At 40.2% G+C, this 72,089-nt stretch overlaps 1 protein-coding gene across 3 annotated transcripts; it reads right to left on the bottom strand.

Moving 5' to 3' along the window:
• Nucleotides 1-17,928: 17,928 nt before the first annotated feature.
• LRRN1 (leucine rich repeat neuronal 1) lies at nucleotides 17,929-61,321 on the bottom strand. 3 transcript variants are annotated; one of them, XR_003507733.1, is made up of 3 exons: nucleotides 60,851-61,321; nucleotides 18,880-22,988; nucleotides 17,929-18,791 (listed from the first exon to the last, which is right to left on the bottom strand). XR_003507733.1 is itself a non-coding variant. In XM_027522479.1 (2 exons), exon 2 carries the CDS (start codon nucleotides 22,707-22,709, stop codon nucleotides 20,559-20,561), a length of 2,151 nt encoding a protein of 716 aa, XP_027378280.1. In that variant the 5' UTR covers nucleotides 22,710-22,988; nucleotides 60,718-61,321; the 3' UTR covers nucleotides 17,929-20,558. The 3 variants fall into 3 exon arrangements, 2 of the variants coding, with proteins under 2 accessions (XP_027378280.1, XP_027378277.1); XM_027522479.1 differs by having other exon boundaries at nucleotides 17,929-22,988; nucleotides 60,718-61,321; XM_027522476.1 differs by having other exon boundaries at nucleotides 17,929-22,988.
• Nucleotides 61,322-72,089: the final 10,768 nt, after the last annotated feature.

Here is a 72,089-nt window from a genome sequence, read left to right as displayed (position 1 = left end):
TACTAGAAAGATAGCCTAAGTTATGTGTGTGTGTTAAGTCACTTCAGTCGTGTCCAACTCTATGCAATCCTATGGACTGCAACCTGCCTGTCTCCTCTGTCCTTGGAATTCTCCCAGCAAAAATACTGGAGTAGGTTGTCATGCCCTCCTCCAGGAGACTATGCTATAGGGAATGGTAAGTTACTGGTGGTTTTTAAGCAAAAGTATAATATGCTCTGATAATATTCCCTCTACTCTTCTTAAATCCTCACCTAGAGTCAGGCTGGTGCTGGGTAGATAATAACATGAACTTAATTGACTTAGAAACAAGATTCAGTAGAAAATTTCCAATCACAAGTACATCTTCTCCTTCAGGGATTTCTGGAAAATAGCATGCTTTATTAATTAAAATTTAGCAGCATTTTTCGAAGAGCCATAATGTGTTATACATATCATAATTACTATGTAATTATGTATTTCAATCTTTGAAATAAAGTAGTAGGCAATGGCATCCCACTCCAGTACTCTTGCCTGGAAAATCCCATGGACAGAGGAGCCTGGTAGGCTGCAGTCCATGGGGTCGCTAGAGTCGGACACGACTGAGCGACTTCACTTTCACTTTTCATTTTCATGCATTGGAGAAGGAAATGGCAACCCACTCCAGTGTTCTTGCCTGGAGAATCCCAGGGACGGGAAGCCTGGTGGGCTGCCGTCTATGGGTCGCACAGAGTCGGACACGACTGAAGCGACTTAGCAGCAGCAGTATATCATTTATTCTCTCTCTCTTGTTTTTTATATATTTTGATTGAGATATAATTCATGTACCATAAAATTTACCTTTTAAAAGTATACACTTTGGCGTTTTTAATTTTAGTATATTCACAAAGCTGTGCAGCCATCTCCACTAATTGTGGAGTGTTTTCATCACCCCTAAAGAAATGTTATACCCATTAGCAGTCACCCCTATTCTCCCCTCCATCCCCCAGCCTCTGACTACCACTAATCTACTTGCTATAGATTTTTTTTCCCCAAAGGATTGGCCTATTCTTGACTTTTCATATAAATAGAATTGTATAATTGATGTCCCTTTGTGAATAGCTTCTCTCACTTAATGTTATTAAGGTTTAGCCATGTACCATCATGGACCAGTACTTCATTCCTTTTTATGGAAGAATAATATTTTATTATAATATACACCACATTTTATTTGGAGAAGGAACTGGCAACCTATGCCAGTATTCTTGCCTGAAGAATCCCAAGGACAGAGGAGCTTGGAGGGTTAGAGTCCATAGGGGTGCAAAGAATCAGACACAACTGAGTGACTAGCACATACACATTTTGTTATCCATTCATAAATTAATGGACATTTGAGTGGTTTCCATTTTTTGGCTACGATAATGTTGCTTTGAATATTCATTATAAGTTTTTGTGTGGGCCTGTGTTTTTTTCTTGAGAGTATGTATATCTAAGGACAGAATTTCTGGGTCGTATGATAATTCTATATTTAATCTTTTGAGGAACTTCCAGGCTATTTTCCACAGCACCATTTTATGTTCCCACCAGCAATGGACAAGAACTTCAATTTCTACATATCCTCCATATCCATATATACTGCTTAGATTCTATATTTCCTTCTATGAACAGTGCCAAATAGTAACATTCTCCAATATTTTTTAGAATATTTTTACAGTCTCCATTTGTGACTCTGCATAAACTGAGAGCCTTCACTTTTCATGAGCTTGCTCTGTGGAAAAAAGTGAAAAACAGTGAACACGTTACTTACTCAGTCATGTCTGACTCTTGGCGACCCCATGACTGTAGCCCGACAGGCTCTCTGTCCATTGTTCTGTAGATGTTTGTAAACTAACATTTTGTTTCATCTGTGATACTTAGTATTAAACCTTGCAGAAAATGTTGTAAAGTGAAATTTTATCAGTGACACCAGTAAATTACAATTCCCTGTCCTCTAGGCTGTATATTGTCACCCTGCTTATTTAATTTATATGCAGAGAACATCATGAGAAATGCTTGGCTGGATGAATCACAAACTGGAATCAAGATTGCTGGGAGAAATATCAGTAACCTCAGATATGCAGATGACACCACCCTTATGGCAGAAAGCAAAGAACTAAAGAGCCTCTTGATGAATGAAAGAGGAGAGTGAAAAAGTTGGCTTAAAACCCAACATTCAGAAAACTAAGATCATGGCATCTGGTCCCATCACTTCATGGCAAATAGATGGGGAAACAGTGGAAACAGTGACAGACTTTATTTTTTTTAGGCTCCAAAATCACTGCAGATGGTGACTGCAGCCATGAAATTAAAAGACGCTTGCTCCTTCAAAGAAAAGTTATGACCAACCTAGATAGCATATTAAAAAGCATACTTTGCCAACAAAGGTCTGTCTAGTCAAAATATGGTTTCCAGTAGTTATGTATGGATGTGAGAGTTGGACTATAAAGAAAGCTGAGCGCTGAAGAATTGATGCTTTTCAACTGTGGTGTTGGAGAAGACTCTTGAGAGTCCCTTGGACTGCAGGAGATCCAACCAGTCCATCCTAAAGGAAATCAGTTCTGAATGTTCATTGGAAGGACTGATGCTGAAGCTGAAACTCCAATACTTTGGCCACCTGATGCGAAGAACTGACTCATTGGAAAAGACCCTGATGCTGGAAAAGATTGAAGGTGTAGAGGAGGAGAATGGGATGACAGAGGATGAGATGGTTGGATGGCATCACTGACTCAATAGACATGAGTTTTGAGTAAATTCCGTGAGTCGGTAATGGACTGGGAGGCCTGGTGTGCTGCAGTCCATGGGGTTGCAAAGAGTCAGACACAATTGAGCAATTGAACTGAACTGTCCTTATCTGGGGCCTTTTCCAGTTGGTAACAGACAAGGCCATTTATCTCAAAATTTGAAGAATCCTTAGCAAGAAAATAACATCGCAAGATGAGATCACCGGAGAGGCATGGCCAAGAGTTCTTCTTCTGCCCCTTTTCATAATATTCCCCACTGTTTATTTACTGATTGAATTGTTGTGGTGGGAGACACAGTGTTTGCTGCCCTGGGAAGGGGTTAGGAGATAGGCTGGGGTTTGGTGATAACAATAGAGGGAGTGGGTGCCCCGCCCTTATTACGTTGTTGGAGGTACACCAACCTGAGGTGTAGAAGCCTACATGTTTCTCTCTGCCTGAAGGCTTGTTTTGATGACTTTAGTGAACTCATCTGCCTTTAAACCGAAGTACCAGGGCATTATCAGCCCAGGAGCAGTCCCTAACCAACAACTGATTACAAGAGTTGGTACATGTATTGGTTTCCTCTTCATCAAATTACCACAAACTCAAATAAACACAAATGTATTATCTTATGGTTTTGAAGGTCAGGACTCTGTAACACAAGTCCAATGGAACTAAATCAAGGTATTAGCAGGGCTGTGCTCCTCTTCAAAGACCTAGGGGAGAATTGTCCCTCACTTTTTCTAGCTTTTAAACTTCTTTGATTTGTGGCCTCAAATTACTTTGACCTCAGCTTCCATGGTCATATTTTCTTATCTGACTTCAACTCTCTCACCACCTTATTAGGGTTATACTGGATCCATTTGGATAATCCAGGATAATCTCCTCATCTCAATGTCCTTCCTTAATTTTATAACACCAGCACATCCCATTTGTAAAGTAACAACATATCCACAGGTTCTGGTCAATAGAACGTGGATATATTTGGGGGCCATAATTCTGCCTATCTCAGTGTATCATACCCCAATTCTACCACTCCTTGAGTGAGATGGCTCTGAGCATACATTCTGTACAGTTTCCAGATTTTCCCAAGCAGGGCTTTGCTCTAGCTATCCACATTAATTACTTGCTCATTAATATACCCTTTCCTGGTTTCCTTACCTTTTCCTATTTTACGACACCCTATTTCCTGGAATATTCTCCCAAATTCAAATACATGTGGTCCCCAGCTTATGATTATTCTACATTACGCTGGTGTGAAAGTGATATACATTCAGTAGAAATTGTATTTTGAATTTTGATCTTTTCCCAGGTTAGCGATATGTGGTATTTTCTCTTGATTTTGAGCAGCTTTAGTGAACTGCATCTCCTGGTCAACCACTCACAAGAATAAACAACCATTGCATACTCAGACAAGCACTCTGTTTTTCACTTCCAGTATAGTATTCACTACATTACAGAAGATACTCAATACTTTATTATAAAATAGGTTTTGTGTTGGATGATTTTGCCCAACTATAAGCCAAGTGTTGTAAATGCATGTAAGGTAAGCTAGGCTAATCTATGATGTTCAGTAGGTTAGATGTATGAAGCGTACTTTAAACTTGCAATGTTTTCAACTTATGATGGGTTTATTGGGACATAACCCCAAAGCAAGTCAAGGAAGATCTATACTTGCATTCAAATCTCAGGGTCGTCTTCTTAGCTCAGCTGCTTAATATCTGTAAATGCTTAGAAGACTGAATCTTTGAGTACTCTAAAATGATGAGAGTAGGTCAAAAGAACATGGGAGCCAACTTGAAGGAACTCCCACTAGCCAAATCTAGAGAGTAAATAATGATTATAAACGATCACAACCTATTGAATAAAGTAAGAATCCACCAGTCCACTGATAAACAATCAACAAACAAATAAATAAGAAGAGAAAGTCCTTCCTTACAGCCAAATCCAACTACCGAATGAAGAAGGGAGGATAGAATCTCAAAATTATTATTTGGCAAACATTATACTAATAACTGATTCAAGCAAGAAAGTTCAGTGGATGCTAAAACCAAGGAAAAACAGGAGTTTACATAGTCTCAAAGTATTTCTCTACAAGGTCATTACAAAGGGTAAAAGAATAGCTTGACAGTGGAGAAATCTGATAGACATCACCTTAATCAAATTATTTAATTGGTCAATGGGACATATTTATGTGCCTTTCGACAGGATTAATTGAGAGGATCTCAGTGTATTCCTGCCAAAGCAGCATAACTTAAATCTAATCATGAAAAAAAGTGACAGAACCAAATTAAAGGACAGTCTATAAAATAACTGGCCTGTCCTCTTAAAATAAAAGTCAATGTCATGGATTACAAAGTAAGATTTCAAGAACTATTCCAGAATAAAGGAGACTAAAAATACATGAAAACTAAATGAAATACATGATCTTGAGTTTTTATTTTTCTATAAAGAACATTATTAAGGCAACTGAAAAATCTGAACAAGGGTTTAGATAAATAGTATTTTCTCAGTATTAATGGTCCTGATTTTATAAATTGTACTGTGGTTATGTACAAGAATATTATTGTTTTTTGTGGTTAGAATACTTGAAGAATTTTCTTATTTTTAAGAACTGCACACTGAATTATTTAAGGATGAAGGAACATCATATAAGAAACAAATAGTTCAGAAGAGAGAAATAGAAAGAATAAAACAAATGTAGTAAAATGTTATCATTTGGTGTATCTGGGTGAAAAGTATCTGGGAATTTTTTTGTACTAGTTTTGTAGCTTTTGTGTATGTCTTAATTGTGGCAAAAGTTTTTTAATGTAAAAAATATTAAGCATTTCATTAATGGAGTCATTGCCCTGCTTACCTACAGGTTGTTGTCTTGATATGTGATAAATAGTATGTCCTTGACTTTCTTAAGCCACATTATCTCTTCACTGTGTCCCAGGGATGTGTTGACTATTGAGTAGAGTTTCTAATACCTGCAACAGAGCACTGGATTGAGAACCAAGAAACTGGAATTTGAGTTCTGACTCAATAGCTATACAACCTTTGATAGGTTACTTTACTTTTCTTGGCTTCAAACCATGTCTGGAATCTTACAGGTTTTTAACTGTTCTTTGATTCTACTTCATCCCTTTTAGACACTCATCTATGATTCTCTAGTGTTCTTTGGTTATTTGAATAACTGGATTTTTTCTTCTGGATGTGGGATTCATGATGACTTTGCCTTATAATAAATTCCGTTGGATATGGTAACTGTGATTCACATCAAAGAAATTCCCAATGGAAGGTTATTATTATTATTTGTTGTTGTTGTTGTAAAAGAGGGGAAAAAACCAGGCAAAATATTCAAGAAAATTATTCAGTCTGTGATTCCACTTTTTAGATTTCTCACATAGGAAATTTTATAAGTTTAAGTAATCAAACTTCATGTGAATGACTGCTGGGAGCAATTTTCTTGGTGTAACAAATTAACCTTTTTTGCTGAGTTAGTTTGAGCTGGTTTATTTCCAGAACCTCCAGCCATGTGTGAGTTCCTAAGTTACACTGAAGGGTAGGATGAACAGTCTGGTGGAAACAGCTAGGAACAGGGGAGTTGAGCTCAGCTACTGCATCAGCCCTACAGTTGCTTTGCTCCTTGGTATTTGGCTGGCAGCAGTTCTCTAGTTATTGCCCTTCCTCTTTTTTTAAAGGAAAGGTAATGAGGCTTGAACCTCTCTCTCTTGCCTCTCAGAAGTGCTGCAGTGATGAATGGAAATGCCATTTGCAAACTGCTGTGCATCCTTTTCTAGGGAGATGTTTAACTAACAAAGCATCCTCATCAGGGTACAGTCAGCTCTTGCTGCAGTGCCAGCACCAGGGTATTGCCTCTTCTCATATTAGCATGATCTACTGTGTATGGTACATAGCCACGCTGGGGGGAAGGAACAGACCAGCTTCTTTGTCCCACACCAGTTATTTTTATTCAGTACTTTCATTTTCTTCATAAGACTTGTCATAAGCTGCAATTAATTCCCTAATTATTTAACTTCTCTCTGGTTGCCCATCAGAAACATAAAAGTCCAAGGCACGCAGAAACCAAGTCTGCTTTGCTCTTCTTGTGTCCCCAGCACCCAGCACAGTGCCTGACAAAAAGTAGGGGCTAAATAAAGACCTATTAGTGATGAAATGAATGAACTATATAAACTGTGATCTAATCTTCCTGTTCCTTTATGACAGCATTTGACCACATTTGCCAAGATGCTTAATAACTGCTCATGAGCTTTCAAATTCCAATAACCAAACAGGCAATTTCCCACGAATGTGATTTGAAAGATACCAGTTATGGACAAGAAATAAATAAGCTGACATGTGATAGTGAACATGTGGGCCTGTCTTTTATCAATGGGAGCTTCCTAAGGAGCTTTATCATACATGTCAGGCAGCACTGAAATAGTCAATTCACCAAATAGATTCTTTTTAAATTTGAAAAGTAATTTGCTTATCTCTTTACTTTTCTGGTGAAGACCTCTCACATTTTGTTTTGTTTAAGTTATTTTAAAAGTGCATCTTTTTTGGTCAGTTTTAAAAATATAAACAGCTCACAATACTGAGGCAGAAAGGAGGTCAGGAGATAGTAGGAATATGCACTGAGATGAATCATTTGCCCTAGATAATCTCCGATCTGTGTACTACTTTTCCAGTGATTTATTTTTGTTTCTATACAGCTTTAAAAGTTGAGGTAATATGTGTGTTAAACCTTCCATCAGCCACCTGTGAGGATTTGAGTCACCCGTCTCTCTAGCCTCCTTTGGTCTGGTGCCCAAAGTTTGATGACCTGGAGACACACATGAAATGAGGGTGGGGAGGGATGGTGACTCTCACAGGCTGCTTCAATTCCTTAATGGTAGTCAAGCTTGGGAAAGAGCCTTTGTTCTTGAATACTGTACTTTTTTTTTTGTTCCACTCTATATAAGTTCTGGGGGTGTTTTTGTGTGTGTGTGCATTTTGGACCCTTCATCTGTGATTATTAATCTCTTTACCTTCCTAAAGAATGACATTGATGATGTCATTATTGTTCAAACCCTTCACCAGCTCCCTAACACTTGAAGAATAAAGTCTTAAGAATTCACTCTGTGCTTAAGTGTTCTTACAGTCAAATTCTAGAATATGTTGTGACTGTGAGCATAGATTCTGGGATTAAATATCTGATTCTGCCTCTTGGATGACCTTGGGAAAATTGCTTAATCTTTCTAAACCTCCTGTTTTCTCATGGAGCAAACAGTGGAAACTGTCTCATGGGGGTTGCTTTGAAGATTCATTGAAATTATGCATAAAAGGGCTCACTCTTATGCCAACAATACAAAGGCTCAACAGAAGGTTGTTATTTTTACCACTTCTCTCTCCTCTGATCCAGCAAACTGGACTAATTACTGCTACAAGCACTATTGTGAGTACCCCATAATTTATATTTTCTTTGAGACTTCTTCTGCCTCATGCTTTTGCTCACTCCTTCTCCTCTTTCCTGAGTTCAAATGTAATTCATTCTCTGGTATCCTCTCACAGTGTTGCTTCCTAGATAGGCAACACTGCTTCCACAGAAGTAATTCCTCCTGTCCTGCTCCCCACATTTCTAAATGACCTCTTTTCTTTATATCCCCTTGACATTTTTTTTTTCCTAAGGTAAAAGTGGCAGCCACTTGAATCAGGATGTGCTCCAAGACTCCCACTGGTTGAGATCTGGAGCATGTGTTTTCCTTCACCCATATCTTAATGGCAGATCTCCCCAACATGCTGCTCAGCCTTAACTCATAGACACGACTACTCTGTGATCATGTCCAGCACCCAGCAGATGCTCAATATGGAAATGATCTGTGTGGAATGAAAGGAACTCTCTGAGGATGCCATGTGTATCATTCCATCTGAAGACCTCATTTCATCCTACATTGAAACTCCCTAGAAAGCATGTATAGTGAGATTTGAAGAGCCTTTGAGCTTTGAGCCTGGGGAGGATTTGGTGACATATCAGATGTATTTTTTGGCTCAGGAATATAAGTTGGGCTTGGGGATTCTATATGTGAAGCTCGCTATGACAGCTGTCATTTTCACTTATGGTTCGGGTTAAAAATGATTGCATGGAGAACAGAATGCTTTGTTATTTGAACAGATTATGATGGATTATTTCTGTCTTGTTATCTTCTTCCTTCACAAGATGGTAGAAAAAAGAAGTCCCCTAAATTTTGAAAATAATGTTTCTTTTCAGGAATAGAATTGGCCTTGGGGTAGGGGTGCTGACTGTAGTTTTACTCAGCACTATTGGTATGGAGAAGGTTTTGAAGCAAAAACAGAAAGGAATTTCCCACATATATTATAGGAACTAAAAGCAAGACTTTGTTGCAATCTCAAGAATGACAGAATGATCTCTGTTCATTTCCAAGGCAAACCATTCAATATCACAGTAATCCAACTCTAAGCCCTGACTAGTAATGCTGAAGATGCTGAAGTTGAATGGTTTTATGAAGACCTACAAGACCTTCTAGAACTAACACCCAAAAAAGAGCTCCTTTTCATTATAGGGGACTGGAATGCAAAAGTAGGAAGTCAAGAAACACCTGGAATAACAGGCAAGTATGACCATGGTGTACAGAATGAAACAGGGCAAAGGCTAATAGAGTTTTGCCATGAGAATGCACTGGTCATAGCAAATACCCTCTTCCAACAACACAAGAGAAGACTCTACACATGGATATCACCAAATGGTCAATACCAAAATCACATTGACTATATTCTTTGCAGAAGAAGATGGAGAAGCTCTATACAGTCAGCAAAAACAAGACTGGAAGCTGACTGTAGCTCAGAGCATGAACTCCTTATTGTCAAATTCAGACTTAAGTTGAAGAAAGGAGGGAAAACCATGAGACCATTCATGTATGACCTAAATCAAATCCCTTACAAATATACAGTGGAAGTGACAAATAGATTCAAGGGATTAGATCTGATAGAGTGCCTGAAGAACTATGGACAGAGGTTCGTGACATTGTACAGGAGACAGTGATCAATACCATCCCCAAGAAAAACAAATGCAAAAAGGCAAAATGGTTGTCTGAGGAGGCCTTACAAATAGCTGTGAAAAGAAGGGAAGTGAAAGGCAAAGAAGAAAAGGAAAGAAATACCCATTTGAATGCAGAGTTCCAAAGAATAGCAAGGAGAGATAAGAAAGCCTTCCTCAGTGATCAATGAAAGAAATAGAAGAAAACAATATAATGGGAAAGACTAGAGATCTCTTCAAGAAAATTAGAGATACCAAGGGAACTTTTCATGCAAAGATGGGCAAATAAAGGACAGAAATGGTATGGACCTAACAGAAGCAGAAGATATTAAGAAGAGGTGACAAGAATACACAGAAGAACTATACAAAAAAGAACTTCATGACCCAGATAATCACTATGGTATGATCACTCACCTAGAGCCGGACATCCTGGAATGCAAAGTCAAGTGAGCCTTAGGAAGCATCACTACAAACAAAGCTGGTGGAGGTGATGGAATTCCAGTTAAGCTATTTCAGATCCTAAAAGATGATGCTGTGAAAGTGCTGCACTCAACATGCCAGCAAATTTGGAAAACTCAGCAGTGGCCACAGGACTGGAAAAAGTCAGTTTTCATTCCAATCCCAAAGAAAGGCAATGCCAAAGAATGTTCAAACTACTGCACAATTGCACTCATCTTACACGCGAGCAAAGTAATGCTCCAAATTTTCCAAGCCAGGCTTCAGCAGTACATTAACCATGAACTTCCAGATGTTCAAGCAGGATTTAGAAAAAGCAAAGGAAACAGAGATCAAATTGCCAACATCCGTTGGATAATCGAGAAAGCAAGAGAGTTCTGGAAAAACATCTATTTCTGCTTTATTGACTATGCCAAAGCCTTTGACTGTGTGTATTATGACAAACTGTGGAAAATTCTAAAAGAGATGGGAATACCAGACCACCTGACCTGTCTCCTGAGAAATCTGTATGCGGGTCAAGAAGCAACAATTAGAACTGGATATGGAACAACAGACTGGTTCCAAATAGGAAAAGGAGTATGTCAGGCTGTATATTGTCACCCTGCTTATTTAACTTATATGCAGAGTACATCATGAGAAACTCTGGGCTGGAGGAATCACAAGCTGGAATCAAGATTGCCCTGAGAAATATCAATAACCTCAGATATGCAGATGACACCACCCTTACGGCAGAAAGTGAGAAAGAACTAAAGAGCCTCTTGAAAGTGAAAGAGGAAGGTGAAAAAGTTGGCTTAAAGCTCAACATTCAGAAAACTAAGATCATGGCATATGGTCCCAATACTTCATGGCAAATAGATGGGAAAACAATGAGAGACTTTATTTTTGGGGGATCCAAAATTACTGCAGATGGTGACTGCAGGCAAGAAATTAAAAGACACTTGCTCCTTGGAAGAAAAGTTGTGACCAACCTAGACAGCATATTAAAAAGCAGAGACATTACTAACAAAGGCCTGTCTAGTCAAAGCTGGACCTACTTTTCTAGGTCCAACTAGAAGTTCTCTTCACTCCCCAAGGGAAAACCCAAGTGAGAGAGGGGGTTAGGTGTGATCGTAGAAATGTCAGACCACTTTGTCTAGAGAAAATGAGGAAAATGGGAGGGGAAAGGAGACTGACTCACAAAAGATCCATTTAAAAGGCTCTTTTTCAGCAAACTTTGTCCTTTGTCTGCTCCTACCGTGGTTGCATGGTACAGAGTTTTTAGGGAGGTGGATATCTCTCTGCTCTCTGTCCTTAGATAGTTGCCTGTCTACACTGTCCCCATTTTTTGGCATTTCTAAGGTGGCTGCATTGCAAGGCTTTTTTCTCGTTTCTCCTCTAGTGGCATTACTCTCCCCAAAACTCTTTTCCAGCCTTGCTATTGGTAGTTGTGAAACATGAGATACATTGAATATGAATTTCTGTTTGTCTTCAAAGCACAAGGTTTTATGAGAAAAACAAACAAACAAACAAAAAGGGTGGCCGTGCTATTTTGAACCAAGCTTCCAAAACTGCAGAATTAGGAAGGTGTACTCCAGCGAACCAAACAGAATATGTATTCATCTGCATGGGGAGTGTCTGAGGCTCTCAAATTCACTGATAGTTGCTATATGCCCAGACAGTGTATGCTGCTGTGTGGTGTGTTCAGGAAATCCCAACAATCCCGGGTCACCACAAGTGGCTCAGTCCAAGCAGATGTTTTAGGTTGCATGATGCCCACAGACTTGGGTTGAAGTTAAGGCAAAATTTCCCAGTCCTCAATACAGGAAAAAAAAAAAAAAATAGAAAGAGCAGTCTGTTCCCCAAATCAACCAAATGCACAGCTTGCTCCCTGACGCAGTCCAAAAATCTATTACCAGACAAAAGAAAATCTAACTGGGAAGATGAATCTGTTTCTAGCAAAAACTTGTTATTCACTCCAAAATCAAAATTGTGAATGAATTCATTCATTCAACAAACCACTATTGACTTCTGGATTGCCCAGTGTTTTTCATTGTCTACAAAACTGCTTGTCTCAATTTATATACCTAATGGGAGGCTAACTATAACTTACACTGTCTGTCTAGGGAATGAAGATGATTCCCAATGATTGGAATGAAGATATCTGTAGAATGGTATTTGAAGCTTTCTCCAGAGAGAGACCAATACTTCAGAGACTGAGGTGATGGAAGGTATAAACAGGCTTGGACAGATTTCCCAGTGGGGGAAAAAATACTACTAAATATTATGTCCACTAATATACTTTTTAAGAGCAGAATTAGGAAAAAGAAACTTCCTATCAGTCTCTTCTTGCTGTCATGAATTTCTATTCTCAGGAATTAATCAAATTAAGAATCCCAAGGAAATCTCATATGAATAGATTCTAGATTCAGAAGTATTTTATATTAGGTTACACTGCAGTGTCTCTGATCTGTTTTACTTTGGGGAACAAAGAGTGGTCCAGTGTGTGAGTTTGGAGGTAGATGTCAAGGTACAGCTTCTTCTTTATTGCTATTGCCAGCCCAAGGCCTAGTTTAATACATTAAAAAATCAGATTTTTTTGAAACCAGAAATGTTTGTATTCAGTGGGTAAAGAGCAAGTTGAACAGAGAATTTTTGTGCTTTATAATCGCACATGATCAGTTTCTGTTTTCCAAACATGCTTCCTATTTCCTTGACACCAGGATCACTGAAGGAAACTTGAACTAATTGCAGGCCTCTCTGATGGTAGCAATTAGGGCAATCTCTCATCTGTGTAATGCTTGAGTTTTACCTATCTCCAGCTGAGACTCCATGTTTAGGCCCCAGGGATTGGGAGGTTTATCAGGTTGCTCCTGCAAGCTTCTCTTATCTCCCCAGGAAGGCCCTCCTCCAGGGATTGTGTGGAAAGGCTAAAAGGAATTAAACTGGGGACAAAGCTCCTTCTGGAGCCGGTACCCTCCTGGTATTACTCAGCCTCACCTTCTCATCCTTGCACAAAAACTATTCTACCTCAGTTTCCTGTTGAGTGACTCTGTATTTTCAGTAGCCCTTTCCTCATCACCAGAGTGCCTCCAGAACCCCCAGCTTCTCTGAGAAGCCTTCTTCCAGGCCACAGGACACTCTGTGATCACGGGGCTTTGTTCCCTTCACCCAGGCCGCCTCTCTCTGTTGGCTTGTTGAATGCTCGCCTCATCTTCTAAATCTGAGCTTAGATGGTGAGATTTGATGTCCGAGTTCCTCAGCTGACTAGAGTTCTTTTCCCCTGTGCTTTCATGCAACCATTTGATCCTCTTGGTGGCCGAGCTCATACTGGGTGATGGTGTATGTGGATGTTCATCTTCCTTTGTGACTGTGCCCTGGAGAGCATAGGCACAGGATGCTTATTTTTATGCCTCTAGTCCTTGAGAGAGGTAAAATGCTCCCAAGAGAAGGAATTTTTCAATCACCAGATATCCATAATCACTGGATTACACAGACTTTAACAACAGGCTTTCCATGAGAATTTAATAAATAATATGAGAAGATGCTCATTTTTTTTTGCATGAAGGGAAAAAAAAATATACAAGACCATTTATACCAGGATTCTCAATTCTATATTCATAAAGATGTATATTTTATAATTGTTGTATATATACATATATAAATATACACACAGAAGGGAAAAAAGGATTAGAAGAAAGTATACCAAAATCTCACTTGGTTATTTTGATAAACACTATTTGTTCTTACTATTTTTCTCCAGATACTCTATAATGAATGTATGTTACTGTTATAATCGAAGGGAAAAAAATTACTGTTTAAAAATGAATGGCAAGTAGGACTATCTTAAGATGTCATGGACACATCTAAGCCAGTTAGAATAAAAATTGGTGAAACAGAACATTGTTATGTGTCATATTCTAATGAGAGGAAAAATAATACAGGAGCATACATTTTTAGTTACTGTTCATAGTGGACTTTTTTTATAGTTTCATCGGTAGAACAGGAGGTATTTAAACCAATTTGCTTCTTATAAGATAGAAAGTAATGTATTTTTAAAGTCTATTGAGATCACAAAGATACGGGATTTAGTCTAGAACGCTTCACTTAATGGGTCCCCTGGGAGTTTATCTTCCCTTTCCTCCCACTATGGCCTCCCTTCCCCCACCCCCTGAATGATTTGCAAGAAAGTTAAGATTAGATTACTCAAGCATCTGTGTTCTCTGTGCTCTGAATGATGTGGTGTAGCTTTAAAAGGCAGAGCAGAGAAGTGATTAAACTGTGAGACTAACCTTAACGGCTACAAAAGAAAAAGAATGAGGCAGCGTTTTTCTTCTTACCAGAAGTCTGTGGCGTTAATCCCATGTTTATACACCTTTTGTGGGAAGGTCCTTTCAAGATCCTCACAAGGTCATGAAACCTATCCCTTTTCTTGCTCCTCACTCTCAGGAAGAACCAAATCAATCAAGCAAAGGGGCTGGCCAGCCCAGTCCTCTGGGTGCCTTTTAGCTACAAAAACAGTTCAGTGGTCAGTCATGGGCTTTAGAGTCTCACAGCCAGGGCTGAGATCTTGGCTTCATATCTGACTTCAAATTAAGGCTGATGAACTGAGGCTCAGTTTCTCCATGTGAAAAATAAGGATATCTGCATTTCATAAAAATAACCACTTCATAAAACGGTTAAAGATTACATGAGATAATATGGGTCAAGTGATAAGTACAATATCTGGAGCATAAGTGCTCAGTATATGGCAAAATACGGCATCTACTCCAAGTTCTACGCCTACCCATCGCCCCCTGCCTTTTGTTTGTTTGTTTTTTTCTTCTTCAGCTTCAGTGTCTTCCATCTGATTGTATGGATTTACTATCACGAATAGTCCTTTACTTTTTCCTCTCTCTGGCTTACTGTTATTTCTGTATACCGATCTCAAGTTTGGGTCTTAAATTAGATCCCTGTACTCTGAGGCCTCACTGCTGGGCGTGCCTCCTTTTGCTCCATTTTCCCTTCTGTCTCAAGTGCCAAATTGGCTTTTGGGCTCAGTGTTCTACACTCCTGGTCCAGATTTAGCTTGCACACCATTTTATAATGGAAACACTGCAAATTTTATTTATATAAATCTTGAGTTTAAGTTCTCCTTCTTAGAAGCTGTATGATTTCAGGTAAATTGCTTGCATCTTTGAGGTTGAGTATTCATTTTTCTCCTCTCTAGTGGAGGGACAATGCTACCTGCCCTGTACCCACTCCTTGGGGGAGGAGGGTGAATTAAAAGGATTAAACGTAAATAATCCACATGAAGCTCCTAACAGAGGGCTACATACAGAAAAAAACGTTTTTCCCTCCTTCTTCCTTCATAAGTCACCACTGTACGTTTGATTTTCTTCCCTCCAGGACCATCCTGTCTTGTTTGTATTAGTGAGACATGCTAAGACACAGACTGACGCATTAAAATGCTGCTTAATTCAGGGCAGTCCGCTAATAAGGAATTCATGATCATTTTATCAGGGCCCAGGCTGAAATTTACCTTGTCAGTTTAATCTTATGGGGGAGAGAGAGGAAGGCCAAGGTGCAAAGAGGAGGACTGCATGGTCTGACCCACTCTGTACCGAGAGCTACTTTCATGAAGGGAGTGAAACTGGCTTTGCTTCCTATGAAGTAGTATACAACTGACAAAACTCGAGTATGTCAAGAGGGCTATCACATTTATTAAAAACAAGAAATCAAGACATCCTTTTAATGTCTTTCAGCCTCTGGATACTTTTTTCCCCTGGAAACAGAGAAATCCCTGAATAAAAAGATCTCACCAACTCCATAAACTTGGTGGTTATACGAAACCCATTTTTTTTCCAAGTATGTCAGACACACCTTTCCAGTTATAGGAATTCCACATTTCCCTCTTTAAGCTTCAGAGCTAAAGACTGAGTTTGTTACTAACTTTACATACACCTTCCCTGATTTTCTGCTAAGGAACGGAGGAGCTTGGAATTTCTTCCCCAGAATCTTTAAAATTTTCTGAGCATGTAACAGAGAGATTATAGGAGAATTGAAGGTTAGAATTAAAGTTAAGCCTCATGTGAACATAGTTTTGATGGGTATCTCAGAAATTCCTAGCACAAAGCTTTAGAGGGGAAGAGAGAACTTGAAGATATAAAGTTTGCAGAGTCATCTCCCATGAATTCTCCGGTATGTGCTTTCTCTGCTTTCTTCCACATGCTTGTGACCTCCAGCCTCTCACCTTTGGTAGATGCTCCCCCATCCACCTTAGAAGGGTGCCAGGTGGATGTGGAGGAGCCTGGAAGTGAAGGGCCCCATCCTGGTCACCCACTTACAGAACTGAATGGCATCAGGCAAAAGGAGAAGGGAGCAGCAGAGGAGGAGATGGTTAGATAGCATCACCAGAGCAATGGATATGAATCTGAGCAAACTCCAGGAGATAGTGGAGGACAGAGGAGCTGGCACGAGTTACTGACTGAACAACAGCAAATGGGCCTTGGTTGTCTTTTCTATAAAATTGTGAAGAATAAATACCCAGTTTATCAGGACTATTTTGGAGATTAAATTAAATCCTCAAATTCTCAGGATCTGTAATACAGAATAGTAGCCTGAAGTAGCCTAATGGTGAAATGACTGGGAAATGCTATGTACTTCATATTAGTACCATCAAGTGTCCGAGGAGCTCTACAATACTAAACATCCATTTAGTTCTCTCAACCTGTGCTGGGCAATGCTGAATAAGCAGGTACAAAAATAAAGCACTCCCTTGCTATCTCCTTATTCTTACCATGTACCCTAAGTTCCTGACTTGGAGAACAGAGTGAAGGAGCTGGTATCACTGCAAGGGGGGCAGAGCAGAGATCTTGCCAACACAAGATCAGATCAAGTCCTGCAGGGATTCTAGGTCAAAATCATTCCAGAGCTCTGGATGAATGGTGATTGTCAAAGTCTTTTAAGAAACATTTTCCCTGCAGGTAATCCCTTATGAATAACAATTAAAAAAAAAAAAAAAGTCTATTTGCCAGCAGAGTGAGAGTGACAGAACTTAGGTGAAGAAGGCATTTTTCAGTTGTATTTAGAATGCATCAGAAGTAGTTAAACTCCCCTTTTCAGTGAATAGAAAGTCAGAAAGTATGGTTTTCCTGGCAAAATGTTAGGGATGTGGAAAATTTTTCCCCAGTAATGAAGAAAAGAAAATGCCCTGGAATGTGACTACAGAGATAGAAAGCAAACACCAAGTAAAGGGCTGATCATGGTGTCCTTAGCAAATAAATGAATGAATAAATAGAAAACCACATGAGAGAAGATAATTGATTTTAGTATTGTTTGTTTGTGAAAGAATGAATGTAATACCTTTTGGCCAATCACACAGGCAAATTAGAAAATTTGATAATCAAGCATTGCATTTGTTTTTATATTCATGGCATCAGTTCAATTAGGCAAATTTGGGAATGCCTGTTTTGAGAAACTAATCCAAAAATAACCTTGTAAAATCAAGTTAGAGATACATTTTATGCACTGAGGGTACAGGAAGTGAAAGGGAAAAATATGAAATTACAAAGTGACCTGTAATAGTCACTTCATTGGTAAAGGTGATGTAACTTCCATTACCAGTCAAGACCTAGTTTGATGTCTAATTTCACTGGCTGTCTAATGTATCAAATTAAATTAAGTACAAATGAGAAAATACTTGGTTAGGGTTAAAAAAAGTACTATACCATTTTGCTTTCTCTCGACTGAAAACCAAACCAAGTAGCACGGACAAGGAAAAAGAAGCTCAAATATTTTATTGGAGAAGGAGTTAAAGGGTTTTACCCCCAAACTGACCTGGCAGAAGATAGTTGGCAAAAAACACTTGGATTTCCTGCTGCTTGGTGGTGGTGGTGGTGGTTTGGTCGCTAAGTCGTGTCCGACTCTTGCGATCCCTTGTTACATATCCAGAATAGGGAAGTAGTTTTCTCATTGTTATTGTTGTTGTTGTTTTTTCCATTTATGCCACTAATATTTGAGTGCTGATTATGTGCCAGGTTCAAGTCATTGCTGTATGGGATAAACAATGCCTCCTCCCTGGTCTGAGCCTAATGCTTTGGTATCATTTTCCTTTCACAGTTTGCAGAATTAGCAGAAGACTTTGTTGGATAGTCCATTACTTTTTGTAGATATTTGAAGACAAGAGTCCCCAGCAGGAAACCCTCCCCCACCAAGGCTGCATCCGAAGCATCTCTAGCCCCCGGTGTATCCCACATGTAACTGGCAAATACCCGTGAGGCAGAAGCTTTCCTGACCCTTTCGTTTGCCCTTGCGCTAAAATATGTCCTGAATAAATGGGAACTTGAAGATGCCATTGTGAAGCCATTGTGAAGGCCATTGTGAAGCAAGGGCACCAGAGGTTGTGAGAACTGTAAGAGAAGCTCTGCACCGCAGTCTAGAAGGCTGCTGGTCCCAGAGCAACAGATGGAGGCAGCCTTCTCCATGGATAAAAGTCTGACCAGGGCAAGTTACAATCCTTCCCCGGGCCCCAGTTTTTCTGCCAACAAATGAAGGCTGTGGAAAGAGATGCTCTTATTCGGATGCTCTTTTTCTATGCAGCTCACTTGCTTCAGCATTTGAACCTCTCTTCTACTCAGTAGACACTGTGGGAAGGAAGGTGACAATTTTTTTCTAAGAGACTCACACACACAGAACAGGAATTTTACAAAGAAATCCTTCATCCTTCCTCACCTGCACTTCTTTCTCCTTTTTCCTTGCTTTTGCTCAGCTGGCACCCACTTGCTCTCGATTTCTTTTTACAATCTCATCGTTCCTGGTGTGACAGCATGTCTCTGGGAGCAGGTGCCAGCTGGAACAGTCTTTTGAAAACATTTCTCTGCTGTATCAATCTGCATCTTCAAGTGGGTCCTCTTTCCTCTAACTATACCTTTAAATCGTCCCCCTCCCCTACTTTGTGGATCTGGCCTCCTACCTAAATCTGGCTCCTTCTGTTCTAAATTTCGCACACGTTATTCGGGAAACACATTATTCTGCAAAACTGTTTATATATATTATTTGGATGTAAAAATGCCAATTGTAGAGAAGTTGTTCTCTCTTCTATTAATCACTTACTTTTCTCAGTAGCTATCTCCCCACTGATATGTGGATTATTATGTATCTAGGCATAATGACAGCTGTGAAAGGAATAACATGCAATACATTTTGGAGCTTATGTTTTAGACTGATGGGGAATATGACTACTACTAAAAAAAATCAGATTTTAACAAGACCCTTACAGAGAAGGAATGTGACATAGCCAATGTATCTATGTCTTTTGCTACATTTACCTCTACATGGGATACAGTAATATACCTTCTTTCTTCATATGAACTTTTCCTTCCATTAGGTCTCATCAGTAATATTTAAAATATAGAAATCCTTTTCATTAAAATATTTATTTCTTCCCTTAGAAAAAGAAATCAAAATTTTTTAGGCCTAGTTTTAAAAAGCAACATGCTGTCGGTAATTTATTTTGGTGGTTGTTATTAGGGATGTGAAAAATATCACCACTGCAACTAGCAAGAACTATAAATGATACATTATTGCAAGTGTTCTAAAAAATCAGAACAAAACTAATTTATTATAGTTCTGTCTTCATTATACACCACATGTTGGTGAGTTAAACACAACAAAATTATTGTCTTTTTTTTAAAAGTGTCTACTAAAGATAAAAAGAATAAGGTAACAATTAACATGTAGTTTGTTACATAAAAAATCTGATATACATATTTCTATTGCCTGTTAGCTTGTTCTAAGCCTTTTAACTATTACAAAAAGAAAAGTTGTTGTTCAAAAGCAAACATTCAATTTAGTTGATACAACATTACAGTACAGTCAACTAACATCATTCAACAAAGGTAACAAGTCTAGCCTTAGCTTCTTGAGTTAAAAGTCTATAGACTAGATTGCTACAAAAGTTTCAATGCTGCTTCACAACCTTGTGTTAGCTTTTTGGAGGACACAGTACTGTCTGCTGATGGCTTCAGAAGAAGGGGTCATGCTACTGGTAAAAGCACAGGGGAACCCCAACCTGTTATTAATCATTTTATTGAGCATTGTAGTTAGAACAGCATTACTGAGTTTAGCACAACAACTAAAACAAAATAATAATAATAATAATATAATAATAATAATCATAATAATGATAAGAATAAAAACCAGACACAAACTGGAAGCCTAGAGACGCTGCCAGCTGTGTCAAACCCTTGCGATACGCTATACTAAAAAAATTTGAAATATCCACCCGTCCTCTCCACTCTGCCACAAACTAGCAAAGTCAAAAATACAAAAGTCTTCAACTTGTTACTTTTGCAGAATAAAGCAAAAACGTCTTTGTGCTCCTTACTACCAGAAGCAAAATATCCACTGAGTTACCACATGTAATAGCTTCTGGATGTGTCAACTTGGGTTGGCTTGGTGTCTGCAGTACCATCTTTGTCTTTCTCGCTGTCACCTTCCCAGAGGTTAATGAGCGGTGGGTACAGCTCATTTAGTGGGATGGAAGAGGTTTTTTGCATATACTTTTTCAGTGAATGATGGTAGTTTTTCCTCTTAAATCTTTTGGCAATATACACAGCAATGGACGCAAGGCTAATGACGGCAAACATGGACCCCATTACTGCAGCAAGGGCTGTACTGGTTTCTTGATCCGAAATGTCCAGCGCAAAGGCAGCATTTTTGGTTGTGACATTAACACATGACTTTTGAGTCTGCTGATGAATATTGGACACTGTGAGACACACTTCATAATCTGTGGAAGGCTGCAGATGTGTTAGGTTGTATTCGTGAACATCTACCGGGACCCTGGCAGTGTATGTTATGTGGGGGTTGTCAATCTTCATGGTGGCAGATGACCATTTTAAGTTTGATGTCATGACATTGGAATTGACTTTCCAGGACACTAAAATGGAATGAGATTCTGTCTGCTTGACATATATTTTCAGCACCTGGGCACCATCCAGAAGGGTTCCATTAACCTTAATCATCACCACTCGAGTGTCTGCCCCTTCCACATTCTGGGCAACACAAGTGTATCTTCCTGAGTCTTCAATCTGTATTTTAGATATTTCCAATGTACCTTCACTACTTAGCTTGTATTTCTCTGAAAGGGCTTCCACAGTTATCTTATTCCCGAGGGGTGTGACCCAGTATATTTCAGGTTCCGGCTCAGCCATGGCCCGACAGTCTAGGAAAACCGTTGTGCCGATATCCATGTTTAAATGATTTGGAAATGTGTCATGAGATATCATTGGGAGGCACTGCTCACTGGAATCCTGGATTAAAACTTCCTTTACCTGTTGCCCTCTGTATTCAGGTGGCATGGCACAGAACATAGACAAGGGCTCCATGAAGCGTATGTTTGTCTTATTGGAGTTAATCCAGTGGATGACACAGTCACACCTCAGGGGATTGCTGTGGATACTGATCTCACGCAGATTAGGAAGGGATTCTACTGTCTTTTGATAAACGGCATTCAGAGCATTGTTGTTCAACATCAAGCTTTCTAGGGCAGGAACACTTCGAAAAGCCAAGCGGTGGATGTAAGATAATTTGGGGTTATTGGTGGCTTCTAACTTTGTGAGTTCAGGCAAGTTATCCAGGGCATAGCGATCCACAGAAACGAGCTCCCCCATATTGTTGATCCCCAGTTCTTTTAACCGAAGCATATTTTTGAAGTCCCCTTCCTGGATTTTGTGGATGGGGTTTTTGTTGAGGTCTAAGAATTTCAAGTTAGGAACTTTTTGCAGGGCAAGTTGAGGGACTTTGACTAGTTTGTTATCATAAAATGACAGACTCTCGAGGCTATCCAAGCCCACCAAGGCATTTCCAGGAATATCAGTGAGATACATTCCAGCCAAAACTAAGCTTCTCAAATTTGAGAGAGGTTTGAAGTTCATATCCAGAATTCCAATCACGGGGTTTTCCCCAATCATGAGAATTTCCAAGTTGGGTGTGGAATCAAACCAGCGGCTATCGATCACTTTCAATTTGTTGGAATTCAGGTGGAGCCTTAAAAGATTTTTTAAGCCTGAAAAAGCATTGGCAGAAATAGTGCTAATCTGGTTATGGTTGATGTAGAGTTCTTGAAGGTTGCTGAGGTCTTGTAGACAATAATCATTCATTTCCGTAATCTGATTTTCCTCCAGATGTAGAGTGGTGAGCTGGGTCAGGTTTGCTAGCCCTACCTCCTTAATATTTGTAAAGTTGTTTTGGGAGAAATCTAGCTCCGTCAGGTTGAAAAGCTGCTGTAGCTCATCCACAGTCTTGGCGATGTTATTGCTCTGTAAGAGAAGCACTTGAGTGTCACTGGAAAGGTTGCTGGGAATCCTTGTTAAGCGGAGATCATTGCAGTCAACAGTGGTGGCTTCTCTGTACGTTGACTGAGGGGTAAACCAGGGCCTAATTTCACATACACAAAGTTGTGGACACTCACTACTTTGTAGGGAAGACCCAGTTAATGAAGTCATGAGCAGGCTCAGCACCATCTGGTAAGCTGCTAAGACAAAGCTCATTCTAGCCATGCTGGCTTGCCAAGCAAGTTGAACTCCTGACAATTGTTAAGTTTTAACAAAACACGAGCACTATATAGTGGTATGAAAGACAGCAAGCAAAAAATGTAAACATTTAAGCAAAGTCTCTGTTGAAAACTGTAGAATTCCAGAGTCTGAAGGGATGATTTCCTGGAGTTTCAAAAGGCAGGAAGCAATCTGGAGTCTCTTTACCTGTATCTCTCAATTCCAGGCATGTGCACAGCTCTATGGCATAAGTTATTTCAGCCAAATCAAAGTCTGGAGATGTGCCTGAAAATCAGATTAGGACAAATGTTATGTTTACTCCATGTACGTTCTACATTATAGCTTTTCTTTGTCTACTAAAAAGACAATCATTTATAAATCTAATAACGTTCAAAATAATTAAACAAGCTTTTAGTTTGTAGAATACTTTTAATATATTATTACACTTACTAAACTAGTTTTAGTGTTCCTTCACTTTTACAATTAAGTTAGGACTTCTTGTATTATTGAGTGAAATCATTAAACACACAGGTACACACATACACACACACTTAATAAAAACACTTGGAAAAGCCCACAGATGTCATTTCTTTCAAGAGGAAGGTGACTGTAGAAACTACATATATTTATGGTTCAAAAAAAAAAATTAAAAGGTCATTCTCTTTGTATTTTAATTGTATTCTTCATTTGTTTTCACGAATTCTTTCTTTTCCAAATGGTAGACATATTCAGCCACAGCTGATCTAGCTCAATTATTTTTATGCAAAAATTTAATTTAACAGAACTACAAAAGAAAAATATCAGTTTTTCTTGTATTCTCATAGACACATCTGATTTTGACTGAATGAAATTGTAAAAGGACTCCAGTCCACCACACTACTGGTCTTCATTAAAAATACAAATACACTTGTACATGTATATATATATATATATATAATTTCACATGCATGATTTCATCTGTCTCATAGGAAATGACATGGTCACTTAATAGCTATACACGGGTATGTTATTCAACCTTATTTAACATGTTAAATAACAAGGGCATGTTATTTAACCTCTTAAAGCCTCAGCTTCTTCAACCATAAAGCAGGATTGGTCATAAAAGTATCTCTCTCATAGGATTATTGAGAGAACTAAAAGAATCTATGTTACACTGTTGGTGGGAATGCAAACTAGTACAGCCACTATGGAGAACAGTGTGGAGATTCCTTAAAAAACTGGAAATAGAACTGCCTTATGATCCAGCAATCCCACTGCTGGGCATACACACTGAGGAAACCAGAAGGGAAAGAGACACGTGTACCCCAATGTTCATTGCAGCACTGTTTGTAATAGCCAAGACGTGGAAGCAACCTAGATGTCCATCAGCAGATGAATGGATAAGAAAGCTGTGGTACATATACACAATGGAGTATTACTCAGCCATTAAAAAGAATACATTTGAATCAGTTCTAATGAGGTGGATGAAACTGGAGCCTATTATACAGAGTGAAGTAAGCCAGAAGGAAAAACATAAATACAGTATACTAACGAATATATATGGAATTTAGAAAGATGGTAACAATAACCCGGTGTACGAGACAGCAAAAGAGACACTGATGTATAGAACAGTCTTATGGACTCTGTGGGAGAGGGAGAGGGTGGGAAGATGTGGGAGAATGGCAGTGAAACATGTAAAATATCATGTAGGAAACGAGTTGCCAGTCCAGGTTCGATGCATGATGCTGGATGCTTGGGGCTGGTGCACTGGGACGGCCCAGAGGGATGGTATGGGGAGGGAGGAGGGAGGAGGGTTCGGGATGGGGAACACATGTATACCTGTGGCGGATTCATTTTGATATTTGGCAAAACTAATACAATTATGTAAAGTTTAAAAATAAAATAAAATTGGAAGAATAAAAAAAAAAAAAAAAAAAAGAATCTATGTAAAGCTCTTAGTGTAGTGCCTGGCAGATATTAAATGCTTATAAAAGTTAATTATATTTGTTATCTTATTATAGCTCTCATCTATTTAATTTTAGCTATGCAGTGGTTCAGAGAAGGCAATGGCACCCCACTCCAGTACTTTTGCCTGGAAAATCCCATGGACAGAGGAGCCTGGTAGGCTGCAGTCCATGGAGTCGCTAGAGTCGGACACAACTGAACGACTTGACTTTCACTTTTCACTTCGATGCATTGGAGAAGGAAATGGCAGCCTACTCCAATGTTCTTGCCTGGAGAATCCCAGGGACGGGGGAGCCTGATGGGCTGCCGTCTATGGGGTCGCACAGAGTCGGACATGACTGAAGCGACTTAGCAGCAGCAGCAGTAGCAGCATACAGTGGTTATTGGAGGATAAATAAAAGAAGGAAAGCTGGAGATATTTGATTTTATTTAGCCATGTATCATCTATTGATTTTGATAAGGTCTTCTGGAGTCAAATATGTATTGCTCACCTGCTTGTAAAGATCATACAGTAGCTAATCCGCTGGTTTTTTAGATTACATCACGCGTAAAAGTCATTATGGATTCAGTGTCTGTCCTGCTCTCCCAAGACCAGTCCAGTCATTTGCTAAGATATTAAAAGTAGAGATATATATTTTCTTACACTTGCTATAATGCAATTCAGCTTTGAGTACTGAAGGTACTTCAGTGACTAGTGTTTTCTTTATCTTCAGAAGATTACTGTAAGGATTCAATAAAGAAGAGCATATAACATGTTTGAAGCCTAGTGTTCAATACACAGCAAGCTCTCAATTCATATTAGCTACTATTACTACCCTCATTCTTTACAAAACACAGTTATCCTTGTGAGGGACCAAGAAGCATAATGCTACAAATAGTCCTGCACTTCTCTATTTGTTATATATATATATATATATTTATGTAGAAAGAATGAAAAATTGTACATTTTTCAGGTTGTTTTATAAAATACACAAACCAAGTTCCTGGTCTAACAAGATTGAATTTTAAAAAACCATCCAGTACAGATCTGGCAAATCAGAAGCCGGAGAAGGGAGGCCACGTGCTGTGTAATGCTGCTGCTAAGTCACTTCAGTCGTGTCTGACTCTGTGCGACCCCATAGACGGCAGCCCACCAGGCTCCCCCGTCCCTGGGATTCTCCAGGCAAGAACACTGGAGTAGGTTGCCATTTCCTTCTCCAATGCATGGAAGTGAAAAGTGAAAGGGAAGCCGCTCAGTTGTGTCCAACTCCTAGCGACTCCATGGATTGAAGCCTACCAGGCTCCTCCATCCATGGGATTTTCCAGGCAAGAGTACTGGAGTGGGTTGCCATGTGTAATGCTAGATGCTTACTATCCTCAGTGGGGTGAAATATACTGATATCCTCCTCCTCTGGATGTGGATACTTGACCACATATCATGGATCTGCAAAACTTTTCAATGTTTAACACTACCTGATTGTGACTTTTATCAAGAAATTCCATAAAATAAAAGCATACCTCAGAGAATAGCATTTTCCAAACATCATTAACTCCATGAGTTTATTCTACTCTTGTTTCCATTTATAGTAATCTTAAAATAGGGACAGTGGTCACAATATATGTTCTGTTAAGAACACTTTTGCCACAGGTTTTTCCTTAATTTTAATTCATAATAGAAAAACCAGGAGTATAAATATACCTTTAATACCTCTGAAATGGAATTTCAACTAATTTAAAAATTCTGACTGAACTGAAGAAAACATGGCAGAAAGTAAAACATATATTTAAGTTGTGTGAAACTCCCAAAACAGTCTGTTACCATTGAAGAGTATCTTTTATGGGGCTATCCTTTGAATATTGTCATGTGGAATCCCTCCATTTTAGTTTATATGATGAGGTTATTATATTGAAATATTCAAAATTCTCCTTGACACATACACAAACCTCTTTAAACAAATACACCACACAAGCTCAGAATGTCAGCTATCATATCAAACATAGAGGGAAGATATATTCTCTCAAACTAGCATTCAGCTCCTTTGGGAACTGAGAATAAAACTTCCTTAATACAAAAGGAAGTGTTTAAGATGTTTCTATTTGTATACCATTGTAAATTCTCTTTATTTTATTCTCCCAGACTTATTTTTGAACATTATACATAGAACAAAGCTTCACAGAGTCCCTATACCATTTTAAAACATAGGTTATGTCTCAGGAGCCATTCATTAACAGTGTTTAAAAGTAAAGCCATTATTGCAACAAGAGAAGAAAACTACAGACCAATATCTGATGAATATTGATCCAAAAATAAGAGAAATAAAAGAAGATGAAAATAAATTCCATGTTCATAGACTGGAAGACTTACTACTGTTAAGATACTATCTACTCCAAATGATCTATAGATTCAATGCAATCCCTATCAAAATCCCAATGACAATATTTAAAGATAATTAAAGAAAAAAATCTTAAAATTTACATGGAATCTCAAGGAACCCTGACTAGCCAAAACAATCCTGAAAACAAAGAACAAAGATGGAGGCATCACACTTCCTGATTTTAAAACATACTACAAAGTAATAATGACCAAAGATAGACATACAAACCAATGGAACAAAAAGCCAAGAAATAAGCTCTTCCATATATTATCAGATCTTTGACAAGAGTGCCAAGACTATACAATGAGGAAAGGATAGTCTGTTCAACAAATGGTGTGGGTATCCAGATGCAAAAGAATGACGTTGGGCCCCAAGAGGATAGCCACTGTCAAAAGAACAGAAAAGAACAAACTTTTGATGAGGATGTGAAGAAATTAAAACTCTTGTGCACTACGGGTTGGAATGTAAAATGGTGTAGCCATTATGGAAAACAGTATGGAAGGCTCCTCAAAAAATTAGAAATAGAATAACAATATGATCCAGCAACCCAAATTCTGGGTATTTATCCCAAAGAATTCAAAGCATGATCTCAAACAGGTATGTGCACACCAATGTAAACTGCAGTGTCATTTATAATGGCAAGAAGTGGAAGCAACCCAGATGTCCACTGATGGATGAATGGAAAAAGAAAATATGGCATATACATACAGTGGGATCTTATACAGCTTTAGAAAAGCTTTAAAAAAGAAGGAAATCCTGTCACATCTACAATATGGATGGCCCCCGGGGACATTTACACTAGATGAAATGTCAGTCACAAAAGACAAACACTGTAAGATTCCACTCATATGAATTATTTAAATAATCACAATCACAGAATCAGAAAGTAGAGAGGTGGTTGCTAAGGACTGTAGGGAGGGGAAAGAGATAGATTTTGAAAAAATTTTAAACTTCATCTTGGAAAACTGATAAGGGTATCAGTTTTCTAAGATGAAGAAGTTTTGAGAGCTCTGTACAACAGTGTGACTATACACTTAAAAAATGGAAGATGGTAAGTTTAAGTGAAGGACAGGGAAGCCTGCATACTGCAGTCAGTGGGGTTGCAAAGAGTTGGACATGACTTAGCCACTGAACACCAACAACATTTAACGTTAGGGCTTTTTTACTATAATAAAGTAAGTGAATCACAATACAGGCCAACTTTTATCACCCACACACAAATTAAGATCTTAAATTCTGCAACAAATAACAAATGGCTAGCACAGATTATTTTAAAAAGTAAAATTGATTTGTTCTAGGGCTGATTGGACCAAAGTTGGTCAAATGTGAGAAGACTGTGTCTTCCATAAACAAGTGTGGCTGTTTAAAGGAACGGTCCCTTAAATAATAGCAAACCATAGCTTTAAAGGCCCAGAATTGGCCAGTGATGCCTTTCAAAGAGTCCATGAGCAATTATATAATTAAATTTGATGCTTCTTTTATGTATGTTTGGAACACTCTGCTCTGCATATAAAATTTCAAAGGAAATGGGCTGCATGGTCATCACCATCAGTGAAACTGGCACTGATTCCCATTCCCCCATTGAATCATGCAGATGGATGTTAGTTTGATAGGAATTTGGGCTAGAATCTTTATGCATTAAGTTCTTAGGGAGTTGGGCAAAAGAAATAAGCAAGTCACAGTCACATGATGGTTGTGCAAATTGTAGTTACACTAAACCCAGATAGCTCTCAAATTACAGAAAGGATTCTGTCCTGGGGGAATCAGGTGATCTGGATTCAGAATCAGACTTCTTCACTTACTTACTAGAAGTGTTACCTTATACAAACTACATACATTCTTTGTGTCTCAGTTTCCATGGCTTAAAGTAAGACTAATTATACATACTTCATATGTGGAAACTAAATAAAATAATCTATGTGAAAGTATTCAGCCCAGAATCTGGGAAAGAGTCCAGCACAGACTGAGACCGCAAATCCTTATTTGGATCTCTGGAACCTCATCAAATTTGCCCGTTAAATTTCATTCTCACTCTGCAGTGAGATTGGGAGGTAATGAATAAGCAAATCTCTTTAAGACTCTTGGGTATGACAGGTATTTAGAAAAAGAGTTATTTTTTTCTAATTATTTCAAAAATTATTATTGCTTACCATTTCCATTATATTTTTACCCAGTATTATTGAAATTAATGTTAGAAACCCAGAGAGCAAATATTGCACTGGGGCTAAATTAAAACTTGTTGCAGGCAAGCAAATTGTGAAACACAAACCTCTCACCTGGAAAATAACATCATCTCATAGACACTATTAGTTACATCAATGAAGAACTAAAACTTTGACCTCCTAAAAGCTGAAGAAAATGCCTTCAGCAGACGTATGCTTTTATGCAAAGTTTCTTTGGTGGCCAAATTCACACCATGTACATAATGTTCAGAAAAATAGGGCATAGATCCAGGGCTAACACAGAATTCAGGTTTGATTGTCTTCTTTTGGGAATGGCTTGAATAATGGAGAGAAGGGATTTTTATTCAAGTAAGCTTTCCTTCTGGTTAGAAAGAAAAATTGTGTCCATACACATTCTCTCTGTATCCACTCTCCTGTTATGGGGGCCGAAGTGGGGGTGGTAAGGTAGAGCAAACCTCACTCTATGGATTGACCTCCCATAGGGAACTCCCCTATGTCTGAAGGCCACCTTGACTTCTGCTCCAGGTACAAGTGCCTGATGATTTAGATTCACAAAGTCTTTAAGCTTTTGAAACAGGAATTTAGCATAGAGTTAACAGTGAAGTTTCTGGAGAAGCAGACCTGGTGTCAAATTCAGCTCTGTAACCTTGAGCAAGTTATTGAAGTTTTCTAAGTCTGGTTCCTTTTTTCAGAAACTGGCTACCATAAAACCTTCTTTGGTAAGAGAATTAGGATGAGATGTTAAATAGGGAGTTTTGGTAGAGGACCTGGCACATGGCAAGGGCTCAACAGGTGTTAGCCATCACTACTTACAGGTTTGGTGTCTCATATTGAATTAGAGTCTCTTAATGGGCATTGAGGATGAAAGGGTGGTGGAAATCAGTCGAGTGCCATTTTGGTAGCAGCAACTGCAAGTTCTGAAAAGGACTTGGCCAGAGGCCTTCTAACAAGGCAGATGGCTACAGCAGGTAGAACCAGAGAGAGAGAGACGAGAGAGATTGCAAGGCTTTCTTTATGAAGGGTATATTTTATTTCCCTTCAGAAAGAAAGAAGGTCTTGCTAATGCATTCTGAACTCTGAATCTGCAAGAACTGTTTTTAAAGGCATTCGTTTCTTGCACTTTCTTCTGGCCCTTGACCCTTTCTGACTTTTAGATTTCCTTCTCCAACCATTTCCCAAAATTATGCTCCTTGTTCGCACATTATCCAAAGTGAAGCACCCTGTGTTAGTGACCACAGATGGAGGGTGCGTACAGGAGAGAGAGCTATAATCGTCTCCATAACGCATTACGGCAACAATAAAGTGTATCCCCTTGCAAGGATGTAATGGAGCTCGCAGAGGCTCTTTTGCATAAGGAACTGTTCCTGAGAACCCACATTATTCATCAGCAAAGAGTGCAGCAGTGTGCGTGTGAATGGGCTGAGCAACAGAATGAGGACACCAGGGAAACGATTCTTCATTTTGGCTTCACCACAAACTTTTCAGGTGACCTTGACCAAGTCCAGTACTCTGAGTCCTATTTTATTTATCTCACAGTAAGTGGATCAAGAGGAAAGACAGTCACAGCTTCTGAGACCAACACAATCCTCAGGAAGTCATCTCATCAGCCCATTCTCCAGTGTCATGAAAACTACACTTCCTGCCATTTCAGGGAGGTAACCCTTCTTCCTGCCCTTCCTTCTTTCCTTTGTTTCTCTTTTTTGGTTATTAAATTGTTAAACAGGCATGGTGTTTGATGATTATGCCAAGGATCTCAAACTGCAGTGCCTGCAGGGATCAGGTGGGTAAAGTCAGTTGAGTAGAACACAGAAGGAAATAATGGCCATGTAAAAAGCTGGAGAGTGCATGCACTCCAAAAGGCATCCACAGATATTTATATCTGAACAAACTAGAACAAAACAAAACTATGTGCTTTATGAGGCCTTTAATGGCATGTGGCCAGTTTTAAATCTCTGAGCTATTTAAATATCACCATAGGTAACAATATCACCAATAATGCTGAGCTAATGGGAGTACCTGATAATTAGATGTCAGTTTTCAAATATTATCGGCAAATACTTGCCACGTGAAAACCTATAATTAGAAGCTCAGCGTATTAAGGTGTGGGTGTGACTCTGCTCTGAAGAAAACTTCTTTTGTTGTTGCTCAGTTGCTCAGTTATGTCCACTCTTTGCAACCCCATGGACTGCAGCATGCCAAGCTTCCCTATCCTTCACCATCTTCCGGAGTTTGCTCAAATTCATGTCCATTGACCAGTGATGCTATCTAACCATCTCATCCTCTGCCACCCTCTTCTCTGCCTTCAGTCTTTCCCAGCATCAGGGTCTTTTCTAATGAGTCAGCTCTTCACATCAGCTGGCCAAAGTATTGGAGTTTCAACATCAGCATCAGTCCTTCCAGTGAATATTAAGGGTTGAGTTCCTTTAGGATTGACTGGTTTGATCTCCTTGCAGTCCAAAGGACTCTCAAGACTCTTCTTCAACACTTTAGTGCTTTTTAAAAGAGCATTCAGTTCAGTTCAGTTCAGTCATTCAGTCGTGTCTGACTCTTTGCGACCCCATGAACCGCAGCACCAGAGAAGGCAATGGCACCCCACTCCAGTACTCTTGCCTGGAAAATCCCATGGGCGGAGGAGCCTGGTAGGCTCCAGTCCATGGGGTCGCGAAGAGTCGGACACGACTGAGCAACTTCACTTTCACTTTTCACTTTCATGCATTGGAGAAGGAAATGGCAACCCACTCCAGTGTTCTTGCCTGGAGAATCCCAGGGACGGGGGAGCCTGGTGGGCTGCCGTCTATGGGGTCTCACAGAGTCGGACACACTGAAGCGACTTAGCACAGCAGCAGCAGAACCGCAGCATACCAGGCCTCCCTGTCCATCACCAACTCCCAGAGTTTACCCAAACTCATGTCCATTGAGTTGGTGATGCCATCCAGCCATCTCATCCTCTGTCGTCCCCTTCTCCTCCTTCAACACTTTATGCTTTTTAAAAGAGCATTACATTTACAGAAATTCATTCTACACCCCTTTCTTTTGGAACACCTACTTTAAAAGGCAGGACCTTAGAGATACCCTAGGTGATCCAGCATGACCCAGTTAATTGGCAGAGGAACAAAATAAAACACAGGTGCCTTGATCCTCAATTCAGCAGTTCCTGATCTGACCATTTTAAAATTCAGTGTTGGTTTTTCTGGTTCCTAGAGGAAATTGTGATCATCCCTTTCCTAATTTTATTTTCTTCTTGTATATGTTATTCTTAACTAATAAGGACTAAAAAATCCTCTGGCATGCGTAGGCAGTACAAATTCAGTAGTGTGTAAAGCAGAAGACGGCCACACATGATCTTTTGATTACCCCGAATTTTCCTTCCTGTTTTGGGCTGGGGCAAATCCATCACACTGCAGGTAAATCATCAGCCAGCACCTCTGGGAAAAGCTCAGAGGTGCAGCTGGTCTCCAAGTTGAGGGTATAAGCTGGAGCCACAATTTATTAGGTTCCTGAGAGGAACTGGGCATGGACAGCACATTAGCCCTTGTGGGAGGGTTGGCCAGGCATGGTAAACAGAACAGGCTAGGACGCATGGACTGAAGAGTTACAAAAGAAAAAATTTAAAAGACCGAAAGAAAACAAAAGCCAGAAGCCCAGAGCCAGTTGGGGTGAACCCAAATCTAAATAGGTGGCTTGGTGTGGTCGGGAAGGGGCTTGTGGAAGAGCCCTGGGGAATAACATCTACTTCAGAATCTGGTTTGGTTTCAACTGATCAAAGGCAAACAGGCTCATCTCCCTTTGAAATACGAGAAATACAAACTATGAAAGTTGGATAAGACCTTGGAGATCACCTGGCACATCTAAAACATCTCTCATTTCATAGAGGACACCTCAGAGAGGTGAGATCACATATTTGGAGGCCAAGCTTGACTGCATTCCTACCCTCCAAACGCAGGGCTGTTTATGGAACCCCACACTGCTTCACTTAGTCTTGGGTTAGTTGAAATTCATATTCTGGCAGGGTCTAAATGGGCAGGGTCCAAAACTCTCTGAAGAATGTTGGCCTCCAGCACTCCGTTAATCAGTTACCATTTATTAGAAGCAGAGGAAAATGTCATTCCATTTAGGAAGAGTTCAGTGGCTTGTTTAGTAACCTCCATCTTAACCTTCGCTTAGGTGGATCACAGACAGGATAGCTCAATCAATCATGCTGATGGCCAGTTTATTCCAAAAAATTTAGTCAGGTCAGCTAGACAATGTCTACTGATGTTTTTAAAACATGCTAGTGAATTCATTATAATGGTTGATCTGTTCTACATAAGCACAACCAAATCACAAGTTTAATTTTTAAAATGCATAAACTTTTTAAAATTTGATGATGGACTGTGTATGTTGCAAACTTTGTTAAGAAAGGGCACAGATATTCAAATATAATAAGTGGATTTGAAAGATTAGTAGGAGTTGGAACTGAGCATTCAAGGTAGGAGAGGCCTCATAAATACTATAATAATAATATGAATATTGCTCACTTTATTAATAGACTTACTTTAATAGAAGAATTACTATGGACTAACCACTATAGTGAGTGCCTTACATGTATATGCTATAATGTATGATCATCCCTATGTGTTATAGTGGAGAAGGCAATGGCACCCCACTCTAGTACTCTTGCCTGGAAAATCCCATGGGCGGAGGAGCCTGGCAGGCTGCAGTACATGGGGTCGCTAAGAGTCGGACACGACTGAGCAACTTCGCTTTCACTTTTCACTTTCATGCATTGGAGAAGGAAATGGCAACCCACTCCAGTGTTCTTGCCTGGAGAATCCCAGGGATGGGGGAGCCTGGTGGGCTGCCGTCTATGGGGTTGCACAGAGTCGGACATGACTGAAGTGACTTAGCCATACTTAGCCATAGCCATGTGTTATAGAGAGGTCAAGTAACTTGTCTAAGATCTCAAGTAAGACTGAGTCAAGGACATAAAGCTCAGGCCATAATGCGATCTAGTTGTGAATCTTTTCTGGTTTGGAAGCAGTTCGAAAATCAGAGTGGTGCCAGGATTGGTGGATTACACCAACAGTTAGATGATCTGAGTCCTTAGCTCTGGTTTTGCCTCCAACTCAGATCATGCTGGCCATCTTTCCCACCTGTAAGGGATGAGTTGGGGCCAAGTATAGATGATGTCTTAGGACTCTGGTAGCTCTAGGATTTTAGGTACTTGACACTTATTTTCTGAGTTTCTACTCATAGTAGCACCCATGTAAGCAGCCCTTCCTATGACTGACAGCAAAACACTACTTAATCCTGGCTTTTTAAGAGAAATTATGCTTAGCAATTTTTTTTTTTTTTTAAGAAATGGTCTAAAGAGGCAGACAGAGCTAGGTCCATATCCTGCCACTATCGATATCACCTTGGACAAATTAGTCCAACTCTCTGAGCCATGGTTTCCTCATCTGTTGGAAGGGGATCTTCATCTATCTGCCTCACATGGGTACTACGAAGATTTAATGAAAGAGCATGTCTTGAGCAGTGCCTGGGAATCTCAATAATCACACATTTACTCTGGAGTTCTCAACTTAGAAAATACAGTCAGGTGCTGAAAACTGAGTTAATATCTACTCTTCCAACAAGGAAATGAACACATTTCCTGAAAATTATCCGGAACACCTTTCTCTTCTTTCCTTTCCTTTCCTTTCCTTTCCTTTCTCCTCTCTCTATCAAGCCCAGTCTTTATGTAGTGCTTTACTTTTGCCTCACAACACCTTTGGGAGATAGGAACTCTGTCGCTTTTCACACAGTAGAAACCAACGCAGAGATATTCAGTAGTGTGCTCAAGACATACAGCTAGAAAGTGATGGAACAGGATTTGAACTGAGGCTCCCTGGCTCCATAGCCCATGGCCTACACACCCACATGTAACACATGACCTCCCACATGATCATCCCAAAGAAGCCGAGACTTTGAATCAGAGGAGTATGACGGTCAATGAAGTATCAAAAGTATAGAGTGGCTGGCTGGGAGCATTTATTGCTCTTAAAGGCAGTACAGATTCTTCCCAAATGATCTAGGCATGGTCATCTCTTTGCCAAAATGCTCGTGTACCACTGAGACATCCTCTATTCCTCAGTTAGGATAAAACAGTTTTCTAGAATTCTAGAAAGATTTTAGAACAAAGGCACAAGAATAGTTCTGCAGTTTGGTTTGGATTGAATCTTTACAGGAGACTTTGGTAGGTACCACATTTTATTCTATTTTACTTTAATATGAAATACAAGTGTATAAGCAGCTGTCCTTCTCCCTCAGACAAAACAATGGGCAGGACTCAGAAAAGGCTCAATCTGCAAACTCTCCAATTATCGCATTACTGCCTTCAAAGTTCAATGCTCATTTCCAGAACATACTTTCAAAGGCAATATCATTTTTAGAATTAAGAAAATATTATATTTATTTTAATAAGACAATGCTAATTAAATCTTTGCATGCTAATTAAGTAGGATCTCAATTTTGCAGTTTAATGGTAAACCTCTTGAAAGAATTCTCCTTTGGAAGCACTATGTTTAGAAGTACATATACCTCTCTATACTGAGAGGTTGAATGACAACCAGAATATTTCCATTTCTAATTGTCTTAGAAATGTTCCAAATGAATTAAATCCTTTGCCAAACAAAGAAACAAAAAATGAAGCAAAGGATGGGCATTTACCAATATACTTACCTATTGATCTTGGTTACTCTGGGTGCAGAGATGTAAATAAGAAGCAAAGGGAAATAACTTGTTAGCCCAAGAAAGATAGGAAGCATCTTTTCTAAAAAAATAAATTATTTTCTAACCTTGTAGACACTTCTCATTTTTACACCTAATGTTTGTTGTGGGTTTGTGTTGACTGAGTAGTAGTCATTATATCAGTCCATACTAACTAATAGCAATTAGCTGTTATAATGCCACAGGCACTGCACTAAGCACTTTACATAAGCTATTTCATTTAGTGTTCACAACCCTATGAGGTAGGAAACATTAATTTATCTATTTTTATGGATTATGAAATGGAGACTCAGAAAAATGAAACAAGCTGGCAAAGATCAAGGAGCCAGCAGAGTGATGGAGGATCTGTGTGAATCCAGGCACCTGAGGCCAGAGCCCAAACCATGCTCTTCTACTGTCCCAGCCTGTCTGGGCAGAGGAAGTCCTTGGCAATGTTTTATCTGCCAAGGCTAAAGTGAGCTTCACAGTAGAGACCCTGTTTCCGTCTTGTTCACGATGACACTGGCCTGGCATCTGCATAGAGGGCACTTACTAAATAATGAAAATATCTGAATCAATTAAAACGTGCTTTCCAAGTGCCCAAATATGACAATGATATTAAGCCAGCAATTTTCACAGTCCTACTGGGTCTCTTCTAATTTGGGCTGATACAAATCCTATGCTTTTATTTTCTTTTGATTTATTTTTTTGGCGGTGCTGGGTCTTCGCTGCTGTGTGCAGCCTTTCTCTAGCTGTGGCGAGTGGGGCTCCTCTCCATTGCAGTGCTCGAGCTTCTCATTGTGGTGGCTTCTCTTGCTGGGGAAGGAGCACGGGCTCTCGGTGCCTGGGCTCAGTAGTTGTGATGGATGGGCATGTGGGATCTTCCTGGACCAGGGATAGAACCCATGTTTCCTGCATTGTCAGGAGGATTCTTAACCACTAGACCACCAGGGCAGCCCAACCTTGTGCTTTTAAAAGTCATACTTTTATTTAAATTAAAAAAGAAGAATAAAAAGCTTTCCATTTAGCATATAAACTTCTCCCCATCCATCCTAATGCCTGTGATTTAGGAAAATCCTGCTCTCTGATTGATCTTTTTTCCAGACTCCGATGAAATCCGGATTTAGTCTAAATGCAAAAGAGGTCTAATAAACTGATACCTAATTTAATTAGATTAATTTCATTACACAAAGGCTCATTGGGTGTTGACTATGTCACAGGGCCAGAAAGACCAGACCCTGGGCTTAAATAATTTATAATCCTGTTGAGGAGAAGAAGACAAAATATACAAATGACTGTGTAAAATAAGATACATGTCAGAAGGAAGGAAGGAATGAAGAGATATATAGATCCTTGAGAAGGAGAGATGAGAGTTGTCAGCCTGTGACAGCTCCATGAGCAACATCCAGTCCAAACCTCTGATGACAGAAGTGTTCTGTGTTGGCTCTTCCCAACAGGGTAGTGACTGAGTACTTGAAATGTAGCTGGTATGACTGAGGAATGGAATTTAAAACTTTTATTTAAACTTATTTCAGTTGCACTTAAATAGCCGGATGTGGCCAGCAGCTACTATATTGGGCAGCAGAGCCCTAGATTTATAGACTTAGTTGTTTATTACCCAGAGTTCTCTTTAAGAATGCAGATTCTCATGCCTTAAGAAATTTTGATGAAGTTGGTCTGGGATAGGGTTTGGGTATATAAAGCTCCACAGGGTGCTCTAAAGCACACCAAGTTTAAAAATTCCAGCCTCAGGCTATCCTGGGCTCTGCCCTGTCAGCAAGCACAAGCTCAGAGTGTCTGGCAGGCATGTCAGCCAGATGACATCTTTACATGGTAACCGTAAAGATGTCGCTTGGCTTGGCTTTGCTCTAAGTCACTCTGTTTCTTTCCTTTACCAACTCATCCAAGTGTTTTGGAGGTGACCCAAGCTCCTAGCTAATATTTCACTGAAGTCCAAAGTTGTGTTTTATTCCTCTTGGTAGCTGCTGTGCCTAACACAGTGCCTGCCTATGAGTCTTCTATAAATGTTGACTGAAACAACCAAGATATATCACAAAATACATTTTCAACAATCTTCCACTTGAGGAGACTGCCACTCCAGAGGCCAAAGTCCACTTGAAACAGATGTATGGATGGATGGCAGACTGCAAAAAGCAAACACAAGAAAGCCAATGCACTCTTTAAAAGATTCATAATTTGACTACAGAAGGAAAGTTATGAAAAAAGAATTCTTTCGTCCAGAATCTCAGGATAAGGCAAGTAAGACTCCTGCCTTCAAATTAGGTATCAGAGTGCACCATTGTTCTCCTTACCATCTTTGAAAATAGCAGTTATCTGAGACCTTTCTGTATAGAAAATAATAGAAAATAACCTAAACAAAAAATGTCTAACCCTGTAACAAATGCCATCATTCTTTGTCTATTTCTTTATAAGGCTGAGTGTAAGAAACTTTCAGAAATTAAGAATTGCTGATGGCGTTTGCTACACAGTGCCTAGTAGAGTGCTCAGCATTGAGGGGGCACTCAACATTGGTTGTTGAATGAATAAGCTTTTAGGTGCTATTGTGCCTTAACTATTTTGTTTTTTAGGCACTTTAGCTGGACCTCATCAAAAACATTTGTCATTTCTGGATCACACCCTTGGGTCAGATAATAGAAGATACAGCAAATTCATATTATGGTAGAAAAGGTGGGAATTGTTTTTGAGAACTCAGGAAATTATATTTCCCACCTAAAAGAAAGGGGAGGGAAGACATGTCAACTGATAAGGCAACTCTTTAGAAGAGTAAACTCAGGCTTTGGAGCCAATAGATTGAATGAAAACCTGGTTCTACATACAGGAGCAGTGTGAGCATCCTTTCTTCATCAGGTTGTTAAAAGGCTCAAATGAACTGTCCTCCCTCAAAAAGGTATTTGTAAATCCTAATCCCAGGACCTCAGAAAGTGACCTTTTTTGGAAATAGGGTTGTTGCAGATGTTAATTAGTTAAGATGGGGTCATACTTGTGCAGGGTGGGCCCCTAATCCAATGTAACTGATGTCCTTATAAGAGAGAAGATGATGTGAACACAGGGACACGCAAGAATATTATTGTTGTTTAGTCACTCAGTTGTGTCTGACTCTTTGCGACCCCATGGACTGCAGTACATCAGGCTCCCCGTCCTTCACCATCTCCCAGAGTTTGCTTAAATTCATGACTATTGAGTTGATGATGCTTTCTAACCATCTCATCCTCTGCTGCCCCCTTCTTCCTTTGCCTTCAATCTTTCCTAGCATCAAGGTTTTTTCCAATGAGTCAGCTCTTTGCATCAGGTAGCCAAAGTATTAGTGTAAGCATCAGTTCTTCCAGTGAATATTCAGGGTTGATTTCCTTTAGGATTGACCGGTTTAATCTCTTTACAGTCCAAGGGACTCTCCAGAGGCTTCTCCAGTACCACAATTTGAAAGCATCAATTCCTTGGCACTCAGCTTTCTTTATGGTTCAACTCAAATCCATACACGACTACTAGAAAAACCATAGCTATAGAGATCTTTGTCAGCAAAGTAATGTCTCTGCTTTTTGTCATAGCTTAACTTCCAAAGAGCAAGTGTCTTTTAATTTTGTGGATGCAGTCACCATCTGCAGTGATTTTGTAGCCCAAGAAAATAAAATCTATCACTGCTTCCACTTTTCCCCCTTCTATTTGTCATGACCATGATCTTAGTCTTTTTAATGTTGAGTTTTAAGCCAGATTTTTCACTCTCCTTTCACCTTCATCAAGAGGCTCTTTAATTCCTCTTTACTATCTGCCATTAGAGTGGTATCATCTGCATATCTGAGGTTGTTGATATTTCTCTTAGCAATATTGATTCCAACTTGTGCTTCATCCAGCCCAGCATTTCTTAGGACGTACTCTGCATATAAGTTAAATAAGCAAGGTGACAATACCGGGAGAATGCCTTTTGTCAATGAAGGCAGGGATTTGAGTCACACAGCTGAAAGGCAAGGAACACCCGTTTGCCAGCAAACCCCCAGATGCTAGGAAGGGGCAAAGGAAGGGTTCCTTTGCAGGTTTCAGAGGGAGCATGACACTGCTAACATCCTGGATACCTCAATTTCAGACTACCGACCTCCCAAACTGAAACAGTAGACTTCTGGTGTTTAAGCCACCCAAGCCTTGATATTTTATTATGACAGTTTTGAAAATAATACAGTATTCTTGCCTGGGAAATGCCATGAACAGAGGAGCCTGTTGGACCCGACTTAGTGACTAAACAATAAATATGTGTATTAGCTACTTTCCTAATTATTTTTCCATGAATCATTATTTTAAGGTGCTGACTCTCTTTACCCTCCTTCTCCCCACTGCATACCTATGACACAGAAACTAATTATGAAAAAAGGTGGTTTTCTGCCATTGCCTGTACATCTTATGGATAGGGAAGTACTCATTCTTCAACGCTCTGGTAAACTTGATGATCTTTACAGCTTTTTCTCTAGGACTTAGCAAGCACGACTAATGGTTATTCATGAACTCTCAGCTCTATGCCAAAATAATTTTCCCCCCAGTGTTTTGAAAGTCATAAAGCAGATACAGTTTGAAGAATTCTTGAACCTATCATCTTTCAAATCCCTTTTAAACCTGAGATTCTAAGACAGAAAAGGAAGCTGGACCAGGATTTTTTTTTTTTTTTCCTGTTTACATCACTTGCAGGATCAAGAAAGTTTTTTTATTTTTTTCCTTTCTTTGTAAGAAATGAGCTATTTGCATAACTGGAATCATAAAGTAGCAATTTAACATTATTGAATTGAGAAACAGACAGAAGGCTAAACAGAACAAAACATGAACCAACAACTGGGCTATTTTTATTGCTCCTTTTTAGTATCAGCAAGTGCAGTGACATAAAAACTACCATGAAATCAATTAATTTTAGTCTTTTTACAAGTTATTTTAATTCTCCTCCCATAATATGTCTATATAAAATAATTGCTTTGTAATTACCGACATGATTAAATGTTAAATAAATGCAAAATTCTTAGTTTGGCAGCCTTTATATGTCCAGAAGGCTGTTTCATTATTTCTTTTTAAGAACTTCACAGTATATTGCTTAATATTTTCACTGCACACATAGATTTCACCATGCCATGTTAATAAATGTTGCATAAGGAGCCACCTGCTATAATGGCTCTTGATTATACTTTCAAAACTACAGATAGACCAATGAAAAAAATAGACTCATCATGGTTGGTTTTGAAAGTGGCAATATGTCGGCTGCTAATACCAACACTGTAGACTGCTGGATGCCAACCAAGTCAAGCAACTCCATTAGACTGTATCAGGTTTTCTTTTGCTTCCAGCCTGAATGAGAGTTTAGTCTATAATAACTTCTCATCTAAAAAATGGCAAACATTTTCACATCCACATCAGAATATTTTTCGCATTTTTCTTTGCTCAAAGAGAATTCTGTACCACCTTTTGTTATATTTTTATATCCAGTAGTAATCTTTATTAGCTAACAAACATTTTCACAAAAATTTTATTTAAAAAATGAAAACACCCAGTGTTGTTCTAAGGGGAGCTTGTACTTTTAGATCTCATCTTGAGGTATTTCTCTAAGGAATCTGACTGCTTAGAATTTGCCAACTAGAGGAGTAAGTGCTATTAAACTTTATACTGAGAAAATGTCAAAAACATATCCTTTTCACATTGAAATGTTCCTGTAAAATTTGGAGACCGATATACAGAGGTATACATATCTTCAGTGTAAAAGTTCCTGCTACTCAAGGTTAAAGATTGCAGTGTTTGGGTGAGTGACAGTATTTGCCCTTCAGTTTGATAGACCTTAAGCACACTGTATTTCTACAGACTGCAATATTTTTTAAAGAAGCAAAATAAAGCCATCTGTCCCCTAACTCTTAAAATAAATGTGGTATCAAGTTCTTTCTCTAAAAAGGGTGCCTGTCCATTCCAATGTTCCCTCTGAAGGGTGGGGGTGGCAGTGGTTGTCTACGTTAGAGTGTCAAGATGGCCGAAGACCAGGGATGGGAGCAGGATACACAGCAAGAGGGCAGCACTGTGGAGAATGCTTTACCTACGTTCTCACAGCATGGGATGGAGGCAGATGTGATTATTCTCATTTTATAAATGAACTTTTAGGGCCCAGCGACTAAGTGACTTGCTAGAATTCCCACAGCTAACTGGTGAAAGAGCTGGTATTATACCCAAGTTTATTAACATTCTTTAAAAGAAAAAAAAAGACATCATTTTTAAAAGTACATTTATTGTGATTTATTTTTAAATATGTATTTACTTATTTTGGCTGAACTGGTTCCTAGCTGTGGCTCGCGAGATCTTCATTGTGGCGTGCGGGCTTAGTAGTGGTAGCATGCGGACTCTCAATTTGTAGCTGCAGACGTAAGTTGTAGCTTGCGTGCGGGCTCTAGTTCCCCAACCAGGGATCGAACCCAGGCCCCCTGCATTGGGAGCAAAGAGTCTTACCCACTGGACCACTGGGCAAGTCCCCCAGGTTTGTTACATTCTGAAGTCAGAACCCATTCTGTGAAGCCACTTGCCTCGGTGATCTTACTGGACCTCCAATAAGAAGTGTGAATGCACTGCGGCGAATTGCAGGTACGCAGAAGAAAACCAATGTATAAAGTAAAACCTTGGTTAACCAGAAGATTAAGCTCAGGGAATCTGCAAGTTTAAAGCGTTATTAGAGAGCTTTTAGTTTCCATCTTTAATACCCACTTTCTTGCCTTAGATAAGGGTAGTTGGTTTTTTGTTTTAAAGACTTTTTTTCCTTCAAGGCCCTGATAATGAACTCATATTAAAGAGCTGTTTTTAAAATATCTAGACCCCTTGTTATTAATTTCTTTTCTTCAAATTTCCCATTTTCTCCTAAAAAAGGACTCTGGAGGAAAAAATTTCTAGTTAATTAGGATTTCTGGTAATCAGGTTTTTAAATTGTTTTGGTAAATTAAAATCAGGTGAAAGCTACCTCCTGAATTTGAAATAGCTTCTTCTTATAGATTCTCCTTAATGCCAATGTGTTTGCCTATGTTAGTATGCATTTGAAATTAATGGTCCAATACACAAAGTGCTCAGATCGTCGATGACCTGGGGGCCATAAATCCACCAGAACACATTAGTGGGACGGTCCCTTAATTACACAGTTTAGGCTTTACGTAATCAATGGTGCAAAGGAACAGCTGAGAACATAAAAATGCCAGCAGGCATTGTAAATCATAATGCATTCCATAATCTCCTCAATTCATGTGTCTTATTAAATTAAAAGTAAAAAGAATAGTTTTAGTTAAATAGCTATAATATATTGCCATCATAACCATTAAAATATAAAATAATTCAATGCTATTATAAGATAATCTTTATTACTTTAGGAGTTACTTTTTGAACTTTAGATATAGGGATGATATTTTTACTGAATCAAAATGAAAGTTATCTCTTAGAAAGGTTAACTAAATAAGAAGGTTCTTTTTTAATAAAATACATTTTAGAATAAAATGCAGTACAAGCTTATCTATCTAGGACTAATGTACACCTTACAAGCTTTCTTAGGGTTTTAAGTTTAAGAGTACACTATTTGTTCAACTGGTTATAACAGTGATGAAATAGATTAATGTTGGTTTATTATTACTTCACATTACATTTAAATGAGGATAATGAAGACATAATTTGAACACAAGACCAGAAAATGAGCATTACTTTCCTGGATAATTAGGCAATTTTAAATAGTAAGCTTCGGCAACTTGGGATAAAACATGGACAGGTAGCTTAATTTTGCTTCAGGACTTTTAAGTCTCAAAAATCTAACAAGCACCCATGTTCAGTTCAGTTCAGTCGCTCAGTTGTGTCTGACTCTTTTCGACCCCATGAATTGCAGCACTCCAGACCTCCCTGTCCATCACCAACTCCCGGACTTCACTCAAACTCACATCCATCGAGTCGGTGATGCCATTCAGCCATCTCATCCTCTGTCATCCCCTTTTCCTCCTGCCCCCAACCCCTCCCAGCATCAGAGTTTTCCAATGAGTCAACTCTTCGCATGAAGTGGCCAAAGTACTGGAGTTTCAACTTTAGCATCATTCCTTCCAAAGAACACCCAGGACTGATCTCCTTTAGAACGGACTGGTTGGATCTCCTTGCAGTCCAAGGGACTCTCAAGAGTCTTCTCCAACGCCACAGTTCAAAAGCACCAATTCTTTGGCACTCAGCTTTCTTCACAGTCCAACTCTCACAGCCATACATGACCACTGGAAAAACCACAGCCTTGACTAGACAGACCTTTGTTGGCAAAGTAATGTCTCTGCTTTTGAATATGCTATCTAGGTTGGTCATAGCTTTCCTTCCAAGGAGTAAGCGTCTTTTAATTTCATGGCTGCAGTCACCATCTGCAGTGATTTTGGAGCCCAGAAAAATAGTCTGAAACTGTTTCCACTGTTTCCCCATATATTTGCCATGAAGTGATGGGACCAGATGCCATGGTCTTCGTTTTCTGAATGTTGAGCTTTAAGCCAACTTTTTCACTCTCCTCTTTCACTTTCATCAAGAGGCTCTTTAGTTCCTCTTCACTTTCTGCCATAAGGGTGGTGTCATCTGCATATCTGAAGTTATTGATATTTCTCCCAGCAATCTTGATTCCAGCTGGTGCTTCCTCCAGCCCAGCATTTCTCATGATGTACTCTGCATGTAAGTTAAATAAACAGGGTGACAATATACAGCCTTGATGAGCTCCTTTTCCTATTTGGAACCAGTCTGTTGTTCCATGTCCAGTTCTAACTGTTGCTTCCTGACCTGCATACAGATTTCTCAAGAGGCAGGTCAGGTGGTCTGGTATTCCCATCTCTTTCAGAATTTCCCACAGTTTATTGTGATCCACACAGTCAAAGGCTTTGGCATAGTCAATAAAGCAGAAATAGATGTTTTTCTGGAATTCTCTTGCTTTTTCAATGATCCAGCAGATGTTGGCAATTTGATCTCTGGTTCCTCTGCCTTTTCTAAAACCAGCTTGGACATCTGGAAGTTCACATATTGCTAAAGCCTGGCTTAGAGTACACCACAGAAATTGGCAAACCCTAGGAATCAGGATTATCTTATTGGAGAGATGTTAAACATTTACCAACACACTACTGGTGTTAAGGCACCAAAGTAGCAGAGTTGGAATAGGTACACGGAATCAGAACTACTTCAGTATGAATGAGATTCAACGTCTGCTAAGATAGCATGGTGACTACAGCCATGAAATTAAAAGATGCTTGCTCCTTGGAAGAAAAGCTATGACAAACCTAGATGGCATATTAAAAAGCAGAGACATCACTTTGCCAAAAAAGGTCCATACAAAGCTATGGTTTTTCCAATAGTCATGTACGGATGTGAGAATTGGACCATAAAGAAGGCTGAGTGCTGAAGAATTGATGCTTTCAAACTGTGGTGCTGGAGAAGACTCTTGAGAGTCCCTTGGACAGCAAGGAAATCAAACCAGTCAATCCTAAGAGAAATTGACCTTCAATATTCACTGGAAGGACTGATGCTGAAGCTGAAGCTTCAATACTTTAGCCACCTGATACAAAAAGTCAACTCATTGGAAAAGACCCTGATGCTAGGAAAGATTGAAGGCAGGAGGAGAAGCGGGTGAGAGAGGATGAGATGATTGGATGGCATCACTGACTCAATGAACATGAGTTTGAGCAAACTCTGGGAGACAGTGAAAGACAGGGAAGCCTGGAGAGCTGCAGTCCATGGGGTCACTAAGAGTCAGACATGACTTTGCGACTGAACAACAACAAGATAAGGGTGGAAAAATCAGGACAGAGAAGGAAGGATGGTACCTATCTATGGAGGGCTTTTAATGCTTCATTAAGAAGTATTCTCTCAATTTACTATCCTTGTCAGAGACCTAGCAGAAAACAGAAGGTACATTCAAAAGGGAGTGAATTAAAAAAAAAAAAATCCTAAAAGGGGACCATTTACAAGGCATGGACAAGGTTCAGTTAAACTCACAAAAGATGACCAAACAGCCCTGAGCTAGCTACTGCAAGAAGCAGAAGCCAACAAGAAACCAGACAGCAAGGGACCCACAGGGACAGTCCATACAATCCCATTCCCAGGTTACAAAGTGAAGCGGAAAGGGTAGGGTGGATCCAGAGGGGTATAGAGAATATCCAGCACAATCTCAGTATCAGTGAGGACAACTAAATGTCTTTGCAGGGAACTATGGGATTATTTCTATAAATTCAGAAAGACTGATTCTCTGGCTGTGTATGACAGGAGAGGGAACATGATGGATATGGGGAAACCCACCAAGAAGCACTTTGAATAAGCTAAATGAGAGGTAATGAGAACTGGAATTGGGGTCACAGTGATAGGAACAGAGTAGAAAGACCATATGTAGGAGGCATCAGAGGGCTATAAGTAGAGAGGTATCTATCAGATATTACATTGACTAGATGTGGAGAAAGGGGAGAAAATAGTTACAAGTAATACCAAAGTATTGAGCCTGGATGACTTTGAGATCCTGGCTGTGAAACAAGACAGGGCATGCAAGAGCTTATTTTGAAAGTGGGCTGAGTTTCCATTTGTGTGATTAGAAGGTGGGAAGAGAAAAAGGTTGGAGTACTTCTCCCTCTGGTCTCGTCACTGCTGGGCCAGTGTGTAGTGACTATGTTCCTCTGCAGAACACTATGGTATCCTCTCATACAGGCACAGCTCATTTTGGATCCAAATCACTGCCTCCTCTTGACCCTTCCATGATGTTGTAATTCTTTAGGGGTGAAAATATCCAGCAGATATTTTGAAAATATAGGACAGGAGTTTGCAAGTGAGGTTATGGTCAGAGAGAAACTTGAATGTTTTTTTCATAAAGGTCTAGTATAGAAGACTTGAAATCCCAAGAGGCATGGAGAGAAAAGTAGAATAATAACAAAAGGGTTCAGGGAAGCCAGAGATGTTCTGCCATAAAGCACAGTACAAATACAAAGGATAATGGCATCTCGCTGAAAAACACGGGACTCTTATCTCTATCATCTCCTTTGATAACTGTTTGGTCATAGTGTCTGAATTAAGTTATATGTCAATACAAAGATGGAGCTAAAACAAATTATTAGCAGGCAGCACTCTAACTCAGTATTGAAGTGATCTCTGTATTATGAACCATAACAATTGAGATCAGGCAGAAAAGTATATCTCTCCATGGAGGACAAATCAATAACTACTAGGTTTTATGGTCATTAACACCCTAATGAAATTACTCACCATCTAAATATCTTAGAGGATCTTGCACATTCAACATCAGTCACCTCTTTCATGTTAACACCGGCCAGATGTGGCCAAGTGCAACTTTCATAATGGAGACCATGAACAAGAATGATATTCTACACCTAAAACATTGGCATACCAAGCAAGAGGAGTTATTTAAGTGATACTCCTAAACCAGTACTTAAAATTTTATAACTGTGGGCAACACAGTTGATATGTTGTTAGTTAGCCAGTGTTTTAATCAGAGGTTCATCTACAGTAAAGGGACATGTATTACATCTACAGTAAAGGGGGAAAACAGGCAATGGAAAGCAGAAAATAAAAGAGGGTATAGTAGTTTACAGGGCTTCCCAGGTGGCTCAGTGGTAAAGAATCCACCTGCCAAGTAGGATATGCAGGTTCAATCTCTGGATTGGGAAGATCCCCTAGAGAATGAAATGGCAACCCACTCCAGTGTTCTTGCCTGGGAAATCCCGTGGACAGAGGAGCCTGGCAGGCTACAGTCCATAGCGTTGTGAAAGAGCTGGATGTGACCGAGCAACTAAAAGACAACACTATGGCCCACTCTCACATGCATTATATCTTTAACCAAGAGGTGGAGAAGTTAAGTAACATGCCCAGGACTACTCAGAAAGGAAGAGAGCCTTTCTTGCCCTGTGCCTTTTTGGCTCTTAGTCTGGGCATGTCAGTCCAAATATGCCAGGCACCGGCATGCCACTCAACTGTCCGTTCCTGCAGTTCATGTCTCCAGGAATTCAAGCCTTCTGCTGTCTTCTTCTTTCCATGACTAAACTCAACACATCCCATTCCTTCTGTACATAATGCTAACTCTTCCTTTGCAGAACTCCATAATAGCCTGCCTTGTCAACTCCAGTGTTCTTTAGAGGAAGGGGTAAAGGAAGGTAAAACTAATTTCCCTCAAAATTTTGTTCTATATTAAGCCTCACTGGTCTTCTCTCTTGTTTCTCAAACCCATCAAGCTTCTTCCACCTCCAGGTCCTAGCTTACAAAGATCTCCCCTACACCCTTTTGCCTGGATGATTTTCACTGACCCTTGAAATTTTGGTTGAAATATCACTTCTTCAGGGAAGTCTTCTCTTAGAAGCCTCCATGGCATATTCTATTTTGGCCTCTTGAACTTCTCTTTCACTGGACTTGACAGAGCCATAGTTTTACATTTCCTTGTGTGATAACTGGATTAATGCTTTTTCCCCATCAGCAGGCGAGCCCCACATGGGAAGGGACCGTATTTCATTTGTTCTGCTCACCACTATATCCCCAGATACGATGCATGTGAGAGTGGGCCATAGTGTTGTCATTTAGTTGCTCAGTTGCATCCAACTCTTTTGTGACCCTATGGATTATAGCCTGCAAGGCTCCTCAGTCCACACACAAAGATCGGCACCGAGACAGAGGTGATGCTGGTAGTGTCTGTCAAGTGACTGAAGTAAATGACTGTCATGTTCTAAGCATTACAGCAAGAGCTTGCCCACATATCCTCATAGCAACCCTGTGAGATCACATCATTCCTCTATTCCACAGATGAGAGAACTTGGGGCGGGGGCAGGGAGCAAATAAATTCAGTCTTTTAACCAAGATCACTCAGCTAGTATGGGATACAGTTGAAATTGACATCTGGACCCATCTCATCTAAGCCCTTTTTTCCGTTGTTATGGAATTTCCACAGATGATCACTTTATTATTTTGTCTTGTTTCTATTCATTCTATCTCCTCAATGAGTCTCAAAGCTTATTTGGGATGGAAATAGCACCTTGCACATTATTTTTGATCCCCCCCATCACCCTGCTAATAGCACTTGATATTCTACATGCATTTAATGAATACTTTTTGATTAATAGTACTTTCTTGGCATTAATAACATAAAAGCATCCCCAAATGAGTTCAGCTCTCTATAACACCCTGTCTAAAATAGTAATGTACTAACATGTGTGAGTATAATACAGGTTTAAGAGCTACTAATTTTTACCAAACTTTAGGAAATAATTTTTTAAAAATTATTTGAAAGAAACAGCACGGCAAAATGAAATGGACAAATGATAAGGAAATCCCTTTCCTCTTTCATTCGCTGAATATCTGTGTGTTTCCAAGTGGACTCTTCTGGGTGCTAGGGACGTGAGGCTGAGGAAGTCATAGTCTTTCCCTCAAGCAGCTGTTGAATGGAGGAGGTGGTATCACAGTGATGTAAATAAATAATCTTAAGATAATCTATGCTTGAAGAGAGGACAAGGAAATGTGGGGAAAGCAAAGACAATGTGACTAGCTCAGCCTGGAGGGAAACCAGAGTTAAAAGCACCCGGTCCTAACTGGCTGTGAGATACTGGACACATTCTGTGGGTCAGGTTTTTTCCTTATCTTTAAACTGGGGATAACACCTATGTCCCAGAGTTGCTGTGCCCTCCTCTCAGCACACTTAGAAAAAGCTATTTGTTGGCAAGAGTAACCAGAGGTGACTGACTGGGTGGCACTGGCTGTCTGTCCCCAATGGCTAAGAGTAGCAGCATCTCCATTTACCTGTCAATACACCCACCTACCAGTTGGGAAGCTCTGATTAGAAGGATGAGACAGACAATAAAAGTTGTCTGCGTGTAATTATTATTTCCAGCCCTCATAGAATTCAAAGAAAATGAGGCACTTAATAGTATTCCAACCCTCTCCTTCATGTGTAAAGTAGAATCTGCTAGCGGAAACAAGGCAGAACAGTTTAAATCATAGTAGCTTTTTCCTATGTCACTCTACCAAGGGTCTCCTTAAGAGTCACCTGATTTGGCTAGACTGGTACTTCCTCTTGCTTTGTGATTGACCTGCTCCCAGGAGGACTTTTGGTTACATTGCATTGGATTTTAATCTGGTCCCAACCAGGAGTTTTGCAGTTTAGTCAAGAAGCAAGATGGTAAATATTACAAAGACGGTGATTCAAAGAGTCGACAATGATAATGGTAGCAGCATGATTTATTATCTTAACAGTGGATCCTACAGAGTTAGAGCTGAAGCTTTTGGATCTGTTAATTGTAAGAAGGTTTTGAATTCAGCTCCTCTTTGGGGGAATGATAGCTCTGAACTGTACCTTTTCTCTCTGGTTAGAAAATCTGTTTCTAGGAATCACAGCTTGGGGGTATTATAATATTTTCAAAGAAAGAAAAGGCAGAATGGATACAAAGCACAATCTAGAAACAAAAAAAGGCTCTAATGTATTCATCTGTTTGCCAGTTCTTTCAAATTATTGTACATCCACTGATTCAAGATTTCTTGCATGTCTGGACAAATATAAGCTCTCTTGGGGTCCACCACAAAAGGGGACAATTGTGTGTACAATCAACTTCTCAAACATCCAGTCTGAATCTTCTTGTCTCTTAAAATACCTCCACTTGACTACAAAAGAGCATCCAGACACTACAGCAGTCAGAATGCCGGGCTTCTATATAAGACCACTATGACCCACTGCTGCTATTTACTATGTACTTACGTTGGTCCAAGAACTGTGCAGAAGGCTTTAGATGATGATCTCACTGAATGAGTCCAGTGATCCTGTAAGGCAGGCCTATTACTATCCCCATTTTACTGAAGAGGAGACTGAGGCTCACTGACTTCATGCCAGGTTACAGAGCCAGGATGCAGTTTGGGAACCAATTCTTCCCAACCCTAAGACCTGCCTGGTTATCCACTCTCTTAGCCCTGCCTTGGGTTGTACATCCTATAACACTATGACAGGGACTCACATGGTTTTTGATGCATCACTTGCACACCAGAAGGAACTCTTAAAGCAAAGCAGTTTTTAGAAGCAAAATCTATGCTATTGAAACTGTGTATTTTGTTTTTACCTTGAGGAGCTTGTCTGAGAAGCAGCAAAAATAAACACCTAGCCTTCCATGAAAAAAAAAAAAGAAGCAAATCTCATGTAGTTTCTAATATGGACAGCAAACTCAATACTTTTCATAATATTCAGCAATCTACTTATCTCTGCAAATATCAAATAACTTTTTGTCACAACTAATCATTTTGCTTCTTTTTTATGTGTACCATAAAGATGTTTTTCAACTTTTAGAAACCTTCTAAATTTAAACAGATGAAATAACTCAATATGCCATGTGATGGTAATGGTTAGGAGAATGCAGTCTTTAAGTACGCATTTTCATCCACTTAAAATTACTTATCTTAAATACAATTTAGAAACATGCTGTTAATAATTGCAATATAATTTTAAAGGATAATTCAATGATGATTGGTTAAATTAAAACCTCATATTTTAAAATTTAAAGTAATAAATAAGTACATCATTTTATTTTACATAAACCCTTAATAATGGAATTAGAGAATTTTTAGAGCCAGATGGGCTATGAAAGCTAGTCTAGTCCAATCCTTTTGTTTTTCAGCTGCAATTAAAGAGAAAGAAACACTGCCAAGGACTTTTAAAGTGCAGTTTCAAAGTCAGACCCAAGTTCACATCCCTGCCCTGCCATTTACCAGCTCTAAGACTTCATTTGTCATCCAGAGCCAGTTCTTGAAAGTGCCCTGCTTAGAAAGCAGGACTGCTATAAAACTGAGAGTTCAAATAAAGGACTCTCTCCTCTAAAACATATATATTATATTCATTCATTTGACATATCTATTGAGTACACACTAGTTTGTGGCCTTGGGCAAGTTACTTAATTGCTTTGTCCCTTAGTTTCCTGCGTTGTAAAGCAGGCATCTACATTATAGAGTAGTTGCAAGGATTAAATGAATGAATGCAGGTAAGGCATGTGGGATGGTTCTGGGCACACTGGGAAGGCACAAGAATGTTGGACATGTTTCTTCTACTGCTTCTACATTTTATATTAGGTAACATGGCAGGCCCTGGGGATATAACTTGGGAGTCCTACATAATATTTTCTTCCTAAAAACTAAAGTATCTCACTTACATGGAGTGAATCTCTGATTCCATTGCTCTATCTTGAGGGTGAAATCATTTGGAAACTTCTTCAGTAGGTTTATTTGGACAGTGCTATCCTTCAATGCATGAAGAGAACACTGTTCCACCAGCATTTGCCCACGTACTTTCTGTTTTTCCTTTAGATGGCTTTGAAGAGACCCAAGGTTTCCACCTGGTCTCCCAGGTGAGAAATGATGGGTTTGTGAGTATGTGCAGAAGTTGGCTGGGATTCCAGAGACAGACTATCCCTGTAGGACACAGCAAAGCTAACTGGTCCTTTGGGAATTTAAACCTGACATGAAGTTCTCTCTGTGAAGAACCGTAATTAGCTGGAAGAACAAGCGGAGAAATCCAGTTAATTGCCACTCCAGCATCTCCAGCGGTTCTATCATGGTTGGATAAGTTAATATAAATTCCATTAGTGTCTTGGAAACTCTCAGGTCATGGCTGAAGGCCTACATAACTCTCACTCATGATCTTGGAAATCACAGAATTACAAAGATGGGAAAACCCTGAACAGTCAGGCAGTTCCTCAGTCTTTCTTATCACAAGAAAATATTACACCATTCCAGAGAAGTGAGAAGTAGTTATATATTTAAAACCTTGAAAGAAGGCTCTCCCCAAAACTCATTTTTAATGTGCCAGTCTTTTGGTGGCTCAGACTGTAAAGAATCTGCCTGCAATGCAGGGCACCCGGGTTCAATCCCTGGGTTGGGAAGATCCCCTGAAGAAGGGAATGGCTACCCACTCCAGTATTCTTGCTTGGAGAATTCCAGGCTCCGGTCCATGGGGTCACAAAGAGTAGACCCAACTGAGCGACTAACACTTTCGTGTTCTTTTTGCTTTTATTAAAAGCAAATACAGAAACTTCTCGGTGTGAAATCTAATGTCATACCTGTTGCATGTGGGTGTGCAAGTGTATGTATGTATACACTGGTCATTATTCTCAGAAAAGTTAAAATAATCCTGCCAAAGAAAAAAGCAAAAGCAAAGGCAGAAAGCCACACTACTACTGCATCTCTTTTCCTAGGGAGAACAGCCTCAATTCTGTCCACATATTCTGGGTTATGTCATTTTCTTACCCTGGTATCACTCTTTTATGAACCTTTATTCCGAGCTTGTCACGGTATATTTTTAAGCTTTTAAGGTCAGCTTGAAATAAAATATTAAGAAAAGAAATATTAATCCTTAGGTGTCTGGGAAACCCAGCTTAAGTTTCTCTGCATGATACATTATAATTAAAGCACCCCTTGCTCTCTTTGGTAACCCAAGAGCTAGAATGCTGAGTCACTGTCATATTATTACCTGTTCTGACTTCATGGTCCAGGAAGCCACTTCAGTGTGAATGGGAAAAGCACTGGGTCTGAAAGAGGCGGGGAGGCGGGTCTCACCCAGCTCTGTTGTTTCCTTAGATGTGTGACCTTAGACAAACTGAATGCATTACGAAGAAGAGCCTTGCAACCCTACTTCTTTTATAGGTAAACCTTAGAGAAATATTAAGTGACTTGTCCAAGGTCACACTGAGTCTTTCCATGGCTCTGGTTCATTAGTTATTAAAAAAAAGAGAGAGAGAGAGAAGGAATGATAATATCTGGTGTCTCAGAATGCTGCAGGTCAAATGAGATAGATATTTAAGGACTCTGCTGAATTATTCGCTTTGTCAGCCACGTCTCCTCTTTAAGCTCTTTAAGCAGCTTGTACAGCCCTATGTTTCTTGTCACTGACACTCATTCTGTTTCCAGCCTCCTCTCCTGATGACTCAAGACACTCTGAATTCTGAGTTCTACAAGGAATTAACAGCTCTGTCCCCAGTGTAGACTTCTTGAAAATTTAAGGCTTGTACCCTCTTTCAACCAACTGTCCAACTCATTCATGTTCAGTACCGTTAGGTCTAAAATTGTCTCCTGCTGAGTATTGGTATTCCAGGGGATAGCCTGTTCAGGGAATGAATCAGAATGTTTCTTAAAGCGTTTGCTGGCAGTCAAAATTTGGATGAAGGCTTCTACTTCTGTACAGATTCTGTAGCTCACACTTTTACCATCACAGAGTGCTTTATTGCACTTGCCAGTCTCCTTTCTGTCACCTGTTCTAGACTTAAACTCACCAGAGCAGGATTCCGCCACCTCAGGCTGACTGACATGTGGAACAGGTACTGTTCTGCTTTGGAGGGCCCGTCTGTTCATTTTAGGATATTTAACACCATCCCTGACTTCTAGCCAGTAGCAGCCCCATCCTCAGTTGTGACAATACCTGATAAAAGTGTCTTCAAATGTCCCTTGGGGGTGAAGGGGCAAAGTCACCCCCGGTTGAAAACTTCCATGCTAGATCTAGCCAAGTGTCTTTCATACTGGGCATTCAATAAATCCCCTAAGATTACGTGACTGATGGCAACAAAATGCGTATGATGATTTAGTGTACAAGCTGCAGAAAAATCAAGCTAATTTCTATTGGTTTTAGTGCCTGGCACACGTCTGGTGCTCAGTATATATTTACTGGGTGAACAAGTGTTCTATAATCCTAAGCAGCTCCCCGTATCCCAAGTAAAATTCCTTCCCTCAAAAGAATCCGAGTGAGGTGCTGGGAAATTGTCCTGTGGTAGGACGGGTGGGGGGATTTTTAAAGAACAAAACAATCTCTTAAACTGTGGGATTAGGAACCAAGATCACCTTCCTGTGTCCCCCAGACCTTAAGCTCTCTGTTTCATCATGACATACACAACAGAAATCCCATTCTTTGCAGTGGAAATACTAGAAACATGTACTAGTGTGCTTGGATCCTTTAAAATACAACTTGGCTAGGGATGCTAAGCACCAGGAGGGATGCAGGACATCCAGAAGGTCACACGTTCAGTCATTAGTGTCAGAGCTGGGAAATGAGCCTGCGCCTTCCTGACTCCCTGTCCAGTACTTGATTACAGTGATTATTATGGATGCAAATTAAGACTTATTACTATTGTGAAATAACAATGCAGGTTAATGATATTCTTTATTGCCATGCTAACATTTTTTTCTAGAGGGGAAAATTATAGGCATGAAACCAATTAAGCAAGCTTTCTTTCTTTGTAAAGCTTTCTTAGTTTTCCTAAATGAAGATTCTCTTTGTGCTTCCTACTTAATACTGAACGCTGACTTTTTTTTTTTTTTGTCTCCTGGGCCTTCCTGAGATGGATGCTAATACTCGTGCTGTCCATTTTTCCCTATATGAATCAAAAATGACTATGCTAATACATTATCTCAAAGGGCAGTCATAAATAGGAGTAGCAAATATTTTGAAATGAATACTTAACATACATCCTTCAGTAGAGGTTAAGCATTGTTGGAAATGCCTCCCTTAAAAATCTTTGTTAATCAAAGGCTTGCAGTTGCCTCTTTCTGGATCTCACTGTAGAATGACTGTCCTCCCATGAATGAAATGATGGCTCCAGAAACGGACAACAGATTAATCTATGTATTCCTCAAACTTTACACAATCGTCCTTTACCCCCAGGTCTACATAGTATTTGCCACAAAACCCCTGCCACCAGTGTGTCTGTTTCACACACAAATGAGGGGGCAGCTGTGGAGTCCACATGTCTGCCAGTCGTATAATAGATGTGAGTGAGGATGGCCTGGGTCAGAAAATTACCAGTCATTTATATTAATCAGAGCTTTCAAATAACATTTCAACCCCTGAGCGATGAAGAGTGTAAATGGAAGGCAATAAGCCACTGTAAAAGCAGTTTTCACACCTCAGTTTTTGAAACTAAATGTCATAAATAAAGCCAGCAGTATTTTTGGAGGGTACCCCCAAGTCAAAGTTGACAGACCTCCCGTAATGTATCAGTGCAAGTTTAAGGCAAGTTCCTTTGCATCTCAGGATGATTTTCAGTGTATTAAGTGTAAGGGTCCCATCCAAGTTAAATGTTTATGCTAGCTGTGGTACTGAGGGCACAACTCCCACAGACCTTTTAGCCATCTTACTTATTAGGGCAGTCAGTCCTTCCAGCCCTATCCACCTTACCTGCTCAGATACAAATGAGGAAACTGAGGGTTTGTGGGGTAAAGAAACTGATCTAAGATCACCTGGTTATGATTAGAAAGCTGAGTTACCAACCAGATAACTGATAAAACTGCTAATAACATTCTACTTTTGTTAGACCTTTTGAAAATATTCAAAAAGTAAAAAATAATAATAATATATAAGCCTGCATATTGTTTCTTTAAAAAAAAATTCTGAACATAAAATGGAATAAATTTTATTTATTGAATAAAATGCTTAGCACTTCTGTTGGCATGGCATTGTTTAGTCTCTAAGTCATGTCTGACTCTTTTGCAACCCCATGGACTGTAGGCTGGACTATAGCCCGCCAGGTTCCTCTGTCCATGGGATTTCCCAGGCAGGGCTTGGCATTTCCTACTCCAGGGGATCTTCTAGACTCAGGAATTAAACCCACATCTCCTGCATTAGCAGGTGAGTTCTTTACCACTGAGCCACCAGGGAGCCCAAGGGTGTCCATAAAGTCTGAAAATATATACTATATGATTGTATCATATATTATAATTGTAATGCCAGTAAACAATTTATTATGCATTTGTCTGTTTTGAGACTTGGATACTACATCCAGTGATGGATCCATAAAGTAGGCAAATGTGAGTGAAAGAAAGTCAGTCGTGTCCAAATTTTTGTGACCCCATGGACTATACAGTCTGTGGAATTCTCTAGGCGAGGTTACTGGAGTGGGTAGCTGTTTCCTTTTCCAGGGCATCTTCCCAAGCCAGGGATCGAACCCAGGTCTCCCGCATTGTGGGCAGATTCTTTACCAGCTGAGCCATCAGGGAAGCCTAAGAATACTAGAGTGGGTAGCTTATCCCTTCTCCAGCAGATCTTCCTGACCCAGGAATCGAACCAGGATCTCCTGCATTGCAGGTAGATTCTTTACCAGCTGAGCTACAAGAGAAGCAAGTAGGCAAATAGTACTATGATAAAACAAGAAAATTTAAAAAGCAAATTTTATTTAAGACTTATAGAACGAATGATTCCCTTGGTCACTAAAGTACTGAATTTTACATATAGGGTTTAACTTTGGTCTCTATTCTGCACTTTGAGCCAAAACAAGAGAGAATACATGTTTTTCGGACTTTATCTATATAATTATAATTTCATCCTGAATAAAATATTAATCAAAACTCTATTCATGAGTTAAAGATACTTCCATTGTTCCCAGAAACCAAAATATGATTATGATTCTGAAATAGAATTTGCTTTATCTCCAGATTGCCTTAACCCAAAATAGATGTTCTGCATAATAATTTTGAAAAGTTAAATACAATATTTGAGCAACCTTACATTAGTGCTCAAGTGAATCATTCAAAAAACTATTATTTAGTAGCTTAAAAATAAATTATAAGAAAGTATTATGAAAGTCTAGTAAAAAATGACATCCAGGTCCTATAATTTACCACATTTTACTTATGGTTTATGGTTTGTTTATGGTGGCATAAAAAGGTCTACCATTCTGATTATTTAAAATCACACCCAACTGGCTTGGGAAGTAGCAGTATAATTCTGTAAAGGCAGATTTTCTTTAGTACCTACTGGGTTCATTCCCATGAGTATAACTGCTTTAGAATATGTGCTAATTGTTCTAACAGTTCAGGTCAAAAAGCTAGCTTTAACAGGTTCGAACCAGAGAAAATCAGTGGTTGTGTTTCTCCTGGCTTTTTGGGAATTACAGACACTGTGCAAAAGTACCTATGTTACTGTTTAGAACCAGAGTATGCAGTTGGATCTGGTCTAAGATTTTATTTAGCAGAGTGATACTTTCTAATAATAGGTACTTTATTACTTTTATTTACCAAGGAATAGGCCCTAATTTTCCCTTTCATTAGACTTGTGGAACAAAGATCTCACACAGCCAGGATAACAGCCAAAGAAATTCTCACAAAAGGTGAGACTTTGGTCATTTTAAAGTTACCACATTTGTTTCGAAAATATCTAGATGATAACTTTACAATAAAATGGCTTATTGCCTAGTTTAGAAATGCCAACTACATTTTATAGGTACCCTTCAAGTCCATAGTAAAGACAGAATCCCAAGTTTAAGTCACATAAGAGTTTATTATAATGATTTGTAACTTTCTGACTTCTAGATAGCTCAGAGACAGAAAAATGTAATCTTGGCTATAACCTTTTCTTACTTAAATTTGACTCAGTTCAGTTTTACCCTTCTGGGAAAGTACAGCGTTATGTGTTTAAAAAAAGTCACTGAACCAGCAAAAATAACTTAAGAAAACAGGTAAAATAGCAAACTAACATCTGTTACCCATCCCCTAAACCCCTCCCACCCCACTGAACTTCAAAACAATATTGTCTCTCTCTCTCTCTCTTTTTTTTAACTTGTATTTTAATGTCCTTTTCAGTGAATATATAGAATACAGGGGCAAATGCTTTTCAGTGAATAGGTTCTTCTTCCCTTCAACAGTGACTGAGGCTGAGAAAAGATGAGGCCACTGGTTGGCTTGTAAGTAGGTATGATCCCTGGGACTCATGTGCAGACCACACTGCCTGCCTTTTGTTCAGCAGTTGATCAGTGCCAGGAAGTCAGCAGTGCAGTGGTCTGCTAGCTACTCTTAGACAAGGCAGACATTTCTCTGTTTGGGGGTCCATTGCATGAGTGCCTCCCTATTCACTGTTCTGTCCTGTGGCCCTGAAGGCCCTCAGGTGACCAGGAGTGTGATGGTTTCATCTCCTGCACTTCTACAAGTTTGGTGCCTGTTACTGAATTGATTTTGACAGGACTATGAAGATCTTCTAGTGAGATCTTCCTGTCAGCCATCTACAATTCTCTTCAACTATATTGTATATCCCTGAGGATGGAGAGCCTATGCGAGCAGGAAGTGGGATTACTAAAAGGAAAAGAGAAGAAACTCTAAATAAAAGTTGAGGGGTCAATTCAGAAATTACTTCAAACCACCAGAAGTGGAATTAAGTTACCTTCTGCTTCATTTAACACTTTTCCTCACTAGCTCAGAACATCCAGCTTAAATATTGCAAAAAACACACAGCCAGGTAAAGATCAAGCAGTACTTGGAGCTTTCAGTACAATCACACTCAGAGATTTTGGCTCTTGAATAAAAGTGTCAGCAAGCCTTGGAATTCCCAAAGAGAAAAACTCACTGAGCCTTTATTCCATTTTCTTAAGGTCTATTGTTAACTAAAGACTCCTTGTCTTTTCAAATTCCTTCATGTGAATGGATGAGGCCAGACATCTGCCAGGATTTGCTCACATTTGCATGCAAATCAGAGACTTAGGGACACACATGGCCCCAGAGCCAACAACACCACTTTTTAACTGTAGACTTACACTGATCAAAGTACCTTCCTGAACTTTCCAGTCCTCTAGTGCTGGCTTTCAAAAATAATCGGCATATCCGAGTAGTGTTAATGCTTTTGAGGCCATGGTGGCAGAGCAAATTGCAAAACAAAACAATATACTGTGTTTCCCAAATATCCTACAGGCAAAAAGCTCTCAAGTCAGCAATACCTGTCCCCTCAATGAATTCTATTTTCTTTATTATCTGGGTCTGGGAATGAAGATGCTAATAGTGGTGTGCGATTTAGAGAAGGGTCTATTTTCTTCAACTCTTGGCCTGTGGGATTCGAGAGTTGAATGAATCCCTCAAAACCTTCACACCCCGGTAATTCATTAATTCAGTTCCAGGCGCTATGGTTACAGAGGTGAACTCAGCAGGCAAGGTCCCCATCTCTCTCCCGAAGGCGGTACTACCGCCCAATCTCCCAGTGCCAGTATCCAGGCCGGCTTCCTTACAACCATCCTGGGACGGGTTTTCCCACCAGTCCCGGGTGTGCCGAGCCCCTCCAGCTACTCGATCTTTCCACCCTAGCTGGGCCTACCAGGCTGGGGCTCCCCTCGGTGAAGGCAGTCACTGCCGGTCCCTGGGAAGTGCCGAGTCGGCGGCTACCCACACCCCTCTCCAACGCAGCACAAAAGACACCCGCTGGCAAACTTTGCTCGTTATCCACCCCAGCCTAGCCGGGAACCAGCACCGGCTCCGTGCCTGGAGCGGACAGAGTTTCCCAGACATTTCTGCATCCCTGGCAAACCTCCGGAGGCTGCCACCCTTTCTGCACTCAAAACGCGACGCAGGGTGAGGTCTTTCCCCACTTAGACCGCGCGACAGCTGAGTTGATTCTTTCGAATGCTTTCACTTCAGTACACTCAAGTGCTTTGTGAATTACGCCCCTTACCCTTTGGCCGAAAAGGCCACCGCCAAGACATCCTCTCTCTCTTCTCTTTCCACAGCTTGCCACCTTCTTTCCCGTTTTCTTAGCCCTTTTTCCAACTCCCCGGGCTCCCTCCGACTCCGGGCTGCATTCCTCAGTTCAGATTCCAGCAGCCCTCCTTCTTCCGGATCCATGGGCATCACCCTCCCCGCCTTCGGTCCCGGGAATCTAACGGGTTCGCCTCCTGTTACTGCCTTTTGCTCATTTCTGTTCGGCCTTCCTTCCGAATTACCGTTCTCCCCGACCCCAGTGATTTTTTCCCCCCCGTAAGGAGGTTACTAGATTCCCGCTCCCCCGGATCCGTCATTTTCCCCAGCTTCATGAGCCGCGCCCCCTCGTACCTCTTAGGCCCGCGATCTTGTCCCACGGTTCCCCAGACCTTTCTCGGGCCCTCCAAGCCACGAAGTTTGCCTTGACTTCCCCTCGCTGCCGCCTACGTCTCCCGCCACTGCCCGGCTGAGCGAGCGCACTTACCCCGAGGCCCGGCTGGCAGGGGTGTCGGGGTGCGCACTGACCAGGCACCGGAGGCGGCAGCAGGAGGAAGACGAGAAGGAGGAGGACCGGCTGAGCGGCACCTCCCTCCAAACCCACAGGCACTGGCTCCTTAGGGGGCTCGCGGCAGAGCACCAAGACGCGAAGCGAGGCAGTAGCACGAGCAACAGCTGCTGTGCGGGCCTGGGCTCAATCCGGCTCTCGGGGGCCGGGCAGAGGCAGGCAGGATTGGGATAAAGGATAGAAGCGGGATGCTGACAGCGGGGCAGCGAGTGTCCAGGTCCAAAGGAGGGCGTCCGGGGCGCCTAGGGATGCCACCGCGCGGATGCTGCTGCCCGCGCTGACGCCGGCGGCCCCTCTCCCCGCCCGGAGGGCGCTGCAGGCGCGGGCGCACGGGCCTCGCTTAGCTCGCCGGCTAGCTGCCGGCGCCCTCGGTGCGCCCCGCTTTGTGCTCCCCGCAGCCGGCGTGCACCTGGTGTAAGCAAAAGCGGTCAGCTGATGGGCTGCACTCCCATTGGCTGCTCCACGGTCTCCTCCCCTCCCGCCCGACCCCCTTCCTGGCCTCCTCCTCTGGTCCTCCTGCCCCCCCACACCACCCCGACTCAGCCCGGTGCTGGGGCACCATCTGTAGCCGGCCCAACAAAAGCGTAAAGCCGTGGGTCTCGGCTGGCTCGGCCTCCCTGAGTCGCGGCCGCGGCCGCTGCGGGGAGCAACGGGCCACCGCTTTTTGTCTAGGGAACGACAGGCTGCGGCTGGGTTAGGCAGGCAAAGCACATTGCCGTTTCTTAGCAGAAAAGGTACCCAAAAAAAAGGGGAAAAAAAAAAAACCCTTTCTACCAGGCCACCTAGGCACAATGGAGCCAGATTTCTGCGCAACATAGAACTTGGGCTTCTGGGACTGAGAAGCAGACAAATTCAACCCAGGAGACAGCTAGGTCTCGGTGTGAAACCTGACCCTTCCTCTTAAAATTAATGGAGATTTCTTGGGCTGTGTGTACACACCTGGACTTACATGCACATGGAACTGGTCTGTGTCCTTGCCGCAGAAAGAGACTATTATGACACTTAGATGGATGGTGAAACAGCTTCTTATATTTAGGGACGCTTTCAGAAAACGTTTCTGAAACTTCGTAATTACAGCTCTCTGTTTAGGTGTGAAAGTTGTGTTCAAATAAGCGAAGGATTGAGAATGCAGTCTCTTTGAAGTGGAGGGTGTCAGAGAGCAAGGTGGAAACGGGTTTTTGGAAACTGAACATGAACCTGAATTTCATCCTCTAAGTGGGCACCTTGCAACCAGACTTCAGAGAAGCCCTTAGTACTTGTTACTGATTTAAGCTAGAGCACTATTAACCCCTCAGTGCCAAGTGGCTTCTGGCAAGAGAATATGACATTTCTTTGTGATGTCCAAGTTTAGAACTTCCGTGGAATTTGGAAGAATAAATTCATTATTATAGTATCATCTTTCAAATTCCTTGAAAATATGGTATGCATTTAATAATAGTAATGTTTTATCTTGATTCCTATAGCATTCCTTGATGTCTTTCATAGATGCCTGATAAATATTTGATGGTCTTAAATGTCCATTTACTTCTTTTGTCCTGAAACTGTCATAAAGATATCAGTAGGTCGTACTGTGCCTTAAAAGCTCGAGGGAAAGAAGATATTTTGATTTAGGGAAACAGGTAAAATGAAGTGTAGAAGGACAGCTATACAAAAAAGCCCATTGCAAATAGAATGGGAGAGTGCTGGCTAGAAAAGATTTTAAAACTTTCAAAGTAAGGTGAATCTAGAACTTTTCCCAAGACTCAAATTTTCTCATGCTGATTACATGTAGCTTGGAAGTAGCTTGTCTGAAAGGAGGTGGGCATTTAGCAGAAACACAGAACTTGAATGATAAGGGAAAGACTCAACACAGGTTTCTTCAGTTCAGTTCAGTTCAGTTGCTCAGTCGTGTCCAACTCTTTCCGACCCCATGAATCAAGCAGGCCAGGCCTCCTTGTCCATCACCGACTCCCGGAGTTCACTCAGACTCACGTCCATCGAGTCTGGGAAGTCTCCTTTAGGTTTTTCAAACTGTCTTTCTGGGAGAGGAAGGGAAACAATGTTGTACTTTGCACAGTGGAGTTTGACAGAGGTAAGTCCTGGGGAGCAGTTGAAGCAATTAATGGTGGTTAGGAATTACTGTGGAGAAGGCAATGGCACCCCACTCCAGTACTCTTGCCTGGAAAATCCCATGGATGGAGGAGCCTGGTAGGCTGTAGTCCATGGGGTCGCTAAGAGTCGAACACGACTGAGCGACTTCCTTTTCACTTTTCACTTTCATGCATTGGAGAAGGAAATGGCAACCCGATCCAGTGTTCTTGCCTGGAGAATCCCAGGGGCGGGGGAGCCTGGTGGGCTTCCGTCAATGGGGTCGCACAGAGTCGGACACAACTGAAGCGACTTAGCAGCAGCAGCAGCAGCAGGAATTACTGTTACTAGGAGGCAAGATCACTAACAGCCTCCAGGTTTTGGAAGAGGCTTCATGAGACTGGTGTGAAGCCCAGCTAAGAAATCAAGTTAGATACCAGCGTATGAGCTTTGAAACTAGGCTGACACTGCTTTAAACCCCAGCACTGCAAGTTATGAACTGTTTCCCTCTGGGATAAGTCACTTTACCTCTTTAAACCTTAGTTTCCTTGCCTATAAAGTGGGGATAATAGCAGTACCTATCCCAAGGTGTTGTGCTGGTTAAGTAAGAATAAGCTTGTAAAATGCTTGGTGCAGTTCTTGGTGTCTAGTCAGGAAGCACAAGCTGGAATCAAGATTGCCAGGAGAAATATCAATAACCTCAGATATGCAGATGACACCCCCCCTTATGGCAGAAAGTGAAGAAGAACTAAAGAGCTTCTTGATGAAAGTGAAAGAGGAGAGTGAAAAAGTTGGCTTAAAACTCAACATTCAGAAAATTAAGATCATAGCATCTGGTCCCATCACTTCATGGGAAATAGATGGGGAAACAGTGGAAACAGTGTCAGACTTTATTTTGGGGGGCTCCAAAATCACTGCAGATGGTGGCTGCAGCCATGAAATTAAAAGACACTTGCTCCTTGGAAGAAAAGTTATGACCAACCTAGATAGCTTATTAAAAAACAGAGACACTACTTTGCCAACAAAGGTCCATCTAGTCAAAGCTATGGTTTTTCCAGTGGTCTTGTATGGATGTGAGACTTTGATCATAATGAAAGCTGAGCACAAAAGAATGGATGCTTTTGAACTGTGGTGTTGGAGAAGACTCTTGAGAGTCCCTTGGACTGCAAGGAGATCCAACCAGTCCATCCTAAAGGAAATCAGCCCTGAATATTCATTGGAAGGACTGATGCTGAAGCTGAAACTCCAATACTTGGCCACCTGATGTGAAGAATGGACTCATTTGAAAAGACCTTGATGCTGAGAAAGATTGAAGGTGGGAGGAGAAGGGGACACAGAGGATGAGATGGTTGGATGGCATCACTGACTCAGTGGACATGAGTTTGAGTAAACTCCGTGAATTGGTGATGGACAGGGAGGCCTGGTGTACTGCAGTCCATGGGGTCACAAAGAGTTGGACACAACTGCAACTAAACTGAACTGAAGTAAGCTTTCAGCACAAAGAAGCATTAGGCATTACTAGCCCAGTAGTGAGGACTATTTAGGTCCTCATTAGGTCATTAGGTCAGACAAGTGGCATGATTATTTTACAGAGCTGACACAGGTGACAGAGTATTTTAAAAGCACTATTAGCTCCAATGAGAGAAACAGACTGTCCCTCCACTATTCGTTTCTTTTTAAACCCCCATATCATTTATTTAAACTACTTTCCTTCTTCCCCAAAGCAAGAATGAGAAAAGAAGCTCTGCCTATTTCCCCTTGACCACTGCGTATATTTGGCTCCTGACAGAAGAAGCATTATCATTAGGAAGAAAGATATGTGCCAGAGGTGGGAAGGGAGCCTGGTTGGTGCAGAAGACCAGGATTGCTGTTTGTTGGAAAGATGGCTGTGGGACAGAGGAAAACAGATATAGAAAGAGCATTTATAAAGGAATCAGAAGTTTGACGCAGTCATTGGAAATGTGATGAATTGCCTAAATAGTTAATGGGTCCAAATTTTAGGAACTGCCATTTTGTAGCTCTGCAAAGGGGTGTCAGGATTATTTTATCAACTGACATTTAAAAACCTCTTGTCACTGGAATGAATAAAGAGGAAATAGTCAACAGACAAGGATAACTAAACCAAACTCATTTGTTTCTTTTGTAGAATTCTCAATCTATCTAAATTACTCCTACTGAGCTCACCCATTACTGGTATCCTAAATTTATTAGTAAACATTTATTTATTTCTTACATTCTGGAAGACCTCGGAGGCTTTGGAGGAGAATGGAAATTGATAGAAGGGCCCCAGAGTTCCCAAGAGAGCCAGGTCTTACTGTTGATGTAGGGAGGCGTTCGTGCCCCTGGAGTTGGCCCTGTTGAAACACTGCAAATTCCTCTGGGATCCCTCACCATCCCCTTGAGATTCTTTAGCTTCAGTTTGAAGAAACATTATAATTGGTATTAGCTTAATTGTACTGGTATATGTGGTAAAAGAACAGAAAAAAGAAAGATGGAATCTTTAGAAGGTAATCATATTAGAATAATCTTTTAAAGGACATCTGTACTTTAAGAATGAAATTATAATATGCCATTTTAAGCCATAACCTTTACAAGCTGAAAATATATCTCTCTCCAAGGGGTTAATTTCCAAAATTTACAAACATCTGATACAACTCAACAACAAGACAAATAACCCAATTGAAAAATAGGAAGAAGACCTGAACAGACATATTCCCAAAGAAGACATACAGATGGCCAATAGGCACATGAAAAGTTGCTCAGCATCTCTAGTTACTAGAGAAATGCAAGTCAAAACTATGAGACACCACCTCACACCAGTGACACATTCTGGTTTTCATTAAAATGTCTACAAATAACAAATACTGGAGAGGTTGTGAAGAAAAGAAAAGCTTCCTACACTGTTGGTGGGAATATAAGCTGAGAAAGCCACTATGGAAAACAGTATGGAGGTTCCTCAAAAAACTAAAAATAGACTTGCCATATGATCCAATAGTCCTATGCCTGGATGTGTATTTAGACAAAACAATAACTCAAAAAGTTACATGCATTCCTATATTCATAGCAGCACTATTTACAATAGCCAAAACATGGAAACAACCCAGGTGCTCATCAACAGACGAAAAGATAAAGAAGATGTGGTATAAACAATGTCCTACTGTATAACACAGGGAGTTATGTGCAAAACCCTGTGATAAGCCATAATGGAAAAGAATATTAAAAAGTATATTACATATATAGATAAAATTGAGGGCTTCTTTGATAGCTCAGTTGGTAAAGAATTCGCCTGCAATGCAGGAGATTCCAGTTTGATTCCTGGGTTGGGAAGATCCCCTGGAGAAGGGAAAGGCTACCCACTCCAGTATTCTGGCCCAGAGAATCTCATGGACTGTATAGTCCATGGGGTTGCAAGGAGTCGGACACGACTGACGGACTTTCACTTTCATTTTCATGAAGTTGGATCAATTTGCTGTACAGCAGAAATTAACACCGCATTGTAAGTCAACTATATGGTTAGATAGCATCACCAACTAAGTGGACTTGAATTTGAGCAAACTCTGGGAGATAGTGGAAGATAGAGAAGCCTGGAGTACTACAGTCCATGAGGTTATAAAGAATCATACATGACATAGCGACTGAACAAAAACTTCAGTAAAAAATAATAATAACAAAGAAATGTCTCTCTGAGTAAAATATTATTATTTATGTAATATATGAAATATTAATATAATATGTACTAAATATTATATTAATGTATCTTAATAGTAAATATGTATTTCAATAAGAGAGAGATAGTGTGGTCTCTCTCTGATGGCCAGTGTTTTATACAGCCTCTGAATTAAGATTATAGTTTTAAAGGAATCATCACCAAGCTTTTAGAGGGTAGTGACTGTAAAACTCATGTGATTGTTGTGATCATTGTTCACTTGCACACCAAACGTATTATTTCTCTAAAAAATTTTGACAACTGAATGAGTTTACTGCGTGTCCATAGTTTCTGTTCCTTCAGTTTTGTACTGCATATGAAATCATTTCAACACAGAAAAGGTATTCATTAAGGTTTCTGTAATAATTTATATTGTTTTAGCAAAATCATTTTACTAATTATTAATGTAACTTCAGCAATTATGTTAATAATTTGACATGAAACTAAGGCATTCGACTATCTTGGTTTTCCTAGGACATTGGAGGTTTTAGTCCTGAAGTTTCACATCTGAGAAATCCCTCAGTCTGGAACAAATCAAGATGGTTCATTGCTCTAAACAGCTCGCATTCCTAAGTTTAGGGCACTTTTGCAATTTTAGTCCTGCTATAACCTTGCACATACATCACATAATGTCTTTTTGCCTAACTGAGTCAAGAATCCCATTTCCACTTAATTTAATTGCTGGGTAGCCCTTGTCAGTCATCTAGCCCAATCTCCTTATTTTACACATAAGAAAACTAAGTCTTACATAGGGATTGTGCCAGGACATTGACAAAGCTTACTCTATAAAGCTAGACTATATACTGGTTGAAGGCAGAAACCAGATGGCCATCTCCTAGCCCAGCACTCAGCGTGTAATAGGTACTAAGTAAACATTTTTTGAATGGATGAATTGACTCAATTAATAAATTAATGTCTTTATATAATTAGGGCAAATTAGATCATGAGCTTTTTCTTCATATTATTAAAATGTCTTTGAAACTGTAATGCTTTATGGCTGTGTAATTCTACCAATCTTCTGTTGGTGAGAAATAAGGCCTTATCAGTTATTTGCTACAGCAGATGTTGTAGTAAACTTACTCATTAGAAATGCCCATTTTGGTTATTGAACTATGGATGCATAAACTATAGTTTGAAGCATCAGTTTAATATATTCAGTTTTTCTCTATTTCCATTGCTATTTATGTTTAGGCAGACCTTACTAATAAATAAAGGTTTATTTTGGTTTTTGGCTCTTGTAAAGATTTTAGTTTATATACTTGTTTTCAATTATTTGCTCTCCATTCTGATTTCTCTTTTGCCTGTACGATAATAGATAATATAAAGTAATAAATTAAGTACTTACTCTGTACCAGGTAATACACCTACTAAAGAGGCAATATACTGTAATAGTTACAAGTTGCTGCTGCTGCTGTTGCTGCTAAGTCGCTTCAGTCGTGTCCGACTCTGTGAGACCCCATAGATGGCAGCCCACCAGACTCCCCTGTCCCTGGGATTCTCCAGGCAAGAATACTGGAGTAGGTTGCCATTTCCCTCTCCAATGCATGAAAGTGAAAAGTGAAAGTGAAGTCGCTCAGTCGTGTCCGACTCTTAGCAACCCCATGGACTACTACAGCCTACCAGGCTCCTCCGTCCATGGGATTTTCCAGGCAAGAGGATTGGAGTGGGTTGCCATTGCCTTCTCCAAGTTACAAGTTAGGGCCTTTTATTTATGTTGGGAGAAGGCAACGGCACCCCACTCCAGTACTCTTGCCTGGAAAATCCCATGGACAGCGGAGCCTGGTGGGCTGCAGTCCATGGGGTTGCTAAGAGTCAGACACAACTGAGTGACTTCACTTTCACTTTTCACTTTCATGCATTGGAGAGGGAAATGGCAACCCACTCCAGTGTTCTTGCCTGGAGAATCCCAGGGATGGGGGATGTTACCAAGGTTTATATTCCAGCACAGCATAGCTGTGTGGATTTGAACAAGTTATTTAAATTCTCTTAGTCTTTGCATCTATATGGTGGGGCTTGTGAGGATTAAAAAATGTTTATGTTCCTAAAGTATGTTGTTACTCTTGTTCAGTCTCTGTGTCATATCTGACTCTTTGCGACACCATGAACTGCAGCATGCCAGGCTTCCCTCTCTCTCACTGTCTCCCTGAGTTCACTCAAACTCATGTCCATTGAGTCAGTGATGCCATCTAACCATCTCATCCTTTGTTGCTCCTTCTCTTGCCTTCAATCTTTCCCAGCATCAGGGTCTTTTCCAATAAGTTGGTTCTTTGCATCAGGTGGCCAGAGTATTGGAGCTTCAGCATCAGCCCTTCCAATGAACATTCAGGATTGATTTCCTTTAGGATTGACTGCTTTAGTCTCTTTGCTGTCCTAGGGACTCTCAAGAGTCTTGTCCAACACCACAGTTCAAAAGCATCAATTCTCAGCGCTCAGCCTTCTTCATGCTCCAACTCTCACATTCATACATGACTACTGGTAAAACCATAGCTTTGGCAATACGGACCTTTGTCGACAAAGTGCTGTCTCTGCTTTTTAATACACTGTCTAGGTTTTTCATAGATTTTCTTCCTATGGACAGTCAGTCTGGACATGACTGACTCAGGGTCATACAGCAAGGACAAGGCCATCGTTATAGCAAACAAAATACACTATAATACATCTGTTAGGGCTTTCCAATTCTCACTTCCTCTTTTTCTATTATAAATTATTTTAATTGAAGCATAGTTGATGTGTAATAGTCTATGCTACAGATACACAATATAGTGATTCACATTTTTTAAGGGTTATATTCCATTTATGGTCATTATAAAATATTGGCCATATTCTCCTCTCTTCTTATGCTTCCTGCTAGGTGACTCAGTGGTAAAGAATGCAGGAGACGCAAAAGGTGCAGGTTTAATCCCTGAGTTGGGAAGATCCCCTGGAGGATGAAATGGTAACCCACTCCACTACTCTTGCCTGGAAAATCCCATGGACAGAGGAACCTTGCAGGCTACAGTCCATAAGGTTGCAAAGAGTCAGACATGACTGATATTATAAAATATTGGCTGTATTCTGCTCTCACTTCCTCTTAAAACTGTTCTTGGGGGATGGCTAACCTCATTACCATCACTCTGTTGCCTTCCGAAAGATCCCAGAGACTTAAAGTAGGGAGAGGTGACCGTCAGCTGCCCCCACAGCAGCTTTTACTCCTGCTTTCATTAATATCCTTTTTTTTTTTCAGTAACCATAAGACTTTAAAAAAGTTCAGAATATTTCCTCATAGGAAAACTGCACGGGAATTCAGTGCCCCATTACCATAAATTTAGTATCTACATTTACTTTTAGTCCTAGGGGTCTACCAGGCTATAAAAGAAAGATCATCAGGCAAAGGAGACACAGAAGTCATATACATATCCTGCAGAAATACAGAAGCTCTTGGAATTTCCCTCCACTTCATTCAATACCTTCCTCTGTCAAGTTTGTCTGCATTTTTGACTGCACTTCATTTTATAATAAAGATGCTCACATTTTACATCTCTGAGCATGTTAACAGTTTCTTCCGAGTAAAGGATTGCCTGTATTTCATTTTCATGGATAACTGAGTACTTGCCTACCAGGCTAATCATCTGTTGAAATCATTATTCTCTGAAATTTGATTCACATTGTACCCTTGAGTCTGTATCTAGCCCAAACCTTGTACCATACACTGTCTTTTGGAAAAGGGCCTTAGCTTTTGAGTTTTGTGACTTTGGAAGATGAAAAAGCCGCAGAGAGACATGTGATATATAAGTGGTGACTTAGGCTGGTCACTTGAATTGAACCTATATTGAAGTTCTGTTCAGCGAGTACCATAGGATTGAAGGCTGAAAAGAACCTTAGAGATAACTTAGCTCAACCTTTTCATTTCACAGATGAGGAAGCTCATGTCTTAAGAATGTTAACATTTCCACGTACTTCAGTGCATCTGGGAAGTTTGGGTAGATTTAAATCCTTGTCCAAGGTCACACTGCTGGTTAATAGGCACACTTAAGCCTAAAATCTGTCTCTGATTTTTAGATCAGGAATCTTTCTCTAGTATTAATAGTAATATAACTTTGACTGGGATCCTCAGGCTTCCCAGAATTTTGTGGTTATACTCTCAGGAGTCCACTAGGTTGCTGTAAGAAAATTTTACTTGTTCGCATTCTAGTAATGATCTGAAAAATTCCTGTCAATATAAGCATATTCTGAATCATTGAATGGCATCCTTATAACTGAATGAAGAAAAATGCTGTCGAGTGCCAGTATCTTTTTTTGTGTATATGACCATGTTGATTACAGTACCACTTTGTATCGGAACTGATAAGAGAAAATGGGTGGTTTTGATATATAAATGATGTCTTCTTACTAGGTAAAGGCCACATGATGTCTCAGTACATTCCAAGAAAGAAGGTTCCTGAGAGATTTCATGAGTTAAAAGTGAAGGGAGAGAAAAAAAAAAGAACTGAATCAGCCCACAACATGGAGTAGTCTAAACTAGAGAGAGAGACAGGATGAGCACCATGTCCACACTTTGCTGCTAAGTCGCTTCAGTCGTGTCCGACTCTGTGCGACCCCATAGATGACGGCCCACCAGGCTCCCCCGTCCCTGGGATTCTTCAGGCAAGCGTACTGGAGTGGGTTGCCATTGAAAAAGTGAAAAGTGAAAGTGAAGTTGCTCAGTCGTGTCTGACTCTTCGAGACCCCATGGACTGCAGCCTACCAGGCTCCTCTGCCCATTGGATTCTCTAGGCAAGAGTACTGGAGTGGGGTGCCACTTTAGAGGTGACTTAATTTTAGAAAAAAAATGGGAAAAGTTCAACTCTTACATAAAATTGATGGTTGAATTTGAGTTTAACTGGTTTGGTAAGTTTTTTTTTTTTTTTTTTCTAAACAGCTTTATTCAGTTATAATTTCTTGTATGAATTGCATTGTGTCTCTTCTCGTATGCTGAAGTTCTAATCCAGGACCTCAGAAAGTGACTTTCTTTGGAAATAAGATAATTGCAGATGTTATTAGTTAAGATTAGTTATGCTGGAGTAGGGTGGACCTCTAATCCAAAACGACTGAGTCCTATAAAATGGAGAAATTTGGACATCCATGCCCATGAGGAGAGCACTCAATGAAAACAAAGGCAGAGATTAGGGTGAGGCTCTACAAGCCAAGAGACACCAGTGTTTGCCAGCAAGCCACAGAAGGTAGTGGAGAGTCACAAAACAGATTCTCCTTCTCAGACCTCAGAAGAAACTAGCCCTACTGACACCATGATCATGAACTTTTAGCTTTCAGAACTATCAAAAAATAAATTTCTGTTGTTTAAATCAGTTTATGGTATTTAGTTATAACAGCCCTAACAAACTGAAACAATTGCCATATGATAAATTC

The sequence above is a fragment of the Bos indicus x Bos taurus genome, chromosome 22 (assembly GCF_003369695.1).
Source record: "Bos indicus x Bos taurus breed Angus x Brahman F1 hybrid chromosome 22, Bos_hybrid_MaternalHap_v2.0, whole genome shotgun sequence".
NCBI classification, from domain to species: Eukaryota; Metazoa; Chordata; class Mammalia; order Artiodactyla; family Bovidae; genus Bos; species Bos indicus x Bos taurus.
Note: the sequence above shows the minus strand (reverse complement) of the source record. Positions and strands in the feature narration are given on the sequence as shown.

Bases quoted from the DNA above. Each gene is read 5' to 3' on its own strand.
- LRRN1 (XM_027522479.1), bottom strand. From the start codon at position 22,709: ATGGCTAGAATGAGCTTTGTCTTAGCAGCTTACCAGATGGTGCTGAGC.